This window comes from Dipteris shenzhenensis, chromosome 8, assembly GCF_047967505.1.
Source record: "Dipteris shenzhenensis isolate YYH24624 ecotype China chromosome 8, Dip_SZ_1.0, whole genome shotgun sequence".
Classification (NCBI taxonomy): domain Eukaryota; kingdom Viridiplantae; phylum Streptophyta; class Polypodiopsida; order Gleicheniales; family Dipteridaceae; genus Dipteris; species Dipteris shenzhenensis.
The window spans coordinates 51,484,076-51,555,862 of record NC_141603.1 but is presented as its reverse complement, the minus strand read 5'-3'; the positions used below and the strand labels follow the sequence as shown (position 1 = coordinate 51,555,862).

The 71,787-nt window shown below is 43.6% G+C and overlaps 3 protein-coding genes across 7 annotated transcripts; 1 reads left to right on the top strand and 2 right to left on the bottom strand.

The window, feature by feature from the left end:
• Nucleotides 1-4,753: 4,753 nt before the first annotated feature.
• LOC147899647 (uncharacterized) lies at nt 4,754-5,628 on the bottom strand. Its single transcript, XM_087377772.1, has 4 exons — nt 5,559-5,628; nt 5,318-5,439; nt 5,023-5,227; nt 4,754-4,881 (listed from the first exon to the last, which is right to left on the bottom strand). The coding sequence occupies exons 1-4, from the start codon at nt 5,626-5,628 to the stop codon at nt 4,754-4,756; spliced, it is 525 nt and encodes a 174-aa protein (XP_087233898.1).
• Nucleotides 5,629-25,551: 19,923 nt separating this feature from the next.
• On the top strand, nt 25,552-30,847 carry LOC147899646 (uncharacterized). 3 transcript variants are annotated; one of them, XM_087377841.1, is made up of 6 exons: nt 25,552-26,236; nt 26,410-26,489; nt 26,738-27,447; nt 27,704-27,807; nt 28,679-28,852; nt 29,159-30,847. In XM_087377841.1, exons 1-6 carry the CDS (start codon nt 25,685-25,687, stop codon nt 29,165-29,167), a joined length of 1,629 nt encoding a protein of 542 aa, XP_087233967.1. In that variant the 5' UTR covers nt 25,552-25,684; the 3' UTR covers nt 29,168-30,847. The 3 variants fall into 3 exon arrangements, with proteins under 3 accessions (XP_087233967.1, XP_087233965.1, XP_087233966.1); XM_087377839.1 differs by having other exon boundaries at nt 25,642-26,236; nt 27,737-27,807; XM_087377840.1 differs by lacking the exons at nt 27,704-27,807; nt 29,159-30,847 and having other exon boundaries at nt 25,642-26,236; nt 28,679-28,834.
• A 6,084-nt stretch (nt 30,848-36,931) lies between these two features.
• LOC147899645 (pentatricopeptide repeat-containing protein CRR2, chloroplastic-like) lies at nt 36,932-60,209 on the bottom strand. Of its 3 annotated transcripts, none has more exons than XM_087378331.1 (2): nt 59,584-60,209; nt 36,932-38,675 (listed from the first exon to the last, which is right to left on the bottom strand). In XM_087378331.1, the coding sequence occupies exon 2, from the start codon at nt 38,580-38,582 to the stop codon at nt 37,053-37,055; it is 1,530 nt and encodes a 509-aa protein (XP_087234457.1). In that variant the 5' UTR covers nt 38,583-38,675; nt 59,584-60,209; the 3' UTR covers nt 36,932-37,052. The 3 variants fall into 3 exon arrangements, with proteins under 3 accessions (XP_087234457.1, XP_087234456.1, XP_087234458.1); XM_087378330.1 differs by having other exon boundaries at nt 36,932-38,641; XM_087378332.1 differs by having other exon boundaries at nt 36,932-38,638.
• Between the last annotated feature and the right edge of the window lie 11,578 nt (nt 60,210-71,787).

Here is a 71,787-nt window from a genome sequence, read left to right as displayed (position 1 = left end):
AGTAGGTCTAACCAACAAGAAAATAGCCATACTGCTACCCATAGTATTCCATACCAGTAATAAATGCATCCATACAACATTAAATATTGATCCACAAATTTGTACAGCCTTGAAAATCATGTCAGCAATCCCATGCTACATTGTACAACATTAAATACTATCTGTCAGCATCCATTTAGCTTGTACGAATTGTATGGCTCATATGTCACGTGTGGAGCCACCTATAGAAAAAAGGTTCGTACCATAGCTATAGTAGATGTCAGATGCACCAAAGTGAAGGCTTCGAGATAAAGTTTTTGCTCTAATAGCTCATAAAAGCTCACATATGTGACAAAGCACTTTGGATCGGCTTCAAATAGGCTACCAAACAGCTCTAAATGTGAGGACTAGTGCTTGGGGAGGATGTAATGGTTGGAGGGTGAAACCTTGACTTGCTCTTATACTAGTGTAGCCTATGGCAAGCAATGGAAGCTCAAAAATGGAGGAGAGAAGACAAAAAATGAGATGCTGTAATGAATTGCTACAAAACTGAATGGAGGCTCAAGAGAGAGCCAACATAACAAAACCCTAGGGCTAAGTTCCCTAACTAGACTAAGTGTCCTCACTATCCTAAGTGGTACATGTACTAACTATACCAACTGACCTAACTGCTGTAACTAGGCCTACAAGGCACATACCAAGGAATGAGTGACACCTATAGATAGCCCATAGAATGTCCTACAAAACTCTCACACTAAAAATGCCTTTGTCCATGAAGATACGATTTGCATGACCTAGGGCAAAAAGTCACAAATGAATGAAAAAAAGGTGTTTAGGAGCACCTTAAAGTGAAAATCAAGATAGCAAGAGTATACTCCACAAGAGAGCTTGATTCAATTAGAATCTCAACTAAATAGTTACAAATGAAAGTACAAGTCGTGAATTATATATAGACTAGACTAAGTAAACTAGGAATAGCCTACAAAATCATACCATTGCATATGTTCCTATAGGTGCTAGAGCATAAAAATACAAGCTCATAGGGAAATTACCTCCCAAGTCCCAAATGAGTCACATTGGGGCACATGAAAATGGTCCTAGAGTATTATCCTATGTACAAGGCAGTAGTTGAGACCCTATGCATATAAGGACTAGAGGTGTGAGGCCCATTATCTACTGCATGATTTTGGGGGAATGAGGTCTTCAAAGTGGCTAGAGGGATTATGGTTTGGCAAGTTTGACATATGACTCCATATGGCACCCATGCAAGGGCCCATGATACTGACATGTGCGAAATCTCTATTTTTCCTCACATGCTCCTCTAATGTTGGATGTTTATGTAGGCTGCCTAGCCACCCAAATGAAGATTTGGTCACATCTTTAAAAGGTCTTGAAAGTATATTTATATGTTTATCTATCTATCCATTGTGACCATGAGAGCATGAGGCATTATAGGCCTTTACATTGTATTTCATCTTTGCATGTGGCTTATTAGCATGTTCATGTTATCCACCTACCATAATAGTGGTTTGCTGATTTTTCGAATGTTCTATACCCCCCCCCCTTGTCGCCCACGGCTCTCCTCAAGCCACCATATGGTCCTTGCGGAATCCAAAGTGGGTAGATGCCCACCACTAAGGGGATAGTATTCCCCTCTTGAATCTTGAATTGGTTCATATTCCCACTAGCTTGCCAATTTAATCTTATAATGCTATAATTATTGATGATAATATGATTGTTCTTAGCACACAAAATGATTGTGAGTCACAAGTGCTTTTTGTTCACAAAGATTGTAGTATATAGCTCTTGTACCTAGTATACTAGGGTAAGGTGGACACAATTGAGTCATGACTCCTCATGAGAGTCTATAGAAGGAGACAGTGAGTGTTGGCATTATGATTGTGGAAGTAGTGAATACTCCAATATCCTACATAGTGGGGTAAGTGTTTCCTCAATTGCAAGACAATGAGAGCAATTGTGATTGTGTATCAATGAGCGAGTTTGCCAAGGAATTTTTTTTCTCCCCTTTTTGACAAATTAGATTGATTCTTTTTGTGTGATTTGATGTAAGTTGCACAATTTTTTATGGAACCCAAGGGGGCCATTAAGGAAATTTTAAGATAGCACATGCATTTACTAGAAGGGATTTTTTCAATTAGGAAATTTATATGCTTTTAACAAAATATGGCCATATTTATTGATCCCTTGAAAGCACATACTATACATATTTTTACATAGGGAATCCCTTAGCTATTGGAATCATAACAAGAGAACTATTAGTAACGGATTGATACACAATCATCAAAGCAAGTTTTTAAATAGAATTCAAGTTATAGATGCACCTAGTAACATGGAAGCCTCAATTCTTCATACTATGCATGATATACTTGATGAGCCTATGACTTAAGGTGTTAATGCCCATGCAAATCAGAGTGAGCCTAAGTAGGAAGCATCCTTCCAGCATTGTGCTCATGAGGGTTCTCGTCCTTCTTGCAAATCAAGATGAACCTAAGTGGGTATAGCATCCTTCATGCATTGTGCCCATGAGAGTTCTAGTCAAGGTACTTCTAGAGTACTTTATTAAGGCTTTTCAAGCAACACAAAGGAGAGAGAAAATTATTGGGGTGAAAAATGTAAGTCTATTGGGGTAGAATGGGAATTGTAATCAATTTAAGTGACTATGTTAAGTGGAAACAAATCTAGAGGTGCCCCTTATATAAGAAGTCGATTGCTTGGTTCCACAAATAAATCTATTGCACTTTTCTATGCTCTAGGGATAGTTGCAACTACTTGAAGTTTGAAATATAAACTAGAGGCAAATGGGGAAAAGGGAAAAAGGACTATTTGGAAAGATGAGTGATAGTTCCAACGTTACCATGTCCCATCATTCCACCAAAATCTCCAAGCCTACAACCTTGCATAACTTGTGAGGCTATCCAAGCCGAACTTAATAGTTTGGTGCAAGAACCCCTCAATTTTTGGAATCAAGAGACACTCATATCTACATTCCATAGAAGCTTAGTGATAGCAATTGAGAGCATGAGGCAACCCTAAATATTTGGATCTAGAACCTGGAGAATTTCTATTGCATGGTATGGAGCAAGTTTCAAACCTCCCTATTTAGAATGCCTTGTAGACAATTATAGTGGACATGCCAAACAATAGGATCACATGAACTATAGTGTTTTTCAGCTCTTGGATGACACAAGATTCACAATTGTTTTTAATGGATGGAAAAATATAAATTATTTCCCACTGTTGAGTATGATGATTGTATCATCGAGAGGGGAGGCCTTTCATAAGTTCATTGATTTAAAAAATCAAAGAAGTTTAGGGATTGCATAGCAAGTTTATTTATAGAAGCTATAGGGGAGATATGCTAGAATAAAGTTATGCAAATTGTCATGGACAATGAGAAGAGCTACAAAAAGGATGGCATATATTAGAAAGAGCGTTTAGGTATTTGTATGCATCATTATGCAACATACGCCTATCGAACTTGGTGTTGTATAAGCGTGTGCCATTGTTTAAGGAGATTGTACATGATGCCTATGCAATTATTAAGTTTATATAATCTTGTTTATGTCTAGGGACAATCTACAATTTAAGGGATGGTCTTAATGTTAGAATTTCCTACAACCACATGGATGGTGTTTGGTAGTATGCATGAATATGCTACATGCACCTACCGGACTTGGTGTTGAAAGATTTGGTATATGCATGTGCTGCGGTTTAAGGAAATTGCATATGATGCCTGTGCAATTGTTAAGTTCATATGATCTTGTTTATGTCTAGAGACAATCTAGAAAACTGGAAGATCTACAATGTTAGAATTGCATACAACCACAAGATTGTGCATGCGCTTTGCAATGGTTGATTTAAAAAAAGACTTTTTCGTTTGAGATATTCCATTATGATATATTTCAAAGGTAGATGTCTAAGTCAGTGTTTGAAGCACCACAATCCTACAGAGACACATGTGCAATGAAACCCACATAGACACACCTAAATGAAATTCCCATACTAAACATACCTATAGCGAACCCCCACAAAGGCACATGTGCAATGAAACCCACATGCTAAACACACATGCACGTCCACATGCACAAACATGCATGTCCACACACACACACGCGTGCGCGCGCGCGTGAGAGAGAGAGAGAGAGAGAGAGAGAGAGAGAGAGAGAGGGAGAGAGAGAGAGAGAGACCTTGGAAGCCACTTCCCTCCTCTCCCCTCTTTCTTGTCAACAATTGAGGGGTCCCTCCCCTCCTCATCCTATGTTAATGGGCTTCCTTTTCATCCCTAAGGCTTCCCCACTCACATAGAATCATTTTGATTTTTGAATGAGTAGTGTAACATACTTTTCTTTTTTATTAATGCCACCTCCAAAACTCCACCTCTCCCCTTCCCCTTAATTAATTGGCACTTCCCACCCTAAAGTTCCATCCCCCCTTTAAATTCCACCTCCCCTTAGTGTCAACATGCACTTGCCCTCTTCCTTTTCATCTAACTAATAGCTAGTTGAATATTAATTTTGCTTAGTAGGGGACACTTGTTTTAAAACGATTCAGTGTTAAGGAACAACTTATCTTAAACTTCTCGCTAGAAGACTGATTCTTTTCATAAAATTTCAAAGGAGTGGCTACAAACCAATATTGCATGTAAGTGGTAGTTTTGGTAAATATATTTCCAATCAAGGTTCGCTAACTCGGCTGGTGCAATGGGCGTACAAGGACTATTGCATTTGAATGTTTTCGAACACCGAAGACTCCATCAATAATTCGGCAATGGCGGTAGGATAGGAGCGTTTGCAGGAGCAGGTCCAGCTGCCCAGGCTGCTTGTTCAACCAATTTCCTGGAGCGACTCCTTTGGGCTTCGCACAAACCTTGCAATCGGAGACCTGCGCGCAAGATTAGACGATCGAGGGTTAAAAGAGTCCAGAGCATGTAATAAATGAGCAGGGATTAGAAAGCGGAGATGCGTTTTCAAGTTGTCGGTAAGAATTTCATGCCTGTTCCGAGTTCACAACATTGAAACTTACCTTCTCCCGCAGCTAGATTGGTAAATAGATCAATGATATTATGACACTTCTTTTGACACTCAGGTGAGCAAATCGCTTGTTGGAGCTTACGGTCCCATATGAAATCAGTAGACAGGCCAATTGACGTTCTCTTCAATCCACAAGAGCCGATGCAATCAGCGGTCTCAACACGCGAAGCAAATATATCTGCGACGACTTTGGATGTCTGCAAAATTTCTCCCATCAGTGTCCGAAATGGAATTTTCGTTTTCACGGAAAGAAAGACAATCGTAGATGAAAGACGTAGGTGGCTCACCTGACACTCAAGTTCTATGTTACCATCTCTTACAATATTAGTCTCCAGCACGCAGCGGACGCCTGAAGATGAGACTGCAAAAGCGCATTCCTCTACAGGAAGCTCCTCGCATTCGAAATTAGCTGGTAAAGGGCAAAGTACATATGATTAGGCCGCGATTAGTATGATTAGGCCAAGCAAGCGAAACATGTGCACCCAGAAACGAGCGCTGGGCAAGGTGGTGAGCGATGGTGGGTCTCACCGGAAAAGGCAGAGACGGTGAGGCCGAGGAAGGCAGCGAAAGCGATGAGGAGAGTTGTGGAGAAAGCCATTTGATGATGAATGTGCGAAACTGGAGAGGAGGGGATGGAAGAAGGGAGAAAGGTCGATGGATGAATGTTCACGAGAACGAGAATAAGAAAGTCAGCTGAAGCCGGTGGCTGTTATTGACGGTTGAGGGTGCGCGCCGGCAGGTTCCCCCCCCCCTTACCAACTCCCTAACTTCTCCTTCTCTTGAATGCTAGCCCTTCAATGGCACCTTCGGCCCCGTTCACACCACCCGCACGCCTGACTTGCACAACACTTGCCTTCCGCAAAGGTGGAATGAACCTGTTGGCTGGTTAGTTGGGCATCGAAAGGAACGGGCTTCCGACACCACCCCCCGCCTGAGGACTGGTCCCCCTCAGTTGCGCCCGTCGAAAGCCTTGGTGGGCTTTGACAGCCAATAAACTAGGCTGCTTTAGGAGCTTAGGCCAGTTGGTGTGAACAACACACCCCAACAGACTCATTTGGCACATATCCCTAGCCGCCGGTTGGTGTGAACCCAGCCTCAGATTCTAGCTTTTGGAGTAACCTCAACATCTCACGTGTGCCTTGAAGGCCTGCACTAGAATGTCACTACCACCAATCGGCCTTATATGTTGATGTTCTAGGAAGAGCATACCTTTGAGGGGTTTCCAGGAGAGCATACCACCTTTAAAGTTCCCTTATGAGAGCAAGAAGAGCATACCCCTTCAGCATGGATTTTCATCTCATCATCATGTCCTCACATTATCATGTGATCACAAAAGATAACATTAGTCTTTTTAATTTCATTTAACTGGTTAATGACAATCAAGAAGTTGGCCCATAGAAAGTACATTAGACCGACGGTATAAATAAATATAGCTTTAGTATACATAATATTATCAATATAGCAAGGGTTAATCCAAATATCAAAGGATGTGGTATTTCAAGGGAATATACTATCAATCAATTGTATCATTAGCTTAGTACATTAAAGCCACATTTTTTAATTAAAAATTAGAATAAAAATTGATCAAACTCTGATTGTAAAGCTATACCATTTGTTGTCATTTGTGTGATATGGCTTTATAGTTCTACACTTGAGTGCATCAAATAGCAATTGTGGGAATGTTCAAGTAGGAGAGAAAAAAGATGGAGGGGAGAAGATGAGTTCCTTTTCTAGTTTTAGTTTGATTAATGAATGAATGCGTATAAAACGTGCAAATGCAAAATACAAATGTGTGTGGCCATTGTCAGAGAGAGAATTTATTCTTTAATTTTTATGAAATTTTATTTACATGATAATTATTTATGAGCCTCTAAGTGCACATTAACCATAGTGATAGAAGCTATGTACACTAAGTATTGCACATTATCTTTGGATAGATTAAGTGTACAAAGGTAATTGAGGTGGAAGACAAAGGCATACCTATGTGTTTAAGCAAAAATTGCTGCATAAGCATCAATCTAAGCAGATTGTGATAAGCATTGTCACATGCAAGATAGAAAAACTACAAACTACATGGATGAAACTAATTAAACTAGGAAGTCTACATGATTGCAAATTAGAAGCAAATTACAGTATAATGAAAGAGAAAAAGGGTGTTTGATTATCCATAGACATAAAATGCAAATAGTTGCAAGTCAACATGGTGTCTAATGTTTTAGACGCCTTTTCACATTTGTATCAATGCACAATCAACGAGCATAATTTTTGTTAATAAATACTGTGAATTTAGTGTGAATGTGAAAATCAATAGTAATAATCTAGGGAGCTAGAACAAGATATGCATTTTTATATTTATTGCCACTAATGTTAGTATTATCATCAATCGTTTCAACATTATTGGCAGAAATAATACTATTACTACCAATATTAATACTACTATTGACAATAGTAGTCCCACTTCCAAGAATATTACCACAAATAGTTTGATATTTACCAATGGTAATAATCATAGTACCATTAGTGCTATACATGTTACTAAAGGTAATATTCACATATTCTTTCAAGGTTGCTCATGCTGATGTCCTCTATATAATGGTAAGAGAACCAAGGAGGGCTCTTCATTCAACGAGATTATGATTCATATCTTTGTGAGTGACTACTTGATGCATTGGGACAATAATAGCCTCCACTATTTCAATCATGCAAGGTACGAGAAAATGCATGATTTCGTTATACTCATGGGGTCCACTATTTGGATTCCTTGTGTTTTTAGAAACTTGTACAAACCTAAATGCTAATGAATGTGAGTTTCATTACTCATGGGGATGGTCCCCTACACTCCTTTTGTAGAACCTTTAGACATAAATACGAGTACCAACAATGAATGTTTAGAATTTTCACTAGGAGGCCAAATACACTAAGGCATTGCACGTCACAATTAAGGGTGTTAATAATGCTCCTAATCAAGTTCTAAGTGAAGGAGTTGTTGCAAATGAAGGCATTGGCCATCCTAATTGTTGCAAAGAGTCATTCCATGTGGTGAGAGAAAATGACATAAGTCATATAGCCCAAAATGGGAGCTTGGAATCAATTTATGTGACTTTTATAAGTGAAAATGCAAGTACTAGGGAATAAAGAATCTTAGGGGGAGTATTTTGCATAAATTTTCATTTGCATGAAGGCTCCAAAGAGACCATTCTAGGAAGTTCAATGTTCAAGCCCCATCTCTAGCATCTGTCATAGCATGAGAGATAAGCAAGAGACAAGTGGCAAATTCTGAAAGATATCATTCTACGAATTTGAAGGTGCAAGCTCCATGTTCCCAAGAGAGTTTCCAAGCACACAAGCTTGAGGAATTACAGACTTTGTAGAACATACACTCATGTTGCACTACCCTATATGGATGTAGGTACTCCTCAATGTACTGTGCAAGAAGCATCTCCATTTATGACTCATAAAACCAAAGTGACAACTAGAAGTCACAGTTTCAGGAAACCTAGGGAGAGCATTGAAATTTAAGATTGGAGAACACACAACATATATTTAGTGGATCAATCTTGCATTCTGGATATCCAATGAGTAGAATGGTGGATAATGAGGATATGTGGGATGCATGGAATTGCATTACTACATATGGACTAGTCTACAAGGCACCCAAATACCACATGTTGCACCCATGTTGCACAACTATACTAGACAAGTTGTATAGAAAAAAGAAATATTATATCAACTATAGTATGTTCCATTAACTACACAAGACTACATGTAGAATTGTCTTTGATGGATGGATAAGCTAAGCATCACATCTTATCAAATTTAATGTGTCTATATCACCTCGAGAGAGTTGATTGATTCATCTCACATAAAAAACTTAGGGACCTACATAGCACTTGTACTGTTAAATGGTAGGCCCTAAGAAAGTTGTGTAGGTCATTAGGACGATGCTAATATCTACTAGAAGGCCAGTTCAAAATTTGATATGAATCTACATGTAGTAGGTACACTTTAAATCTTATGTTGAAATATTAGCACAGGATTAGCACAAACAAAGGACAAACATATGGCATGGTTGAAGTAAATTGTACATGAAGCATATCATGAGATTTATAACTTTGAAGCAACATCTAGCAACAATGTCCATGTCAAGAGATAGTTTAAACACACTGCAGTTCACAAGATTTATGAAGTGTTTCTACATGTTGTATTTATTGATAAGTAATGTGAGTTTCCTTATTGATATGTTCTTGCAATTCTTTCCAAATATGAGTTCCAGAGTTGGTTGACAGGGTGAAATCTATGGCATGAAAGATGTGATGGAATTGCCCACATTGTGGAAGTAGTTCGAGGACATTGTAAATATTATGAAATCTATCTTGTATACACCTACAAGAGTACATTATGGAATTTGAACTTGTCTCAAGAACAAGTCCCTTTCTTGGGCTACCGCTAATCATACTTAGTTATCACTATTTTCTCATTGTAGCTCTGTCCTTTTTCATCTATGTTTCTTGAAGTAGAGTGCTACCAATAACTTGATTCCTATCTAACACTCTCTTCTCAACACAATTCTATAATCATGTGACTCCTTCAACCATCATTTACTAGATAAGAAAGTCATCATGATCAAATAAGACCTTGAGTATAGTAGTCAGTAGTGTAGGTTTGTCCTTTAAAGCTTTGGTAATTTTTTATTTTGCTTAGTTGTTGAGAGAGGTAGTCCATGTTTTTTTTAGAGTAGCACATATTGATTTTCCAAAGATGATGGCATTTTTCTAGTCATTAGGAGGAGGTGAGAGCTAAGTATTTGGTTATGGTGATGGCATGTGTTATTCCACAAGAGGATACAAAGGCTACTTATCTTTTAGAGGGCTACGTGGTCCTTATTATTGTTGTCTAGATTTTTCAAGGGCTACTTTGGATTATTAAGAGGCTTACTCCTAGGATGAAGAGAGATTTCATCATTGTCCTTGTCATCGTCATCATTCCCATCTTGTTATCTTGTTTCCTTATCATCCCTAATGGACACAAATGCTTCAAGAGCTTCATAGAGCTCTTCAACATCCACCTCCATTGGGTACCAAATCTACTCAATGGTTAGCATTATTTGAGTGATTCAATCTCATATTATCCTTTTGAGCATGATCATTAACCCAAGCCAATTGTAAGATCCTTATGTTTTTCATCATACAAGAGGAGAGGCATAGGTTTGATGACTAGATATAGGTTGTGATCTTGTGTGTAGTGATGATAAGTTCCCCATTGTAATGATTAGTTCCCAATTGGGGAGAATGGATGGCATGATTTCCTCTTTATATCCTTATCTTATGACAAGCAGATATTTTGGTACCAAGTCGCACAAGATATATTTCTAGATGGTTTTTTATTTTAATAAATGTCAAGCTTTTGAAGTGTCCCTATAGTAGATTACTTGCATGTTACTAGTCATTTTATTTATTGCAATGTTGTTGAATTATGAGGGGCTAGTTCGAATCAATAAGCTCTTCCATGGTGACCCTTGCCTTAATAGCCTTGTACATCATGGTATAGAATTCCAATGGGGTGTGATCTATAATCCAAAAGTAAATAATCTCTTCCATGCATTTTGTGACTATCATGTACTTATGACCAAATTCCTCATATCATTGAGCAATTGCTTGTAGTTGTTTGCTTGGCTTTGTCACTCATAATGCTATCTTCAACCTATTGTGGCGCTATGATTCCTTCTCCTCTAATGCTATTTATTTTTGGATTTTTTAGTTTAGTGCCACTACTAGCTTTGACAACTTTAGCTTGTCTTCCTCTAGTTTGCTTTGACTACTCTAGGTTGTTCTCCACTTTATTTTAAGAAATCTAGGTTGTCTTGTCTTCTTTGATGAGATATTTTGTTTAATTTTCCAAGGTAGTATTTTGATTTTATATCTCCGTTTGGAATATTTATTTTTCTTATTTCAAATCCTTGATTTGACTCTAGGATGTTAATGCTAAAGTTTGGGGGAAAGAAAGGGAGATGGCTACATTGATGGTGTCTTTTGTTGTCAGCATTCATTGATGTAGTGAGATAAAGCTCCAAGATTGGGCTCTTCTTTTCTTATGCTTTCCACTCTTAAATTTATCTTTTCTCCAAGTTAGCCTTGTGCTAACCTTTGAATTTTCAAACTGAATCCCTCTCTACATCATATGTCTTATGGACTACCCTTTCTCTTGAGTAGAATTTGGCCTAGTTGTTGTAAGTACAATAAGCTCTTACTGTGTCTTTCTTTGCAACAAGGAGATCTAAGTACCAATACCTTTCTACCTCATTGGTCCTTTCTACTTCATATGAATTCTGAATTGCTTTTTGTTAGATATCAATGCTTCACTCTCATATAACTACGCGGGAACCAGCTAACTCTACTTGTAAGCCCCCTATATAAGGAGAAGGCATTTGAGTAGCTAGGTTATCCGGTAGGTCCTAGTTTGGACACCAGATGGGGGCCATGTGTGGCTTGATGGCTGGACGGCTTCAGATAGAGTTGGCACACTGCCAACTAGGCTACATGCAAGTGTGGGAAGGCATCCCATGACTGACCGCACTAAGGGTAGATGGAGCATTTCTCGAGGCAGCCCACTCTCAGATTGCGGGGCCCGTTTGGAGCCCCAGATGATCCTGGATGGCTCTGGGCTGAACGGATATCGTAGGCATAGGAGCTTTGGGATACTACTACTGGGGTGGATGTGAAACCGGTTGCGAGACCAAATCCAGCCAATGCAAGACAACAGATAGTACCAACTGCGGATCAGATTCTTGCATGGATAAGAAGAAATGCAGATGTGCAGTGTTCTATTATTTGCAGTGTAAGTGATTCTGTCATGGCGTTAATTCAACATGTCACCACAGTGGAGGAGGCATGGACGACGGTCTTGAAAAATCAGTACGAGACCACAAATCAGATGCAGATTCAGAATCTAAAGACTCAACTCGCAAAACGAGAAATTGTTTGAGTCTGAAACGGCAGAGAAGTTCATCACCAAGGTGAAGAATCTGCACGATCAGATGGCTGCGATTGGCACCACCATCACCAGCGAGAATCTAGCACGAAGGTGCATATGGATTCTCCCACCAAAGTACGACGGTCTTGTTACGGTGCTGAATACATAGAACAAAAATTTGCCCCTCAACTTTGAGGATTTTAGTGCAATGCTTCTAGAGGAGGAGATGCGTCAAAAGATGAGGACTGGAGAAGATTCGGCTTTCTCGGTTAGATCAAAGAAAGGTAAGGGTAAGGACTTTGTTAACCCATCTTCTTCTAATGATAAAAAGAGAAAGAAGAAGATCAAGTGCTTCTATTACAACAAGGCAGGGCACAAGCAGAATGAGTGTCGAAAGAAGATTGCAGATGAGAAGAACCGAGTAAAGAAAGAGTCCAGCTACAGCATGCAGTCAGTACCAATAGAGCTGTTTGTAGCAATTGAGGAGATTTCAGTTCATGTACCTACGGATGAACCTTGGATTATTGACAGTGGTGCATCGAGCCACATGACTAGTCATAAGGATTGGTATACCTCTCTACATCTGATAGGAAATGAGATCCTGGTAGCAGTCGGCAATGATGCAAAATGTCTAGCAAAAGGAAAAGGTACGATTACTCTCAAGTTAGATGGAGTTGTAAAACAGTTGTTCGATGTTCTTTATGTGCCAGATATCAAGAGGAACTTGTTGTCCATTTTTGCGGTCACGGATCGGGACCTCAAAGTGCACTTCGATAAGAATGGCACATAGATTTTGGATCTTCAAGGGAAGGTCATTGGTAAAGGTACACGATGCAACAATATCTATGAACTCTCAGCTTTCAGTGCTCAAGCCGATGTGAGCAACACTAAGCTGTGGCATGAGAGGTTTGGTCATCTAAAACTTAGTTCTTTAAAGGAGATGCATAAAAGTGGAATGATTGCAGACCTACCAGAAATTACAGATCTGCTTGATGTGTGTGAAGCTTGCATGATGGGGAAGTAGCATCGGTAGCCCTTTCCTAAAGAGGCCAGCAGGGCAAAGGCTCCTCTAGAGCTCATTCACATGGACCTCTACGGAAAGATGGAGATGGAAGCTTTGGGTGGTTCTTCCTACTTCATTATGTTGATCGACGACTACAGTAGAAGGATATGGATATACTTCCTGAAGACTAAAGATGAGGCTTTTAGTAAGTTCAAAGAATGGCATGTAATAGTCGAGAAAGAAACGGGGAGGAAGGTGAAGAAGTTGAGATCAAACAGAGGTGGAGAGTTCACATCAAGTGAATTCAAAAGTTACTGCAAAGTCACGGAATCAAGAGGCAGAAACCCCCGCCACATACATCATAGCAAAATGGAGTAGCAGAGCACAAGATGCACGTTATCTGTGAAATGGGCCGGAGTATGATGAAAGGGAAAGATTTGCCAAAGACTTTCTAGGCTGAAGCATGTAACACAACAATTTACATTCTGAATTGTAGCTACACGAAGGCAGTGAACGGGATGACTCTACTGCAGGCCTGTTCTAGTAAGAAACCTTCAGCTGCACATTTCAAAGTTTTTGGATGTGAATGTTTTGTGCAAGTTTTACTGGACATATTAGGAATGGTGTGCTTGTGATAGTTTCATTTTTTGGGTTGTGTAGTGCTATCATGTGAGACTACTAGTGTGTGATAATGCAATGCATGAGTTAAAATTTAGCCAATACTTCTATGATTTTTTGTGAGTGGGATAAAGTACCATTATTAGTCTCTATCCTATTCTTATTAGCTTGAGTGACATATATACAATTGATGTCATAATACAAGGTTATAATGACTACCTAATGCTATTCTACCACCTTTGAATTGAGCCATGTGCTTTCCTAGCTAGCTAACAAATGTTTTGGTCATGTTCTACCTAGTACTATAGGAATTGATGGTAGCTAAAACTTTTTATACTTAGGGCCAAGGATCCCAATGTTGAGTGCTATGGTAAGCTTTTCTTCCTATTATTATTTTGAAGGTTATTCTAGGCACATTTCCAACAATTCTACATTTCTTTATTTTGGTTCCCAATATTTCTACCATCCCTTATGAGCAGACTTGTTGGTTGTATGCCATTATAAGAAATTGTGGAGTGTGAAGTTTGATCCTTGGATTGATATCAAACAAATCATTTTCTACTCCTTGGGATTGTTGCTATGTAGTAAAAGTTACCATCATCATCTCTCTCTCTCTCTCTCTCTCTCTCTCTCTCTCTCTCTCTCTCTCTCTCTCTCTCTCTCTATCTATCTATCTCTCTCTCTCTCCTCTATCTATCTATCTATCTATCTATCTTTCTATTAAAAAAATATAAATTTACTAAGCATGCAGTTCTTAAATTGATTATTATTTTAAAAAAATTCAACTTTATCACTTAAATGATAGATGCCTAGTCATAATATTTCTTATTAACATGGACAAGAAAATAATAATTTTCTTTTAATGAATGGTTACTAAGCTACTAGCCCAATCATAGTTGAAATTAGTATTTTTGAATTATAAAATTGATGTTCAAATGGACCATATGGTTGATTTAAATGCAATTTGAAAATCATATATCTACTTGGATTCCAAATTGACCATGTGGATGGTATGCAAGAAGTTTCACCAAACTATTGACATCTAAGGGGCCTTATGGAAATTGCCATAGCTCTCATCCTCTAGAATCCAATTCAAAACTTACATGGACATCAAAAACCACATTCAAAATTGACCATTTCATTGTTTTATAAACAAATTTGTAAAACATTTTCTAGAAACACACTCCAACAAATGTTATGGATCCTTACATCTTACATGTTCTTTGTCTTCAAATCAATTTGGTAGATTTAGAAGAAATCCCATTAAACCATTTTTATCCAAGGAACGTTATAAGAATCACTACAATCTTCATCATTTAACAAACACTCATCTACATCTAGTAAGGATCCTATACTTGCTTAGATTCCAAATCAATCATGTAGTGAAGTCGAAAGCAATATTTGAAAGCCATCTATATATATCTCTATGAACATTGAAGCTAAGTGATGGACCCACATGTCAAATAAATCAAATGGTAGATCTAAAAGAAATTTTGTAAAATAAATGCTTTAACCGGCATCACAACAAAACTTAGGATTCTTATTCGGCCTCAAACGATGTACATGTTTGGACTTTCAAATGAATACATGGTTGCTATTTAAGCATGTTTCTAGTATGAGGATCCATCATGGGCATAGATAGGGCCTAATGCATAAATGATCTGACAAACCATAAAGTGTCTTCAAGAGCAATAAATGACTATGTGCTTGAGTTAGAAATAAGATTGCAAGATCTCCTCTGACAAGCCTACTCCCAAATTGATTACATGATCAATTAAATGGATATGAAGATGAACAAGGATATTTTGAATGCATCCCTCAACATTTTGGATTTTTAAAATCAAAATAAATATACTGTGAGCATTTGAGCTTGTTCCTTCAAGAGTCTATTTTTCAAAGTATTGTGTCTCTAATTTCTTTCTGAACTCAAGTTAGAGCATGGTTGAGTAAGAATCCTAATGGCTAGAGGGTGCAAAATCTCACAGTTAGTATCATTCATCATCAAACATCTACCATATCCAAGTGTTAAGATAGTCAGTAGCAGGATAGTAGGATTTTGAGAATTGTCCCAAATCATTCCAAGAGAAAGTTTTAGAGTAATCTTGAGCTAGTTGAGCCCCCAAATGACCCCTAACACTTTCCCAAACCACCCATTAACAAATTAGGCTAGTACTTTGAAAGTCCAATGCAGTGTTTCCCATTATACGACGGTAAGAGTGTGAGTACAATCTTGGATGGTGGAGCTGGTATAGGCATAGTCACTAAGCAGTGTTGGGTCAAGTGGGGATGACTTAAGATAAATAACACAAACCTCATAACTCGAATTGTCTAATGGAACAATAGCCCCAACTGGTAGGAGTTCTAAGGCACATCAAGATTAAGACCTTCAGTCTGCCCTACCAAGTGGTGTTTGTTTTAATGGACTTCCCCAATCAACTGAATGGCCATGACATCTTCTAGGGTAGACCTTTCATGCAAATGGATTGGAAAGGGCCATGATAAGGTGATCATCCAGGATGGGTTGGATGAAGACACTACCACTCTAGCTACATCATCATCTTCTAGTGGCACTTCCTCAAATGGAGGCTTGATCAATCCTCCTCCCAAAGAAGTCAAGGAAGCACTAAGAACCAATATCCAAGATAGAGACACAATACCCAAGGGTCATGATGAATATCTAAAACCCTTGGTAGAGAAAAAATTCCTTATCAAGGTGTAAAACTTGGTGCATGAGTGCCAGGAAAGGTTTGAGAAAAGAATCAAGGAAAGCAAGGGAGATAATACAATCTATCTAAGGCACAAAGCAATCAACCGATCCTTTAAATCCTTGTAAGTGCCCAAAAGAGTAGATGAGGAAATTACCTCATGCTCTTCGATGTAAGGGTCCATATTAATCAAGCAGATGTTTGAAGAAGACCCCGCCTTGCAACAACTGAAGGAGGATGACAACATATCCTTCTATGGCTTAGAAGAGCTTGATTTGATAGGTAGGGAACCTATCTTTGGGCCTTGACACATCGTAGGATTAGCCTCATTTTATCCATGTAAGTAAAGATGCCCATTGCGACACTATTACAAGAAGGTAATCCTACTCTATGGACATGAATGGGAAAATAGTAGCTCTTGATCTCACTAATCCTGAGATGGTCAAACACCTGAATGACCCCCAACACTTTCCTAAAGTACCCATTAACAAATTGGGCTAGTACTTTGAGAGTGATGATACAAATGCAATACTACCCATATTATACCATGATAAACAAGTAACAACAACCTTGGATGGAGGAGCGGGTGTAACCATAGTCACTAAGCGCTGGGCCAAGTGGGGATGATTGAAGATGGATAACACAAACCTCATAGTAAAATTGGCTGATGTAGCAACATCCCAACCAGTAGGAGTTCTAAGACACACCAAGATTAAGACCTTCAGCCTAAGCTATCGAGTGTGGTTTGTTGTAATGGACTTCCCAAACCAATCGAATGGCCATGACATCATATTGGGTAGACCTCTCATGCAAAGTATAGGACTATTCCATGGCTAGAGCTCAATAATATATTAACATAAGGATGACAAGTCATGAGGGTGGATCTCCAAACTTGAAAGGCTCACCCTATGTCAAGGAATCTATTTGCACATTAGCTAAATCCGACATACAAATGATGTCAGATTCTTTTTAAACTTTGTGAGTATATGTTTCTTACTCAATCAATGTTTCTTGCAAACTTTCATGACCATTGGACACATCCGTGTGTGATATAAGCATATCGATGCACAATTTCTTAACATGTGCACCATGATGGTCAAAAATGAGAATGTGCATGCCCCATCTTACAAACAAGATACCTAGCCTCACACATCACCTAGTCTAGCACTCAACATTGAGCGAATCACTAGAGTCTAGTCAAAGTAGAATAGGTTGACACCGAGTGATGTATTCAATGCTTATAAGGAAGAGGGAAAAAAAGAGAGTCCTAAAGACTCTTAGTGAGATCCTTTACCAGAGTTAGAAGACTCACTAAATTGGATGCATATACTAGCCACAATAGATCTACCAAGTACTAAAGGAACTCAATTTGTGCACCATGACAATGATAACCTACTACCACTATACCTTTTTACACCATAAGAGCAGTACTACCTAATCGAAATGAGTGTGCAATTGATAATGTCATTGATACTATGGAGACAGATATTACTCCATCTCAACTTTGGTAGAGCTAACATCAGCACTTGCAACTTGCCAAATACAAGCAGTGGCAGATGCTCAAGTAAGCAACAACCTCATCTCTTGGGAAACATTAAAGCATCTTTTCCAAGTACTACTTCATGTCTGTGATTCCAAAATTCAATCCATAGGAGGTACCTCAATTGAGGTTGTTGGTTCTTGATGAATGTTGAATGTTTCCATGGACAATCACGTTGTGCCTTGTAAGTTTTTTGTAACTCCTTCCTGTAGGTACCTTAACGAAAGCCGCCATTCTTGGTAAAGTCTGGATCCAAGACACTAACAAAAGATTGTTTGGTGAGATGAATCAACCCATCAAGATGTACCAATCACTACCAACCAGCCCAACATTCGAGCATCGGCATCACCATCCACTCCCACCTTTGCAAGTACCTCAACAACAAAGAAAACAAAGTAAGAAGAGAAACAAAGCAAGTGTGGGTTCGAAATGATCTACTAGAGGCCCAAGGGTACTTTGAAGGTGAATCATATGACATCAAAAGCTGCTATACCATGTAAACAACAAACCTCGACATCAAAGAACAAACAATATCATCCAACAAGGAAGGTACCATACCATTGGGTTCCCACGAGACTACTAGAGGCCATCCTCCACCTCCTATCGGGTAATAACACAAAAAAACTATCTCACAAAGAGAGATAGTAACACAAGAACCTACTCGACCACCATTCTACCAAAATGCCTTTGAATTCACTGCATCATCTTCAAGGCAAACGACGGTTACACAAGAACTTGTCTCCAAAAAAGAGATGGTAACACAAGAACCTACCATGAAAAGAATGGAATCTACTTTGGAAGCTATACAAGAACCTTCCTTAGTGATAAATTTGGTATCAAGCTTCATGGCAGCTACACAAGAGCCTGTCACACCAACCACACTAGACACAATGGAAGTCACACAAGAACCTTCCAATGTGACTAAGGAATTAGCCTCACTGATACCCTTTTTAGAAGCATCTTGGGCTTAATAAAAATAGAAGATCTCTGAGACATTACGATCCTACTAACTTTTGCTACAAAGAAGATATATCATTTATTACGGTGATTCAATGAAGTTTGAACATGTGAGAGGCTGTAATCAATGAAGGCACAAGAAGGTTGGGATTAAAAAGACATTACAATGGCAACACTCACATGTGAATCCCTAACTGTCAACAACATAGCATCCCAACTTCTCTTGCTTGCCTCATGGACAACTTCATCTCTCCGTAACCACAAAAGTCAAGGGAGAGACCCTAAAGGTTTGAGTCTACAAAACCAACAATGAAGGATACACTGGCAGTAGATACAACACCGGCAATAGATACACAAGAACTTGCTCCTAAAAAAGTAGTAGTGACACAAGAACTACTATAAGGTCCAAAAAGGTCACCGCAATGATTGTTCAAGGCCTTCATCAACTTTCCCACAAGGAAAATCAAAACCACTCCTTCGGCACAGCATTCAGTCCAACTCTGTAGCAGTAGACCCACAAGAACCTACTCCTAAAAATGGAGTACATCCAAAAGAACCTGTTGCGATAAAAGATATTGGAGAACTTAACAAAATGTTGCTACCATGGAAAGAAAATCTTCATCAACAAAGGGTACGCAACCCTAATAACTTCACCAAGGTCTAGAACCAATCAAAGACACATCAACCACCATCGTCCCAAGGCACTCCTCCACATATGGAATAACAAGTGGTCCTAGTGAGTTTGATTGTAGGATGAATATGATGTCATCAAAATGGGACTAGACGAGTTTCTTGTGATCCTCAAATATTTTTTTTTCACTTTTGTTATACTAACCCTCCATTAGCTAACTCCAACTCTCCTTCCTATTTTCACGTTTTCTTATTCTTCTTCTTTTTTCCTTTCACTATTTAACCTTACTACCCACTTAGACATTTGAGCCTCCCAATTTAATATTAGTTTTAATTTAGAAGACTTTCCTAGGACCCAAGATTCTCTAAACCTCTTCAAGCATAGTCCTCATTTCAATCTAAATTAGAAGGCCTCATTTATTTTCAATTATGAGGTATGTCCATGATGAGGATGGACGTTTTAGATACATTCTAGGAGTCAGAATTGCATTTATGGAATATGTTCATTTCTTCCAAGATGAAAACTCTCTCTCTCTCTCTCTCGCTCAGCTATATTTCCAGAATTGTTTTACAAATGGCCACATGGTTGCCATGTGATGGCTAATATTTTCCTCACTAATTACTTTGAACTGCTATTGTAGCTCAGGAGTCCAAGTATCCTCATCCAATATATAGCTGTATAATTCTCCACCAAATGCACTAGCCTGAAGAGAGAGACTTGCCATAATAATAGCCCTTTGATATGACCTATGCGAGGTTTAATACCAAATTTTTCATCAAGTGCAAAGGCAGTCCTTGTTAACTAGTTGTGCCAAAACCTTTTCCATCTAAAAAAATAAAGAAGACCCAACCCATGTGGAGTCCTATCAAAAGCATAATCTTTAACCGTTATGGACCTATTGGTTAATACAGTCCCTTTGCAAGAATTGAAATCCCATATCTTCATCGCAACCAGACATAAAATGAAAAGATACAAAGAAGTTTCCAAGCATGTATATAAAACACACGAATAGGAACATATTCCTAGTCTCTGCCCTAGCTTATTGCCTACTTTTTTCCATAGCATAAGTCTTATGTGCTATGTATTTGATGCAAATATCTGGCAGTCCATGCTAGTAAAGGTACAAAAAAAGAGATCATGCTCCTCATAATGGATTGTGAAACTTCGATCCAAACATTCATAAGCCAACTCTAAGTTTTCCAATACACAAACATGCCATTAATCCTTGCAAAAACACATGCCAACAAAACTTGTGAATCAATGCCAACTCCGATCGGATAGCCCAACTGACATGTGATACAACCCCTTTGTATGACCTGCCCATTCCATCCCAAACCTATCATCTCTCTCTCTCTCTCTCTCTCTCTCTCTCTCTCTCACACACACACACACACACACACACACACACACACACACACGCACGCACATGCACACACACACACACACACGTGTGCACGTGCGCGCAAGTGGAAAAAGGAGATGCAAGCAGAATGGAAAATTTAGCTCACTCATCAAGGAATTAGAGGGACAAGTTGCCACCCTCCAAGCAGAGAATGAAATATTGAAAGCATGCACGTAGCAAGAAGAAGGGGAATTCCAACAGCCTTTAAATGAGGACCTAAATACTATTAAAGAGCAAGTTAAATCCCTCAAAGCACAAGAGAAAGAGAAAACAAGCAAAGCTTTAGAACAACTCAAATCACTTAATGAAAGCCAGAGAAGAAGGAAAGTGGGCTATCTACAAAGATGGGAACGTCATAATCCAGCAAAGGAAGGAAAGAGGAGAGGAAATAGGTGAGAATAGCACATGAAGGTCCCCAAGCCATGGGGTAAGGGGACAACATGTATTGAAGATAGCGGAATGGAATTGCAATAGCACCCTATGGTCCCCAGACCCAGGGGGCTTCTCAGAGACTGACACCAATAGAGGGGTGATATTCTACACCGAGACACATGAGAGTCTTGAGCGGGGACTACCCACTGTCACGAGATACATTTGGGAGTCAGCCTTCAGAAAGGAGGATAGCAGAATTTGAGGTTCTAGAGGGGTATCAAACGTATTTAGATCACACATGAGGCCGCTTGTCTCTATGATGCGAAAGGAGGAGCATGCACAACATATGTGGATACAATTCCAGCCACCTCACACGTGACCGCTCTTTATTGCAGTATGTTATTCTCCCCCGAACACATCATCATATGCACATGAGGTCACTACGAAGGGTCGCATCCCACATGAGATGATATATGAGGACATTGTGGACTTTTTTAGACAAGGAGAGGTGCTCCTCCTTGGTGACTTCAATGCACACACAGGGAATAGACAGGTGGAGCTACTCGACTTTGAGTCAGATCACCTCTAGGTTCCTGAGGTAGACCCAATAGAGCTCAGGTTAGTGAGACACACAGAGGATGCACCACATGTGAAAGGATATGGGAGGAATCTATTGGGGATGGGAGTGATACATGACCTGACCCACCAGATCATTCCCTACGACCGGATCTACACCTTGTCTCATAGTTTGGAAGATGCCATAGAACCCATGGTTTTACAATGAGTGCTCGGAAATGAGATCCTATTGCATAGGGGAAGCAAGCTTTGGGACACTTGACAAGATTTTAGGTACAGCGTATTTCACGACGTCTGACACGGCATAAGACGCAAGCGTTCCTATCACATAGGATGGATGAGATGATCCGATCTTTTCATGGAAGGGATTCCATCTTTGCATGGGGGCTCTTAACCAAAGGGAAGTCACATATATCTATCACCTACCTACATGTTTGGCACACCTATGTGACATCCCTCTATGATGTCCCAGCTGAGGAGCCACTTGATATGCCCGCTCTCCCCAGGCACCCCACTTGCATTCTATTCACTCCATAGAATGTGAGAGCTACATTATGTGAACTCCACAACTGGAGAGCCTAGGGTCATGAGGGGTTACGGACCAAGCACTTCACACAAGGCAGGAGGTCTTGGCTAGCATAGATGCTCAATCACATCATATGTCATGGCTTCCCTCCTGGTTGGAGTACCACCACCATTGTGCTGATACACAAAGAACTTCATCGACACAGCTTCACCTACCAAGGATACCCGGTCGATATTGTATATTTCTACACTATGGGAATCCTTTGTGGGGCTAGTCTTCATGAGGGCCCATGCAGACAGGGCATGTCTTACATTAGGGCAAGGAAATCTAGTTTGATTGAAGGGTAGTGCTTTCAAGCACATTTTCTAGATCCCTCGACAAAGGGGTGGCTATTGGACACAACCGTGAGGCCGACAACCGTGGGACTTGATTGTGGCTAACTGGCGATGCTTTGAGAGGTTGCAAGTATCTAGGGGATCGAGGATGATTTGAAGCAAGCCTTCTATCCTCCCCCAGATCCTACAGGCACATTTTCCATGACACCTCTCAAGATTGATGCCATTTTCTAGGTGGCCACTTATCTTCACAGGGTTTGGCCTTTGCCTAGAGGGTGGCTATAGAGAGTGGCACTGAAGTGATCCATACGTCTAGCCGAGAGTGGGGTTCACATGGCCTGGTATTCACACATTTCCAAATGGTTTGATAGATGGGTTATCCAAATGGATCGTCTCCCCCCTTTTAGTATAGCTTGCTCCTAATCCCCTGGTCCCAGGAGTTGAGATCAACCATATTATATGGTTGGACCTACTCTATCTTTATACGTCACGAACTTGGGGAGAGTACCAGAAGCTCCCCCCCAAGACCTGGTTCTACCGCGACCATTTCTTGAGAGTGTCAAAGGATGGAGTGATCATCAGACCCTAGTATTTAGACAATAGATGAGTCTCACATGCCTTCAGGATTGTTGGATAGATTCAGGTTTCATCCCATTAGCTAAGGATTGAGACCAAGGACAGCCACAAGTACACCCAGGGAGCAGCGAATTTGCAGATTATGCACTTTGTGGGAGCTAGAGACGAAGGGCATTTCCTATGTACCGGTTCGGTCTACTGTGAGATCCAAGGACGCTATCACTACCTCTCCCAAGAGGGACATGGCTTTGGACCTCTCTCTTGAGTGATTCACTTCCAGGACCAAGTCTGCATTAGGCTCTATCTGAAGGAGATGAGACGACACAGAGAGATTGTCCTGCATCACATCATAGAGCAGGAGAGGGTAGTGCCACATGAGACAGGGTAGGCTGAGCCCAGCAACACGTCACAGATTTCTACACATTTGAGTTCACACTCCTGGGCATGTTAGGTAGAGGAGGAGTAGATTGACGACATGAGTGTAGCATGGTTCAGTGAGACAAGACAACAATGAGGAGGGATGCAGTCACAAACACAAGAGTCACACATGGCACAAGAGCATGCACGATGGAGGTTTAGCCCATCACAGTTCTACTTAGTGGAGACCATTCGACCAAAGGCATCACTATATGGTCCACAAGATACAAGGACCTCGGAGACCATGCCCCTCACCATAGTTTGAGACGATCAGACAAACTCAAAGATGAGACATTTTTGTAGCTCACATGAGAACTACCATGGCACTTGGCTATGTCTTCAGACTCCGAGTCTAAGTCTTGCTATTTGTCCCTAGTCTTGGACGTGGAGTTTTCTTTCTATATAATTTTAGTTTAGTCTAATACTTAGCAAAGTGTCTTAGTGAGCCCTTTGCTTCGGCCCATAGAGGCTTGTATGAACATGTGTCACTCTAATGTTGTACTTTGTCTCATAGGCTTGTGAGGCCTCCTGAAGACGTTAATACATCTGTCTCTCTCTCTCTCTCTCTCTCTCTCTCTCTCTCTCTCTCCCCTCTCCCTCATTTATTTTTTTAGTGTTTTTCTCTACACTCGTTGCTGCTTGCTTTTTGTCTGGTTTGTTTAGGGTCTCCTTTTTGGCACTTCATGAAACCTCCACTCCTCTTTGCATGACTAAGGTGTGAAAGGCCCTTGCAAGGTAGTTGCCTACATCCCTTTCACCTTGACAAGAGAATAAGGAACAAGATATTGACCCCTTACAAGTAATAGATTATAAAGGCTAGAATGGTAAGGCTAAGAAACTTGTGAGTCTCCCTATTGCTATATGAGGTTCACCATTGGCCTTGAGGTTCCACGTGAGGCTAAAACAGGAAGAGTTGTGCTAAGAGGAAAACATTAGATGTGACTCAAGTTGTGCACTCTATTGAGAGAAACACAATTGGAAATCTTGATAGAGTGCTACGACGAGAAAAGATGGTACTGGTGCTAGTGCTGAGAGTCTAGGAAAGGCATTCATTGATACAAGTTGACCTTTGTTGCATCGGCATACAGTGCATTAACTCCTGTAAACACACAACTAGAAGGCTTGGATTGGGTTAATAGATTTTTGGCAAGATTGCCAAGGGAAAATGCAAGTTCTTGAATGAATGTTGAGTTGGCAATCTAAGCTTTTATGTTATTTCTATCCTACAAGAATTGAGGGGAAATCCTCCTCTACTTCTTACGTGGATATGAGGACTTGCACAAAAAAACCAACATTGGACTAGTTTTCCAATCAATCTAAACATTGCATCAATCAACTTGAAGACTCCTCGTTCTCTCCTTTTTTTTATTTTCTTCCTTGATCTTCTTTTCCTGTTTTTTCTAAGTTTAATTTTCCATCATCTATAGTGACTCATAAAAAGTTGCCCATAGCTTTTTTTGAAGTGTTTCTTGCAAGTTCGATAAACTTGCAAGTTTTCTTGTGTGACTCACCCCAACTCATGGGTAACTCCTCCTCCTTTTTTTCATTAGCTAAAGTGGGGGAAAGAATATCCAAGGAGACATGTTCCTCTTTATTACCAACTTTTTCTAGTCTCAACATGTCTTTGTCACTGATGATATGCCTCCATAAACTTTTAGCCACATTCTTGAAGTAATGCATTGGATCCAAAAGACATGTGACTTTCAAATGTTTCTAGTAAGCCTATCAAATATAGAGAGTCTCCTCATGTTAGGTGGAGGCGTAGAGATGCTAGGATGAATCCAAAGTCACGTGGACAACATTGTAGGAGAAGTTACGTTGACATGAGAATATATGATTGGAAGAGTGGATTAGTGAAAGGATTAGGCGAATTAATAGAGGCGCAATCCTAGTTTTTGTCGGTTCGGGATGTGCGCACCGGTTGTCGTCCCCCCTGCCATTGCTGCTGTTGCTGCTGCTCTGTCACCTTCTCCATCGCCATCGCCATCGCCCATCATCGATTTCATCTCCCTCCTCACTCCCATGACATGGCCCATGAGATCCTCGGCCTTGGCTTCCTCGCCCACAAGCGCCATTGCCTTTATGAATCCAAAAAGGACTCCCTCCGTAAGGAAATCGATCAGCTCCGTGACTTTTTCATGGCCATGGACAAGGATCGCGAGCTCCTGGAGGGCCAGATTAAGGCTACTCATATCCTCTGTAAGAAGAAGCTTGTGAAAGCCGAGAAGGAACTGCAGCAAACGCAAGCTCGCCTCAGAGAGACCCAGAATGAGGCAGCCACTCTTCTCGAGGGGAAGCAGCTTGAGATGGAGAGGCTGCAGAAGGAGCGAGATGATGCGGAGGCACAATTGGGAAACGTCAAGGTGGGATCTAAATTTTATAAAGGGTATACAAGGTATCTCGAGGAGAAGGTCTGCGTGTTGGTTGCAAAACTGCACGAGTATCATCGTGACCTGCAAAAGAAGACGGAAGAGATAGTTGAGACCAGGGGTAGAGCTGTGGAAGAGTTGGAATGGGTAAAACAAAACATGCTCCAATTTGAGAAGAACTTGTTAGAATTTCACAGCACCAATACTCAGGTGCGAGTTACAGCTGTCCTTGTGGCTAATCAGAGATTTGTCCGCGGTCTAAAATAGAGCCAAAAATACCATTCCCAAATGCTTGCAAGAGAACTCTTCAAATTATCGAAAAAGTAAGGTTTCTGCCGTGAGCAGCCGTCAGTAAAGATTCGTGTATCTTATTCAACTTGCAGTTATCGTCGGAAAAGGAGCACCTTATGAACGAAATCCAGGGAATGAAGCAGCTGGAACCTCCTACGGCCAGTACTGGCAAGTAAATTCCGTCGACCCTATCAGTTGCAATTTGCAGGTTAATTATTGTGATTCCTCGCAATTTGAACTCTCCGTGGCCTACTCTATAACTTACGAGAAGAGAACTTCACGTGAACATCAACTCCTCTTAGGTGGTGAACGTAATTGCCATCCTGTCCAGAATAAGAAAATAGCAGATCATTTTTTGTTCAGACACAGTTCTTACATGTCCAGCTTGCCAACAGATCTGTAAGTTGAAATTTCTTGTAGGTCCACTGAAGGATTAGCAGATGCTGAAAAAAAACTCCATTGTGCCAACCAGATTATTCAGGGACTCCAAGAGAGATTGCAGAGGCTTCAAAGTGAACTTAAATCTGCAAACAGGAGGGCACAATCGGCTGCTTCACAATTGCTTGACGCTGATTTCACCATTAATGAATTGCAAGGAAAAGTCTTGAAGGCAGAGAATGAGCTTCGGGAAATGAAGGAAAAGAATTTAGAATATGTGACAGAAAAAATAGAAGCTGATGCCGCAGCACAGCTAAGGGAGGCAGCTATATCTGTCCTCAGGTTGAGGATATATGCACTTGAAGGTGATCTTCAAAAGGAAAGGGAGACAAAAACTCAGAAGCTTTCAGAGTCCAATTCAAAGACTTTAACTCAACTCTCTCCAGACATAGATTTTGAAATTAAAGCAAGGCCAGCTATAATTGAGAGGGTTCTCAATAGAGACAAGGGTGTTGCTTCAGATTATGCAGCAGCAAAATTAGAAGCTGCTAAATATCAGCTACAAGAGGATGCTGAAACCATCAAGAAACTCAGGGAATTGAACATAGACCTTGAGAGAGACTTGGAAAAAGAGCGTGCACGAAATTTGTCATGCCATGGGTTTAGATCTGATGCATGGAGTGTAAAGAAGATGAAGAAATTGGAGCAAGCACTTGCAGAAGCACATGAAAGATACACACTTCTGCGGAAAGGTTAGTTTTCATTATGCTTATAATGTACAACTATCTACGCAGGAAAGGCTTGATGACATGTTTAGTCTTTGCCTAAGAATATACCAGTCTTTCAGTGGTCCTATTCAAGCCACTGAGTTTCTGCGGCTATATTCTTTTTTGAACGTATGCAACTGAATATGTTCGTGGAACCTAATTTAGAGCACTATTAGTCTAAAATCCTTCAATATAACAATGAGAGTATCATCAATCTAACATCCTTTTATTTAATAATTAGAGATGAATGATTTGCGAACCAAAAATACTGCAGTTCATTCTCGTGAAAACACCAGCACCGACCAATGTGACAAGTCACAACAATCCCACCAGGCCCATCTGCAGGTACTTTCTGGTACATGATATCGTTGCATTGCACTTCGTAGAATGGAAAGGCTGGGGGAGGGTGTACAGGGCCCTGGTCGATACTAACAGTAGGCTGAATGTCTCATAAATATGTCAGGGGAACAAAATAGCAAGGAATACTGATGTGACTGCCTAGTTTAGGTCTTGAAATCCGTAGTTTATTCTAAAATGTTGTGAGCTTTAGAACCCCATGGTGGGTTTCTGAACTGACTAAGATCTAAAACATTATAGAAGTAAAAATTAAGAGGCTAATTAGCACTGTGGATGGTACCTGCTAATATGAAATCACAATCTCGAATGAGTGTGCAGTCTTGACATTGTCTATGCCTCATCAGTGGTTAAGGGGGCAATCAGAACTAGCATCATTGCAAAAAGAGGCCTTTCCTACGTATTAGGATCTCAACAATCCAACAAAGGACAACTTGAATCATGAAAAAGGCAGGCACCATGACGTTTGACGGATTCAATATAGACAAAGTGGCTGCTAACACTAGGCTCATCCTTTCTTCCACACCTCTAATGGCAAGGGAATGATCAAATATGTGTTAAATCCTCTCCTCTTTGGATATGTTAAAAGCTTTAGTTCATGCTGAGACACCCTACCCAAATTTGATGGCGTTCCTGAATTTACACTCAATTATGATCATACATAGGGAGTGGGCTTGATTGATTGTTCGACAATAGCAGTGTGGATGGGCAGGGCTTGAGTAGGAGTGGGCAGAATTGCAGTATACTCTTGGCATATTGTTTTGAAATCATGACACCTCATCTTCCTTCTGGTTTCGTTCAATCCATCCTTGTATTCTGTTAGTTCGCCTATTATTATTAAAAAACTATGTATATCATGCAGCTATGCCCCTCTGAGAACGTTGAGGATGAACTTGCTTCTGAGGACACTTCTGAAATAATGCGCCTATTTCTGGAGAGGGAGCCCCAATATACATCTACTGACTTTTTAGAAGTTGGCGATTGGACAACAGATGAGGATGACGAGAATCTGCAGCAGGATGGGAACGAAATTGATGTGAGTCAAAACTAATCAAAATTCATAGTTTGGTTTCTTGGTATGGTATCTCAACTTACATTTTCATAGGCATTGAAACGACAAGCACATAGGGCATAACAAAGGTCTGTAGACTAGGGGTTGAGCAGCAGATTAGCTGGCAAGGAACATCTTAATTTGTATTCTTTCCAATTTTAATGATAAATGAACCCCTAGTTTGATGGCTCTTATACAAATTGAAGCCTAAAACTTTTGCTCTCGGGAGATTCCTTATAAGTAGAAAAAGAGTGGCAATATTCTAATCACACTTCAACTCTGTGCAATCAGGGATCATAGGAGCATGAAATTTTTTGCAACATGGATGGATGGCATAGTGTCATGGTCTGGTTAAATAAGGCAGTGCTATGCTTGCCTCTCTTGCAAAGTTCCCATGGAAAGATGAAAGCAGACCATAGAAACATGAAAGCAGAAGCCCAAGCATATTTGACGTCTGAGACTCAGGACAATTTTTGTATCAAAAGGCCTGGCAAGCACAAGTCATCTCATCACTGGGATAGGCTTCTTGTTTGCTGCTCTTCTTTCCACAAATTAAGGAAGGAGAAACCAGAAGTCTCTTCAGGATGTGGCTTCTTTGATCAAAGCTTTGTACAAGTTTGCTATGGAGTTCTTGAATCTTTACTCTCTCTAGGCAATTCACTGGAAGCAGCGAATCAAGAGTGATTTCAGGATTTGGGCTATGATCATTCAAGAATGATGCTGAATATTTGACATGAATCATATGTTCATTCCATTTTTTTGGACCTACAGCAGCGGTCCAAGATTCTTCCACATGCTCTCATTTATGATGTTGGTGACATGACTCCGTACACTGAAATTGTAGCTCATCAGTTGATGGGGAAGGAGCAGCCTGTAAGTTTTCCAGATGGCAAGGCCGTGGTCACTTGCATCTGAAGGGTTTCACTTCTTCAGTTTGAGGCAGTTCAATGAGCGACTCCCATTCTCAAGGTTTTTGGGCATTGACATGGTCGCACAATTCTGTGCCATTTGAGTGTAATATATAAAATGTTTCATGTGGTGTTTATTTTTTGGCTGGATATAATCATCCTTTCAAGCGTTATCTATCTCCAACGTCCTACCCAGAGCCCAAACTTTCTGGTCTGCAAATGTAAAGGTGACGGCTGAACAGCAGGCCACTTTGATTCATCAGGTGCTGCTTGCCAAGAAAAAATCTTTGATACAGCATCTCTTATATCGAACAACTATTACAAGTTTGTCCTAGCCAGCAGTACCAATAGGTGGTTTCATTGCAGTCGATTCTTTGCTTCTTCTTTACTCTCTTTTCAACCTTTCAAGATTGATTTGCTTGCCAAAGTGCATGCTATTCACTAGGCAAGTATCACTCATAATTCAGTTGGTTCATTTGATGAAATATGGGGCATTCTGATTAATCAGGGGATGTTTTTGCCTGCAATCCTCTTCAAGGCAGTTGCATGGATAGGAGGGTTGATGCTAGACAGGCCTCATTGAGTCCCTTGATAAAGGGCATTTGTGCGCAATGCCCTTGTTTGCAGGGTGGTTGGGCCTGTGATTTTACCTCTGATAGAGCAGGTCCATAAAGGATTGAACAGGAACGTTGGAATGTATATTTTGAGACTGTGGCCATGAAATGGAATTTAAGAAAGAAGTTTCTGATGATGGCAGGATGAATCACTTCTTTTCTACAGGAAAACGTGTGTTCTTGGTGGAGGATGAATTCTTTCACTAGCCTATAAACATGGGCTTTTTACAACCCATAAACAATATGCAGATGTCTTCAGGACATACTGAAACAAAAGTCAGGTGAAAAACCGGTGGTGGAGACCAGGGAAGAGACTGTAATCACTACTGGCAGTATTGATTCCCTTCTTATAAATGAAACGTGAAACAATTATTGAGCTATTATTTAAAGGGATTTGGTCAAAAGAATTTGGAAGTCAGATTGCCATCGTTTCTGGGATGACATTAACTATGGCATGAGACAGGAAGGCACAAATTGCTCCCTTGGTCTGCACCACTTTTTTTTACATTGCCTGTTCTTTGATATCTTGTGAGCAACCTTTTCTAGCCACGAGCATGTTTTGTACAATACTGGCATTTTGGTAACCAAGCCATGTAATAAAGGGGAATTTAGTTTTAGCTAGTTCAGTTCTAAACTTGGGATGCAGTGTGAAACAAGGTAGGCTATATAAGATGAACACCTTGATTCTATGGATGCCGTACTCCCTCCCCATCCCTCTCTCTCCTTGACTTGGCTTCCTCAATTCTTTCCCTCTCTCCTGTTGATCCCTTTTCACTCCCTACTCCAATCTCCAATCTCCAAACTGCTACCTTCTGCTCCACCTGCCTTATTTCAGGCAGCCAAGGAGGAAATCTTGCTTGTTTTCTCTCATTTCGTAGAAGACATAACAAGCATAGAGACTAGGCTACATCCCCTATACACGTGCATGCCCTACTTATTCTACTTACAGCAGAAAACGTGACTTTCATACATGCTACCCTAAATTCATCAAGGTTATGCATAAGACAACACTGTCTTGGGTTTCAATCCCCCACCCCTTTCCCTCTCTCACAAAAAAGAAAGGAAAGAAAAGAACAAAGGTAATATTTATCTTTATTTCTTTGGATCCAGTGCTGGTGCTCTGTGGATTGCTCCAACGCAGGCCCATGACTGGCCTTGTATGGGCCTGAGCCCCCTTCTTTAGATGGCCACCTTGGTAGGTATCCAGCTGCCCCTGTCTGGCAGACTTACTCTGCTGCGTGCCCTGGCCAACCTGGCAGGTTTGTAGTGCATGAAAAATCCTATGCAGAGATCATCAGCACCGTGAAAGGCATCAAACTATTGTGGATTTATGGAGTCCTTTTAATTGTGTACATTTGCATACATGTCTATGTGTAGGAGGGGCATCTACAACGACGACCCCAAGAACATCATCAATTAAAGCCACCCCACCAAAAAGATTGGAGAACTCCTTCTGCCCACCTTATGTATGGGGTGCCATCTCAAGTGTGCACTGTGGACCACCTTCGCTAGAAAAGTGGGGATCAGAGAAGATACCAAGACCCTGAAGGACGCAAGCACAAGAGATTCGCATCAAGCCCCTAGACCCTCAGCTGACCACGCTCCATTATAATGGATCCATTCTTATCGTATGTATTTAGCTTCTCAAGTTGCCAAGCAATTCGAATGCCTAAATGTAGGTATCATCTTACTCTTGATATTTGGATGTCGATGTTGAGTTTCAATGTACCCACATATGAACACCAAAAGCACCCTTGTTGCCATAGTGGTAAAGCCAAGACTTGACATTTTTTTGCAAAGGTTTGAGACATCACAAAGACTAAGAAAGTTCTTTTTGCATGTCAGGATTGCAATTCTCTTGAAGATGCGTGTCAAGCGACTAGAAATGTTAGTCCCAAACCTTTTGGGGGGTCTGAAAAGGTTCGAGACATCACAAAGACTAAGAAAGTTCTTTTTGCATGTCAGGATTGCAATTCTCTTGAAGATGCGTGTGAAGCGACTAGAAATGTTAGTCCCAATGAGCCATATAGCAAGCAAGTGCATGGAAAAAGAAACAATTCAAAATTGTAGATGGTGTTAGAATTATTAAAAGATCTTTGCACATGCAAAAATTGCACATTTTCAACGTCTTTCATTTTAGGGTGAATCTCGATAACAATACCAAAAACTATCATGGGGGGTCTGAAAACCAAGTCTTTCATGTGTCGAGGGATCTATTGGCCTTTTGTAGTGCATCACATGTCTTTTGTACAACATGTTGCATCTCCACATATGCAATTGATGTGACATTGATGAAATGAACCATCATTGTAAAGCATATGCATCTACGGGCATGGTTACCTCTACTAGATGTGGGTCAAATTCCTTCATTTGACTTTGGACATATACATTTGTAAGACTAGAATAAGTCCAAGCATACAATTTAGAGTTTTTGTTGTTCTAAAGATAAAAAATCTACATGGAAAATAAAAGAGAAAATAAAAGAGAAGAAAAAAAGAAGTAAACAAAAACTTTTAAGAAAAACGAAAGGAAGACATACTTAGCAAGCAAAGCAACACTTACGTCGTCATCAGTGTCCAAGCATAAGCAGCTATATTGGGTTTCTAAAGACCCGCGGAGTCTCTTGGGCAAACCCGGTGCTTACTAAAATAAATCAAATAAACAAAAGAGAAAGAAAACAAGAAAGGAAGAAGAGAGGAAGAAGGTGACTAAGCAAAAATAAACAAGCAAGTCAAGAAACAAATCTTCCACAAAACTGGAATTAACACACACACTCTCTCTCTCTCTCTCTTATTTAAAACATAAAAAGCTAAATGGACCCTTTACACTTATGCATCGCTTCCTAGAAAGAGGCAAAATTACGATCCTAACTTTAGAAAGCACAAGCATACTCAATCAAACTCTCTTTTGAAACTAAAAGAAAAACGGGCTATTCAACTCCCTGCTTTTTGTTTTCAGCTTATGTTCAATCATTCTAAACATACCTAAGGCCGATACACCATAGATGAAAGACTTCATATCTAAGATTATGCGTACTTTTTTCATTATTTTCCTTGGATTATACCTCTTGTGTAATAGTAAAGTGATCCAATTACTACATTGAGTGGTAAAAGACTCCTTCGCTATACAAAGGCAGGGAAATCTATGGAATTGGGAAGAAATGACTCCATATTTTGCCAAATCAGAAATGTTTGAGTCAATGTGAGGCATTTTTATAATGTGTAAACCACTATATTCAGGCTATTCACATTTATCGTATATATCAACCTCTAATCCTATGGTAGATTGAGAAAGTCTAAGATCTAAGAAAACATAAGTGCAGTTCAGTTCACAAGAGTCAGGAGGATAGATTCCTTCTCCAAAAGCACAAGCGTCTTTGTACATAAAGAAATAAGATGTTGCATAAACTCAAAATCATAAGTGAAAAGATAAAAGTTTGCTAAAAAAATGGCACAATTAGTGCCCATGGGAATTCTTATAATTTGTTGAAACAAAGAATCACCTATTGTGATGTAAAGATTATCTAAAAGAAAATCTATCCAAGAGCAAACATCTTCAACACTTACTACCTTTGTGTATCTTTTCTTTTTAGAACCAATGTCATGATCTTTATTATTTAGCCACAAAAAGTCAAAGCATAAAGCTGTTTTCTCAACTTTTGCACTTTGCATCTATCTTTGTCAAATCTCAGCTTCAAAACTTCATCCACTAGCTTTTTGATTCTAAACTTCAGGTCTTCCGGGCTGATCTTTGTGTAAAGAATATGAGACTCTTTTTCCTTAATGCTTCGAGAGGAATTAAAAATTTTTACAACAGGTGCTTACTAAAATAAATCAAATAAACAAAAGAGAAAGAAAACAAGAAAGGAAGAAGAAAGGAAGAAGGTGACTAAGCAAAAATAAACAAGCAAGTCAAGAAACAAATCTTTTACAAAACTGGAATTAACACACACTCTCTCTCTCTCTTATTTAAAACATAAAAAGCTAAATGAACCCTTTACACTTATGCATCGCTTCCTAGAAAGAGGCAAAATTATGATCCTAACTTAGAAAGCACAAGCATACTCAATCAAACTCTCTTTTGAAACTAAAAGAAAAACGGGCTATTCAACTCCCCGCTCTTTGTTTTCAGCTTATGTTCAATCATTCTAAACATACCTAAGGCCAATACACCATAGATGAAAGACTTCATATCTAAGATTATGCGTACTTTTTTCATTATTTTCCTTGGATTATACCTCTTGTGTAATAGTAAAGTGATCTAATTACTACATTGAGTGGTAAAAGACTCCTTCGCTATACAAAGGCGGAGAAATCTATGGAATTGGGAAGAAATGACTCCATATTTTGCCAAATCAGAAATGTTTGAGTCAATGTGAGGCATTTTTATAATGTGTAAACCACTATATTCAGGTTGTTCACGTTTATCGTAATATCAACCTCTAATCCTATGGTAGATTGAGAAAGTCTAAGATCTAAGAAAACACAAGAATCCTCTCTTGAAGTGCAGTTCAGTTCACAAGAGTCAGGAGGATAGATTCCTTCTCCAAAAGCACAAGCGTCTTTGTACATAAAGTCTTGAAAGTCAGGAACATCTGGTACAAATAAATCATCTATAAAACGCCTAACTTGGCTAAGCTTATGTAAGATGATAGGGCAAGTATTGATAGAAATAAGATGTTGCATAAACTCAAAATCATAAGTGAAAAGATAAAAGTTTGCTAAAAAGACGGCACAATTAGTGCCCATGGGGATTCTTATAATTTGTTGAAACAAAGAATCACCTATTGTGATGTAAAGATTATCTAAAAGGAAATCTATCCAAGAGCAAACATCTTCAACACTTACTACCTTTGTGTATCTTTTCTTTTTAGAACCAATGTCATGATCTTTATTATTTAGCCACAAAAAGTCAAAGCATAAAGCTGTTTTCTCAACTTTTACACTTTGCATCTATCTTTGTCAAATCTCAGCTTGAAAACTTCATGCACTAGCTTTTTGATTCTAAACTTCAGGTCTTCCAAGCCGATCTTTGTGTAAAGCGTGGTAAAATCAAAGGTCTGAAGGAGAATAGAAGACTCTTTTTCCTTAATGCTTCGAGAGGAATTAAAAATTTTTACAGCAGGAATCACTCCTACAGAGTCATTTAAAATCCAACTTGACTGCAAGGGGACATCCGCCTCCTTTAATAAGTCCCTCCAAAGTTCATGGGAACTAGGCAACATGGCTTGGAAGCAGTAGCTTAGCCATTTAGAGTCATCCATCAAAGTAGGCTCACAAGCCGCTGCAATTAATATTGGCATTTTTGGAGTTTCGCGGAACTTCCGAGCAGCACAAAGAAAAGCGATACTTGGATTGCAAACAAACTCAAGAGACTTGCAAAAACTCTGGTGTTTTGAGATCAAATTCTTTTGAGAGACTAAGGTAGGGGCGTAAGTTTTGATAGACGAGTTCGCTTCTCTCAAAAGACTTTCTAAGTAAAACTTTTTTCAAATAAAAACAAAGTTTATTGGAACATTTGTCCATATAAGAAATGACAAATTCCTATGGAATTTTCAAAGAAGAGTTTCATCTTCTTTAGAAAGATGGTGACTTTGCTTTGAGCAATTAACCGAAGGCACTTCTTCTACTTTCAAAGCTACTTTCTTCAAAATCTTCCCTTTCCATTCTAATAAGATATTTTTAACTCCTAAACATTCTTCTAATTTCAAAGCAAACTTTGAGATTCCCTTATTGATAGCATTTAAAAGGCAAGACTCTTTAAAAGAGTACAATTGAAATTTCGTGCCTTGCATGAAAAGGTCTCTTAAGTTACTAGAAAGCAAATTTGAGGTATGAGTTGTGACTACATGTCCTAAATCAACATCAATAAAGCTTTGGAATCTCTTACTTTTACAACAACAAGGTTCTCTAAGGATGGAAGATTTTGAATGCTCTGAAAGCCTTTTACCTATCTCCATGTCAAGAAGCTTGCATGCTATTTTCTTCAATATATATCTAAATGAATCCAAGAGCATGCCCAAACTCATCCTCTTAAAACCCTAGTGCAGTTTCAATCTCACTGTAAGATTGTAGGTCATGTCAAACAGACCTTGGTCAACCTATTACGGTTGAGACATCTTATCGGCCAAGTCGAGCTATTGGCACTTCTCCCCTATATTAAGGGCCTCATGGAGGCACTACTGATTATCCCATTGAAGCCCGGGCGTGCAAGAGCAGTCAAAGCTTCACTAAAGCCTGTAGATCTCAATTTTCAGTAGATCTCAATTTTCAGTCTCCCTTAGCTATGTTTTGCTCAACACTTTGCTTGAGGCTTGCAGCTCACACTAGAGCAGCTTTCTATTTCTTAGTTTGTTTCAAATTATGGGTTCACGTCTTGTGTACCTTTGTGAGTGTGAGAGAGTGTTATAGGTTTGTCCCCGAAAATTGAGGTTGAAGTCCCAAAGCCTTTGTTTCTAACAAAAAAATGAAAGTCTTCTCTATACCTTTTGAGGCTCATTAAAGCAAAAACCAGTGATCGAATGATCTCACTGATGTGTCAAAAACAGCTACACACATACTTAAAGTGAGAGTACACAGCAAGTAGAGGCAAGGCTCCGGATTAAGAATGGATATGAGAGATTTCCCACATTTAATGACATGCTTTTGTCATTATGCCATGAATCTACACACTAGAAGAGCACACCATATGCAGCACTGAGCTTGAATAGGGAACATGACCTTCTACCTTCTCTTGTACAATAATTCTCTTCAGTTTGGCATGGAGATTATCCATTTGTGGATGGTTTGTTTCTCCTACTATAAAATCATATACTTTGTTGTCAATCTCAATGAAGGCCATCCCTGGCTTCTTCCATGCTTCTGCACAGTTTTTCAGCTCCTGTATTCTGGTAGCATTACCCCACAAGTTACCTTCAGCGTACAGATTTGTCAGCAGCACATAGCAAGCAGCATCTCTAGAAGTTTTTCTGATGGCATGGTTGAAACAGCATTTTCCAACCTCCATATTACCATACGTCATACTATTACTGAGCAAAGACATCCATCCAACAGCTCCAGTTGGGTAAGGCATTGTCTGCAGTAAAGCATCTGCCTCAATCAAGCATCCTGCACGGCCAAGCAGGTCAACCATGCAATTATAGTGCTCTACAGTTGGTGTGACATCATGCTGTTCTTTCATCCAGCAAAAGTAGAGACACCCTTCATCCACTAAACCCATATGACTGCATGCTGAGAGAAGAGATACATATGTCACACCATCCGGAACCAAGCCGTGTTTCTGCAAATCAGTGAAACATCTCCGAACCATATCAATCTCGCCCTGTAAAGCATACCCAGATATGATGGCATTCCAAGATACCACACTTGGCAATGACAAACCACTGAAAACACTTTTTGCATCATCAAGGTTCCCACATTTAGCATACATGTCAATGAGGGTGTTACCAACACATATATCCAGCTCAAAACCACTTTCAACTATGCGATTATGAATTAGCTTGCCTTGATGTAAGGCTCCAGTGCCGGAACATGCTCTCAAGATGCAAACAAATGTCACATGGTTTGGATTCCTGCCCTCCTGTTCCATTTGTTTATATAAGTGGAGAGCCTCCTGACTATGTCCATGTAGGGCATAACCTGCAATCATGGCACTCCACGTGACTACGTCTCGATGTGGCAATTTGTCAAATACTTTATGAGCATCACCAAGGCTCTCACATTTAGCATACATAGCAATGAGAGTGTTGCCCACATACTCAGAAAGCTCAAAACCACTTTCAATGATGTGGCCATGAATCCACTTGCCATGTCCCAGATCCGCTGCACTGGTACATGCTTTAAGCACAGCTACAAAAACATATTCATCTGGTCTCATACCCAAACGTCGCATTCGATGATACAATGTGAGAGCTTGCTCACCATACCCAAGCTTGGCATGCGCCAAAATTATTTCACTCCACGTAAAAACATTTGGATTGGTAAGTTTATTAAATACTTGGTTTGCTTCCAACAAACTTCCACACAATGAAAACATGCGGATCATGTGGCTCCCCAAATAGGCATCTTGTTCACATCCATTTCTCATGATTAGGCCATGTACTTGTCTGCCTGCTCTTAGATCTCGCTTTTGGATGCATCCCTGAAGAAGACAATAAAAAATATTGTTCGAAACCTGAATCCCCTGCAGGTGCATATCACTTACAGCATCAAGAGCCTCAAGTACTCGACCCTCCTGACATTTTCTTAGGACTCCTGCAGAAAGTCGTTATTCCGCACCTGCCATGAGCTTAAGTCCAAAAACCAATACTAAACATTTTCAGCAGCAACTCTAAGAACACAGAAAAGGGTAAATCTCAAGTGAGAAAACATGCGACGACCAATGAACAGAGGTTGGATTCTGGAACAATGCTATAGCCAGATCATTGAGGACTTTTGCACAGCAGGGATCACAGATTCCAAAGAAACACAGACACCATCATGAAGTAAGACCTAAGCCAAAAAACAGCATACAATCCATTCAAACATCTAAACCTAGTCTATGATCCCATGAAGTTCTGACACTCAGATCATTGATGACTAATCCCATGCAGTCCTAGGACCACCTGCGCTTCTGGGTTGAAATATCCCAGGTCCATGTTTAACAAAAATGCATTCTAAAGTAGAAGCATTTCTCTTCTTCTTGCTCCCACTGGAAGAAGAGTCATCATCATCAAAAGTCTTGGCATTCCTCTTTTTGTTATTGGGACTTGCCGTTGCCAGGCTTGCCCTTATTCCAATACAGCACATCTGTTGGAAAGGTCACCTCCACATCTGAAAGCCCCCATATGAGGAGAGCGTGGGGGAGGGAGAACTAGGGCAGAAGATGCCCAGAGAAGAGAGAGGGCGCTGCCACATGGGAAGCACCTCACAAGAGAAGATACCTGGAGCTCCAGAAGCTGTCTCAGATGGTGACCATGTGCAGGAAAGGTGGTGAGGGCAAAAGTCCTTGGATCTGGCCTGGCAGGAGGCGCAGCAGCGCAGGGAGTCTCTGGGCAGTAGGCGTCAAGCCAGATGGCAAGGGTTGTGGGCAGCAGAGCAACCTGCAGCAAGCCCTAGAACTGCGCACACTTGACAGAAGATGCCAGCACCTGGTCGGCTGTTTGGAAGCATGATAGGGCTGGTCACAGCCGGCCTATCAGGCCTGCATAGTTGCACGAAACGGCCGTTTCGTGGCCGGAAACGGCGTTTCGTAAAACCTGATTTGCCCTAAACCCTAAAAACGTGATTTCGCCGCCTCCCGCCCATTCCACTCCTCTTGTGCATCCTTGCTGCTCTCTCCACCTTCTCTAAGCTTTCTCCATCCCTCCATCCTTTGCTCTTGGACTCTCCATCCCGTTTTCCTTGGACCTCCATCCTTCTCTCTCCATCCTCTTCATCCTTTGCTCCATCTTCTCCATCCTGCAAGCTGCAGCTTGGCAGCCTGCTCTCCAGACTCCATCCCTCCATCCTTCTTCTCTCCATCCTCTCTTTAATCTTACCTGTAACCTCTCCATCCTCCTTCACTTCTACCTCTGATCCTCCAGGCTCCTTCCACCTCTCTATCCTCTTTTACCTCTGAGCTCTCCATCCTCCTTCTACCTCTCCATCCTTTCTCACTTGTGACCTCTCCATCCTCCTTCTCACCTCTCCATCTCAATGCCGAGAGATGCTTATTGGGTCCATGTCTCCCTCCTGGATAGTTATAATGGAGGCGGTGGCTCCAAGAAGTGGAGATGCAACTATTGCGGCATAAGCAAAACGGGGTCTGTCACACGGGTGAAAGACCATCTAGCAGGTGTTCCCAGCAAGGATGTAGGACCTTGTGAGTTCGTGCCTACTCCAGTGAAAGGTGGCCTAACAGAATGGAAGTGTGTGCGTATGGCAGCCTTGGCTGCAAAAAGTTGAGGACAAGGGCTGCAAGATGAAGAAGAGGCTGCTGACACTGAGCCATTGGATGATGCCAGCACATTGGGTTCTGCAAAGAGAAGTAGAGGGGCATCAACTACATCGAGCGCGGGTCCTAGTGCTACAAGAACACCCTTGCCACATGGATCAATTAGTGTGGATGCTAGTGCGGGGAAAAGAGGATCACTGCAAAGGTCTAGCATTCAAGCACGCTTGCAAAAGCAAGCAGTGAAGGAGGCCACTAGTGAGCTCACAAAGCTCTTCATATAGTGTGAAATACCCTTTCATGTGGCGAAGACTACACGATGGAGGAAGGCCATGAGAGCCGTAAGCCGCATTGGGTATGAATGGGAAGGGCCTACATATGAGGCCTTGCGGACAAGAGAGCTAAGAAGAGAGAGGAAATGTGTGGAAGACCAAATGAAGCCCTTGAAAGAGACTTGGAAAAAATATGGATGCACACTCTTATGCGATGGATGGTCAGATGCACGCAAGAGGAATGTGTACAATATTTTAGTGTCTTCTTGCAAGGGAACCATGTTCTTGAGAGCCATAGACGCTTCCACTGCAGGTACAGTGATTACAGGGTTGTATATTTGGAAGCATTTACGGGCAGCCATTATGGAGATAGGTGTTAAGCATGTGATGCAGGTGGTGACAGATAATGGCAGCAATTGTGTGTCAATGGGTGTCATGTTAGAAGATGAGTTCCCTAAGATTGTGTGGACACCCTGTGCCTCACATTGCCTTGATCTTTTGATCGAGGACCTAGGAAAGATACCTTGGATTGATGCCATCTTCTCCACAGCCCGCAGTATCGTGAAGTTTGTCACGAAGACACCCAAAGTCCTCAGCATCTATCGGGCTTACAGTGACCTTGAGCTATTGAAACCTCCAGCCACAAGGTTTGCTTACATGTTCACAGTGGTGGAGAGGCTTGTGCGAGTGCGCCAGGGCTTGTTGCGCACGGTTGTGTCTCCGGAGTGGGGAGATTGGGATGATAGAGGCCAAGCAAAGTCTATCAAATTTTTTCGCACGATCATGGATGAGTCTTAGTGGAATCAGGCGGAGGCATTAATCAAATCAATTAATCCTATCTACACGGTGCTTCGCATCACGGACATGGAGGGAAGCACATTAGGGCTCTTGTATGAGTTTATGGACAAGATTGGAGAGGCCCTCAACAGAAACACTTTCCTATCGCCTGATAAGTAAGACTTTTTACTTTTCTAATATGTATAATTATTGCAGTTACTAAATTGCAATTTGTTATCATGAAGCCTAGAATTTTCAGATATATATTATGTATGTACTATTATCTAAAGTCTATGAATTTTGCATGCATAATGCATTCTAATTTCTTGTGGCATGATTTAGGGTTGAGTCCCATCCGTGCTATATGGAATAAGCGGTGGAATTGGTTCCACCGCCTAATCCATGCGGTGGCACATGTATTGCATCCGCTCTGGCGCAGTCAAGAGCAATATGAGAATGACGAGTTGGAGGAGGGGATGCAACAGTATCTACAAAATTGGACGACTGGTGACTTGGAGATGCAACGAAGAATGGAGATGAACTTCTATTGTTCCGCAATCACAGCCTCTCCTTTGGTTGATGTTAGGTACTATTTATCTAATTCCTACTCCAGATCACGGGAGCAGCACCATGTATATCCTCCCAGCCAACCTTGCTGAAGCTCAACCAGCAGACAGGGAATTCCAAAAAAAACATACGTGAAAACTCCTTCTCTTCTCACTCTAGCCTCAACAAGCCCCATCTCCCTAGATAGATCTAGATGCCACATGTCATCCATATAGGGCCTTCCTAATGCAACATTTCACTCCTCTCTTGGGATGCATTAAATCCTTTGCCCCTAGGCACAATCTTTGCATTAGGCCCTTAGCCTTAGATCTACCTAGTCTGGTGCTGTCAACCCTCACCTAGGACCTTGACATTAATTCCCTCCCGATCTTTTACATGAAGCGCAAACAAATAATTTACAAAGATAGATCCTTTAAGGGAAATGTCGACTGATTCTTCCGAGGTCATGCTACCTCGGCTAGAGCGTAACATTCCTTCCCTCTTCAGACATCAGCGTCCTCAATGATAAAATCTGAGAACACTCTCCGCAACTGGTATACGGATTCCCAGGTAGCTTCGAATAGAGGCTGACCATGCCATGCAACCAACACCGTGGGTATCTTTCGATTTCGTATTTGCATTGTTCCTCGGTCCAGGATTCTTGTTGGTTTGCGCCTCGCATTATCCTCTATCTCCTGAAACAAAACCACACCTTCGATTAGTGATTCACCTGTATGTAAAAATTTCTTTAAGCGCGAAACATGAAAAACCGGGTGCACCTTACATCCCTGTGGCAATTCCAATTTATAGGCTACCTTGCCTATTCTCTTTAGAATTAACCACAGCCCACAGTATCGAGGTGATAACTTAGCACACTCTCCTGAAGTCAACGACTTTAAGTACGAAGGAACTCTGAGAAAAACTTTTTCTCCTTCCTTAAATACTCTTATAGACCGGTTTTCATCCGCATACACCTTGGCTCTATCCATAGCCTGGCGGATATTAGCTCTCGCAAATGCTAGCATCTCCCGCCTCTGAACTACAAAGTTCGCGGCACTAGGCACTTTCTGAGGTACTCCAACTATAGTTGGATTTGCTGGTCTATAACCATAGTTCAGCTCAAACGGACTGAACCCTGTAGAGGAATGTTTCCTATCATTGTAGGCAAACTCCAACAATGGCAACCACTTGTCCCATGTATGTTGCCTCAATGACACATATGCTCTCAGCATATCCTCTAAAGTCTGGTTGACTCTCTCCGTTTGACCATCCGTCTCAGGATGATCCCCACTACTCATTCCCAACTTAGTCCTCAGTGTCTCAAATACCGTTGTCCAAAAATGACCGGTAAATCTGACATCTCTGTCTGACACTATGGATTTAGGCAATCCATGCAGACGAAATATATGTCTAATGAACAAATCCGCTACTTGCAGGGCACTAACAGACTCTCTAGTCGGAATGAAGTAAGCCATCTTGGTTAGACGATCAACCACCACAAGGATAGAATCATATCCTCCTTGCGTCGTAGGCAGTCCTACAATAAAGTCCATGGAAATGCTCTCCTACTTACTTAGTGGTATTTCCAAGGGCTGTAAAAGTCCGGGTGGCTTCACCCGCTCGGCCTTGCTTACCTGACACGAGAAACACCGTGTCACATATTCATGAATATGCTTTTTCATCTTTGGCCAAAAGAAATATCGCTTCACGAGATCATATGTCTTCTCGACCCCTGGATGTCCCGCACACGGGCTATCATGGCACTGTCGAATGACTCTCTGCCAGAGATCATTCTGACTAGGTACTACAACCTTGCCATTTCTTTCTAGCATACCATCCCTTATGGTATATCTTGCATATGTTTGGCCTTTTCTGGATGTCAGGTCATCCTTTTCATTTTCCCCGGGTTTTAACACATGAGCCTTAGGCCATAAACTCTGGACAAACTCGTCCACCTTTTGAGTTTCTTTAATCTCGGTCATTAGAGCACTCTCTAATACCGTGAAACTCAGGTTGTGCATAATGTGAGACAACGCATCAGCAACCTTATTATCTTTTCCTCTTCGGTATCGAATCGTTAAATTAAACTCCTGCATGAGCTCTGCCCACCTAGCTTGGCGGCCCCTCAAGTCAAGTTGTTTACTAAAATGTCTCAATGTATCATGATCCACATCCACATAAAACTCTGAACCATACAAATAATGCCTCCATGTTTTCAAAGCATGGATAACAGCATACAACTCCAATTCATGAGTTGGCCAATTTCTTTGAGAGGGAGAAAGCTTCTTGCTTTCAAAGGCTACTGGCCTTCCCTCTTGAAGGAGGACTGCTCCTACCGCAATGCCACTTGCATCGGTTTCCAGGAACAACGGTTTCTCGGGATCAACTATTTGTAACACCCGTCCTGAGACCACAGCTTGTTTTATGGTGTTAAAACTTTCTTGTTGATTCTGTCCCCATATAAAAGGTACTTTATCTGAGGTCAGATCAGTCAATGGCGATACTATTTCGGAATATCCTTTGATATGCCTTCTATAAAACTGGACAAATCCCAAGAATGATCACAATGCGGTTAGACTCTGAGGGATTGGCCAAGTTAGTATCGCAGCCACTTTCTTTGGATCCATTTCTACCCCCTCTGGAGTAATTATGAATCCTAAATATTCAAGCCTCATAAAGACTGGCTTTCCTCAAAGTACTGAACACTACTCTTAAGTGTTCACAATGCTCAGTAATACATTTACTGAATATCAGGATATCGTCAATAAAATGTACTACGAACTTTCCGATATACGGACGTAGTAAATCATTCATAAGCATGACGAATGTAGCCGGAGCATTGGTAAGTCCGAAGGGCATTACCAAAAACTCATAATGACCAAACCTGCTTCTGAAAGCGGTTTTATGCACATCCTCGGCTCTAATCCGGATCTGATGGTAGCCACACTTAAGATCTATCTTGCTGAAAATCACGGCTCCATGTAATGCATCTAGCAAATCATCAATCCGAGCCATCGGATACCTGTGCTTAACAGTGATATTATTCAATGCTCTGTAATCTATACAGAGGCGAAACGTATCATCCTTTTTCTTCTTTAATATCACTGGCGAAGCAAAAGGTGAGAAACTTGGTTGAATCTGCCCCAACTTGAGGTATTCTTCTAGTTGTCTACGCACCTCCGCCTTTTCAATAAAACTCATTCTATAGGGAGGTCTATTTACAGGTTCTGGAAACTTAGAGAATCTTGTGATATAGTTGGATCTCGCGCTCCTGCGAGCTTCCCCTCCCCCCCTCGCCGTTAGCCCCTACCTCCCCCCTCGCTCCCCCCCCCCCCCCCCTCGCTGCGACCACCTCCACCCCTCCCGCTACCCCTCGCCTCACCTCCGCTCCAGCCGCCCCCTTGCTCCATCCCGCCCCCTCGCTCCATCCCGCCCCCTTGCCTCCGCTCCTTCCCGCCCCCTCGCTCCAACCCGCCCCTCGCCCCCTCGCTCCAATCCGCCCCCTCGCTCCAACCCGCCCCTCGCCCCTCCCCCCCTCGCTCCAACCCGCCCCCTCGCTCCATCCCGCCCCCTTACCTCCGCTCCATCCCGCCCCCTCGCTCCACCCCGCCCCTCGCCCCCGCTCTAACCCCCCCCCTCGCTGCCGCTATAACCGCCTCCGCTCTAACCCCCCCTCGCCGCCACTCTAACCGCGCGCTCCATCCCGCGTCGCCTCGCTTTTTTTTTTTTTTTTTTTTTTTTTTTCCCCAGCCTGCCTCGCCCTCGCCCCGCCTCCGCCATTCCGCCCCTCGCTGCTCCCTCGCCATCCACCCCGCTCCAACCCGCCCCCTCGCTGCTCCTTCACCCCTCGCTTCACCCGCCTCCGCCTCATTCCGCTCCCCTCGCCCCCCCGCTTCACCTCTCCACCCCCGCCATTCCAACTTCACCCCCCCCCCCCCGCCCTCTCGCCCCTTCCGTACTCCCCGCACCCCGCAGTCTTCGCCCCGCCCTCAGCTTCGACCCCTCCGACCCTTCATTTCGCCTCGCCCGCCTCACCCCCAGGCTCCACCGCCGCTTCATCCCCTTCTTGGGTGGCAGCCTGTTTTTCTTCATCGGAAGCTTGCAGTTAGTCTTGGCGGTATGGCGGCCCCCAGCCCGGATCCGGAGGCCCAGTCGGACCCTCCCTCTCCAGATGCCTACCGCGTTATCCTGACAGAGCAACAATCATCCCGTGTTCAGGCGGTAGCCAGTGACTTTGCTCGTACCTCTGTTTACGGTAGAGTCATTGGACACTCCCCCTCCAGGTCTACCATCAGGGACTGGCTCCAGTCCACTCTCTTGCTAGAGGATGGCCACATTGAGGAGGTGGCCCTTATGGGAAGGGGCATCTTCTGGCTCAAACTCTCCAGTGAGAAAGCTGCGAGCAATCTGGTTGCTGGTTCCCCCACATCGGTGGATGGGAAGATCATCATGATAGCCCCGTGGTACCGTGGTTTCAGCGCAGCGGATTTCGATACTCGGTTCCGTATACCTCGCCACCCAGTGACACTCGTTTTTCCAGGGCTTGCTACTGAGCTGCGGCCGATTGTCAGGGACTTGGGCTCCCATTTTGGCTGGGTTATGCACGACACCTTTGCCGATGCGGTGACCACGGCAGGAGCTCCCCGAGTCCGTGTGGCTGTGGCGGATCCTGCGACTCTCCCTGCAGTGATCGAGATCGTTACAGGTGCCGACAGTATCACCCAGAGCATGATAGTCACCGGACAGCCAGGTCAGTGCCTGCGGTGCCATGGCTTTGGGCACTTGGCGGCTGCTTGTCCACGCTTTGCCAGCTCGTCTCGACCCTCCCCGCCCCCGCCCCCTCCGCCCCCACCTCCCCCCCCCGGACAGCCACGTCAGGAGGAGCCGAGGCAGTCGGAGCCTGGGCCAGAGGTAGTGGGCGGTTGGACCGAGGTTCGAAGGAAAAGAGGAAAGAATAAGAAGATTTCGGATAAAGGCAAGGAGGCAGCGGTCACCATTCCTGCAGCAGCACTCCACAGGCCTGACAGGCAGATGCCCCAGGGACCTGGGAGAGCCTCTTCTTCGACGGCAGCCCGCCCTCCACAGCCTCAGATCCTCCTCTCTCCCACCCCCCCGCCTTCTCCCCGGTTTCCCCAGTTTCCCCCCCCTTCGCCCGCCCCGCAGTTTCAGCCCCCGCCTCCTTTTCCTCAGTCCCCTCCCCCTCCCCCTCCCTCTCAGCCCCAGTTCCAGATGCATCCCCATCCCCCTCCCCCCCCTGCTCCCCTCGCCCCTCCTACAGAGTTAGCTGCACCGTCGCCTTCCCAGCCGAGTGCAGCCTCCGCTCCACCTCCTCCACCTTCTCCGCCAGTCGCCTCCGTGGAGCCCGAGTCGCCTATCCCGCAGCCTCCTCCCCCTCCTCCCCCGCTTGCAGGACACCTGGTGTCTGTACCACCAGTGGAGCAGGTTTCCCTTCCCGCTAGCCCCTCAGTGGCAGACTCAGCTGGGTCTCAGCTCCAGGAGAGAGAGCTCCCTCGAGACTTTTACAGATCTGGCCCCTGGGACTACCTGGATGTGGCCGACCTTGGGACCTTCCCGGCTTGTCTCGACATTAGTATCTTCATGCTCCGCAAAGGGGCGGATGGGAGGATTGGTGCCTTGGCTCCCAGGGATGGCCCTAGCTTCGCCTTCACGTTCCTCAGCGATGGCACCGAGACCTGGACAGACGACTCGGTGTGGGAGGCTCTCAGAGAGCAGACACACGCCCAGATTTGCTCCTGGATAGGCCCGTCCGGTGGGCAGCTCCTCGAGACTCAGTGGTCCGAGGGCGATGTGCGCTTGCGGTGGCGTTGCGCTGCCAAACGTTTCCGATTGATCGTGATCCTCAGACCCCCCCTGGCATGGCCTCTTCCCCAGGATGTCAGAGCTTGGTCCCAACAGAAACTCCGAACCTTCTACGGGATGACTGCTTCAGAGATCTCGAGCTGGCTCGAGAAAGCATTTGTTCATGGCACTAGAGGCCTCTCGCCTTTGCTGAAGGTTTTGAAGAACGGGCAGGACGACCCCGTCTCCCCCTCCAAACCTTCTCACAAGCGGCAGCGCCTCCACTCCGATCTGTCTGATTCTTCTTCGACTTCTTCTGCGAGCAGACAGCTGTTCGCAGCCCCCCATCCCTCTCCATGAGCCTACACCTCGTTTCCTGGAATGTGAACGGGTTTCACTCTTCGAGTACCCGTGGTCCCAGGAAGCTCATTTTGCGTCAGGAACTTCAGCCTGCAGTGATTGGTCGATTGGATGTACTGCTGCTCCAGGAGCACAAGCTTTCTGCGGCTCATGCCCGTAGCTGCGGGAAGGTTCTCCCTGGACGCTCCTACACTTATTGGGAGCCTTCGATCGGCGCACAGGGGAGGAGCGGGGGGGTCTGTACCTCCGTGTGCGAGCAGTTAGCTCAGTCAGTTTTCGGTCACGGCACGTTGATCCCAGGCCGAGCCCTTTGGGTAGGCCTGAATTTGGAGGGATCCAAGATAGGAATCCTCAACATTTATGCTCCCACAGACCTCAGATGCAGAGCCACCTTTTGGAGGACACTTACAGGGATTCTTCCAGACATGGATTCCTGGATTGTTGGAGGAGACTTCAACAACCTGGAGACCTTGGAGGACCAGCAGGGTAGAGATCCGGAGTTCACAGGTATGGCTCAGGCAGAGCAGTCAGCTTGGGACTCTTTCATCTTCGCGACAGGAGGGAGGGACAGTTGGAGAGACCCGTCCTTCCGGCGTTGGCACGGGAGCCTGGACTTCTCTTGGGGCTTCCGCAGGGAAGGAGGCAGACTCCTGGAGCGGCTTGATAGGTTTTATGTCAGTGATTGGGCCATCAGCAGAGGTGGCCAGGCGGGCATTGTTCCAGGGACGACACTATCCGACCATGCGCCTGTGCTCCTCTCATTAGATTCGGCAGCCCAGACTCTCCCCCCCCGATCATGCAGGATTCCCGATTCCATCTTCTCGAGGGTGGATGTCCGTAGCAGCATTTGCAGTCTTTGGGACAGAGACTGGGGGGAGGGCATGGATCTGGTAGACTCGGTCGCGCAGGCTCTGCAGGAGTCCAGCCAGATCTGCCAGCTCGCAGCCCTACAGGTTCGACAGGATTGGTGGGGCAGAGAGAGAGCTCTTCGGAGGGACCTTGCCTCCATTCAGCGACTTCAGCAGTCTTCCCCGGGCTCGGAGGAGCTTCGGATCCAGGCCCTTCGAGCCAGAGCCCTCTTGGAGGAGACCCTCCAGCGCCGCTCCGAGTTCTCCTATCACGCCTCTCTCTCCTTCTGGGCCCGGAAGGGTGACCGGATGTGCAGGGAGTTCTTCAGGACACACGGCCAGAGAGCTGCAGGTGATCAGGTACGGAGTCTCAGGACAGCGGATGGTCACATTGTTACGGACCCGGGGGAGGTCATGGGGTTGGCCACTGACTTCTACAGGACCCTCTTCCAGCAGGAGCCACTTGCCCCTCGTGCTAGTCGTGACCGTGAGGAGGTGTGGAGGCACATTCCATCCCTGGTCCAGCCCAGCATGCAGGCGTCTTTGTTGGCGCCGTTCACCGCGGATGAGATGTTGGAGGCCTTGATGGCTATTGATGGGCAGAAATGCCCAGGTGAGGATGGGCTATCCCGAGCTTTCTTCACCTCCTTCTGGGACCAGATCCATCAGCCCCTCCTTGCAGCTCTGCAGGGGATTTTCAGCAGCGGTCAGATGCCAGAGAGCCTCTCCTCGGGACTGATTTGCCTCATCCCGAAGGGAGGAGATAGACAGGAGATCCGCCAGTGGCGTCCGATCACTCTCCTTACCACTGCCTACAAAATCCTCGCCAAGATGATCAGTGCCAGAGTTCGACCTCTACTCCCAGACCTCGTCCATGACACTCAGACAGGCTTTGTCCAGGACCGCAGTATCCTGGATAATGTCTTCACCTTTTCAGAGGCGGCGGAGTGGGCTCAGTACAGCGGTTCACACCTTGCCATTTTACTTCTCGACTTCGAGAAGGCCTACGATCGCGTGGATTGGTCCTTTTTGGAGGGGACTCTGGAGCGGCTAGGTTTCCCGGCAGGCTGGATTCAGGGTATCTCAGCTTTGTACAGGACAGCGTCTAGCAGAGTCATCATTGGAGGCAGGATGGGTGAGCGTTTCAGCTTGGAGAGATCAGTACGTCAGGGTTGTCCCCTGGCTCCTTATCTGTTTCTCTTCTTCGCCGAGGCCATGACTTACTACCTTCGGGCGAGGTCCACAGGGCTCAGGGGTGTTCGCCTTCCACTCCGGGAGGACACGGAGCTTCTGGACTCAGAGTACGCAGATGATACAGCCCTTTATGTCCAGGACGATGAGAGGATGCTAGAGAGGGTGCGGATGGCCCTGGAGGTTTTCTGCTCGGCCGCTGGTGCGAAAATCAACTGGAACAAATCAGTTGGTTTTCTCACAGACCCGGGGGCGTGTTCTCAGTGGGGGCGATTCCTGGGCTTCAGATGGATTCCACGTGGTCAGACAGCTAGATACCTTGGCTTCCAGGTTGGCCTAGACATTACGCCAGCTCAGCAGTTTCTCCCGGTGCTAGATTCCATCCGACGGAAGCTGGCTTTCTGGAGCACTGCTAAGCTGTCCCTTGCAGGTCGTGCCTTAGTAGTTAACCAGGTCCTTCTAGCCACGGCTTGGTATGTGGCTTCCTGTTGGTGTTTCTCGAGATCCAGCGTGGCACAGCTCAGGAGGTTGGTTCGGAACTTTCTTTGGTCTGGGGAGGATGGGCAGAGAGATACCAGAGCCAGGGTTGCTTGGCAGACAGTCATTCTTCCGCAGGCGGAGGGAGGTCTGGGGGTCATTGATCCAGAGCTTCAGAGTCAGGCCTTGTTAGGCAAGCTTATCATCCGCGGTTTGACCCCAGGGGGGCAGACGTGGAAGATGTTACTCCAGCAGGGAGTCGGCTCTTGTGTCCCGCGCCGAGGTGGAGAGTGGCTACCGTCCTTCAGGTGGATCTTCACTTCCGCCCCGCTCACTCAGCCCCGCTCCCCACTCGTTCGTAGCCTCCTCATGGTTTGGAGGCGGCTCCGTCTCAGTCTCATTCAGTCCCAGCCCAGCTGTCAGGAGGAGATCGATCGCCAGCCGCTCGTCTGGAATGGGCAGGTCAGAGACGCCGAGGGCCTTCAGTTGGGGGAGAGATCACATATCAGGTGGGACGGCTGGATGAGGGGGCCAGCCCGGTCCCTTCGAGTTTGGAGGGATACGTACAGACATCTGGAGATGGCCGATCTGGCAGACGCAGCGGGAGGTGCACGCGGAGTCCAGGCGAGACGCACGGAGATCGACGGAGCGATCCCAACCGCTTGGTTGGCTCCACCTGAGCCTCAGGTCCTCATGCCTGGAGACACCCACTGGCTGGGACAGTTCACCCCCCGTGGCATCCCACTGGTGGTCGCAGGACGTTTGGATGACTCCTCTATCGCCTTCTTCGCGGTTTCAGGGGACGGACGACTCAGGAGAGAGGATGCGCTCATTGACCCCCTACTACCGTGGCAGAGGGTTAGGGTCGTAGGCCTTCTGGGGAAGGTCTGGCATACCGACCCTAGTATCGAGCAGGACCAGTTGCAGCTTTGGCGTCTTTGGCTCTGGGAGGGGCGGGCCTTGTCAGAGCTTGAGTGGGACCCAGGAGAGTGGTGGTGGCCAGAGATGGTGACAGGACAGGGGCAGACTTCCTTCTTCGCTTACAGCACGACTCTGGGCAGGCGAATTCTCGGGAGGATGCAGAGCCGCCCCCCCACCCAGCGTCCTAGCTGGTACGAACAGGGTATTTCCAGGTTCTTTTTGCAGGCTTTCTGGAAGGCCTTGTGGGAGAGCTGGCGGCCGCGGAAGATCTCGTACTTCCTGTGGCTTCTTACCCACAAAGGTCTTCCAGTGGGGAGCTGGTTGAGGCAGATAGGCCAGGACGGTTGCTGTCAGATTTGCCACGCGGATGAGGAGTCACCAAAACACTGCCTGTGGAGCTGCATGCGCGCCCAGGAAGTGTGGAGGTGGACTTTCGGGCTTCTTACTCGTGCAGCACCAGAGCTAGGAGTGATCACTTGGGGCGCGTTCTGTTGGTGCAGCACCGCACCTGGTCTTCATCACTTGTTCGAGGCATGCCAGCAGGACCCCACTTTCCTTATCACACAGGGGACGTGGGGGCCGCTCGAGGGTATCCCACAGCACCTAGCAGAGGCTGATACAGGAGTTCGGGAGAGGCAGCCAGTCTGGGAGATTATCAGCAGCATTACAGGATGGCACATCTGGACCTCGCGCTGCGCGCAGATCCTCGGTGGCACCTCCTTATCGACTGCCCAGATCATGGCGGAGATTTGGAGTGAGATTATTCATACCCTCAGAGGCCAGTGGGACCAGATTCAGGGAGACTCCCGGGCTGGTCAGGAGAAGCGGAGACGCTTCCTCCAGGCTTGGGATTCACAGAGCCTCTTCTTCGAGCAGACTACGCAGGGCCTTCGGTGGCACTACTCACCACCCCGATGGCTGTTCATTCACACTCAGCATATTCCTCCGTGAGAGTATGATTTATTATGCTACCTTTTGGGCTGCGTCCGGTTTGTGAACGCAGCCCGTCAGCTATAAGCTGACCTCTTGTATCTTGTTCTCGAAGTAATATAATTAGAACTGTTTTTTCGGCAAAAAAAATTTACAGGTTCTGCCTCCGGGATCAGTTCAATCTTATGCCGAACTTTCTGCTCTGGAGGTAACCCATAAGGTAGTTGATCCCTAAAACATTTAGAGAACTCCTCTGTTATAAGGTTAGCCAGCTTGGCCATCTCACCACTTTGCGTAACATCAGTGCTAGCCGAAGAAGAATCAACCAGCTCTACCGATGCTATGCAAAGGAATAAAAACTCTACTTGAGCTTTTCGGATTTCCATCACAGAAACTAACGGTCCCTGAGGTATATCTTTTTCACCTCACAAGACATAAAGCACATCATTCATCTTGAACTGATATACGTGCTTCTTCCAATCAATGGCTGGATTCTTCCTAGAATGCCACGCCATACCCAGGGCTATATCCGCATGAGCAAGCTTGGTCATTTCAAAATCAAGCTTCTCAGCATAGTCCTGAATACGAAGCTCCAACTGGGTAACCCTTTGGTCCCATACTTCAGTTGAACTTCCATCTACCATCCTGACTGTATACGCATAGTCAGATGGACTTGTCTTTAATTTCAGCCTCTTCACGAGCTTGGAGTTAATCACATTGTGAGTTGACGCCGAGTCAAACAACACAATGACATCATGATTGGTCACTTGTCCTTTCATTTTAATTAACTCCGTATCATTAAAGGCTGTATACCCCGTTGCTGCGGGCTTAGATAGGATGTTATCAGGTGCACTCGTCACTAGCTTAGCAACAGACACACATAACAAACAAGGTACTAACCTCCTCTGAGAAGATCCCGCTAGCTGAATCTGCATCTCTTCCGCTCTGGGACTTCCCTCCATCTCCACGTCGCATTCTGAGATCACCATCTCAGCCATCCAACGATCTTTGTTACATGGACAATCCTTCCACTGATGAGGCTGAAGGCAACCGAAACATAAGCCTTCTCTCCTCGCTTTTTCCCTTTGTTCTGGGTTTAAGGGAGACTTAGACCAAGCCCGGGCTGCCATTGGGGTTACTTTCCTCTTCACTCCAATGGTGGTACTTGGTTTAGGAGTTTCAGCCGGTCTCGCTTGCTTGGCTTGACCACTCGGCTGAGAACCACTCCCTCTACTAGTCCATTTCTTCTTAAACCCAGATTTCTTCGGATACCCATACTGGATTCCGACCTATGCAAACCCACTTGGCCTGCTGCCCTTGGCATCTTCATAGTTCAGGGCTATAGCTATTGCATCATCTAACGTGTTCGCGTACTTAGCCCGAACTTCCATTTTTATTCGATCCTTCAATCCAAATATGAAATCCTTCACTTGGATTGATTGAGGCAGGGGTTCATCAACCTTCATTACACTCTCTCGAAACTTATCAGTGTATTCTGCCACCGATAAATTTCTCTGACGAAGGTTCCTATATTGATCCCAAGCTCGGGATGTTTCGTCAGGAGGTAAGAAGTGTTTCCTGAACTCTCTTTTAAACCCCTCCCAGGTAGTGGATGCTATACCATCTTTTTGTTGTTTAATCCACCACCGATCCGCTGCCACACTAAACATGTGGGTGGCCTCACGGATCTTCTTGATGCCATTTCTGATTTCACAAATGGCGAACGCCTCGTCCCATTTGTGTAACCAGGTCTCAATGACATCGGAGCTACGGTCGTTCATCCGACCAGAATACTTTTCTGGCCTGTAATTGGCAATATTTGGCACTTTAGCCTTCCTAGGCTTGACCGTATGGACACTAGACTCCAGTTCCATTGGAGCCTTTCCCTTCTCCTCTCAAGAAGGTCTGACAGACATACTATGTATCGCTCTCCTAAGTTCGGACTGCCCTGCATTGGCCTGTAATTGCTGCGCTAACAACTGTTGCAAGGCATCCTCCAGCAATGCAATCCTGCCAGACAAAGTATGAGCTACTGGATGCGACACCTGCTGGGTCGGCCGGATTCCTGATTCACCAGGGTCCCTCCTGGAAGCTCCTTCTTCTACTTCCATTCAGTTCAATGGGTGTTTTGTTCTATTTTGTTTTGTTTTTTTTTTTTTTTTAATAAATAAATAAAAACACCGCTAGAAAACTGTATCTACAAACTGACGCAATTCAGCGTACTGATACTCTGACACAATTCCCTATACTAGGGAATTCCTGCAATCCCACATGCACACTGACTAGGCATTTGACACAGGCATATATCCCAAATGGCGCTTTTCCCTATCCTAGGGAAGCTCCTGCAAACAAACTCAAACTGTAGCACATAGGCATAACCTCAAGCATAATCTGTCTCTGCTACAACATCAAAGCCTCATGCAGGCTGATCACTCACGAGATCCTGTCTATGAAAGTAGAGAATCACCCGACTAAATCGAGAAGAAAAAAAACAACACGAAACTAATGAAGGTCAAAGAGAGCTCCCTGGTCATCAACGATTTCATCACAGCCTTCTTGGTTCCATGCAGATCCTGCCAACAGTCTGCAGTCACAGCTTACGCGCTTGCTGGCCAATTCCGGAATACGTGGGCAGCTGTCCGTCGGCTAGCGCTCCACGCCTATCTGCGTCACCTCTGCGCTCCCAGGTCACAGCTTACGTGCACAAATCCCGAATACAACTCTGCTGTTCTGCGTCACCTTCGTCGAATCATCGAAGGCCTCTTCCTTTGTCTGTCGGGCTATACGGGTCAAATGGTCTCCCTGCTCACGAGCTCCTGCTGTCCGTCGTCATGGGCAACCCCCTCTTTGATTTCATCGAACATGTCGCAGGTTCCAAGGAGTCGACTCGCCACCTACGCTCCACGCCTCGTCCATCGTCAATCAGCGTCGATCCCGTCAGGGAACCAACTGCACGTCGTCAGCCACCAGGGCGGTCTAGTCCTGCCACTCGAGCTCACGTTACCCTACTCATCCCGTTTGTCCAGCTTCCTCGTGGCAGTGCAGGATGACCACCGCTCGAAATCCGTCTGTCGCAGTTCGTCCGTCCCCTCTCTAACTCCTAGCTTTAGGCTCTAATACCAAATGTTAGGTACTATTTATCTAATTCCTACTCCAGATCACGAGAGCAGCACCATGTATATCCTCCCAGCCAACCTTGCTGAAGCTCAACCAGCAGACAGGGAATTCCAAAAAAAACATACGTGAAAAATCCTTCTCTTCTCACTCTAGCCTCAACAAGCCCCATCTCCCTAGATAGATCTAGATGCCACATGTCATCCATATAGGGCCTTCCTAATGCAACATTTCACCCCTCTCTTGGGATGCATTAAATCCTTTGCCCCTAGGCACAATCTTTACATTAGGCCCTTAGCCTTAGATCTACTTAGTCTGATGCTATCAACCCTCACCTAGGACCTTGACATTAATTCCCTCCCGATCTTTTACATGAAGCGCAAACAAATAATTTACAAAGATATATCCTTTAAGGGAAATGTCGACTGATTCTTCCGAGGTCATGCTACCTCGGCTAGAGCGTAACAGTCGACCTACGGCTAGGCTCCGAGAGACACAGTTGCAACCTGCCTCCTGGTGGGAGAAATATGGCAACTGTACTCCTACTTTGGTAAGAGTCTAAGAGACAAGTTCCAACACCACTAGTTAGAGCTTAGTCGTTAAGTAATTTGAAGTTTTATCTACTACAAATATGTTTAAAGTTATCAAGTTCCTGATACTTATCTCTGCTTAATTGGCTTATGGCAGAAACGCCTTGCTATACGTGTTCTCTCACAGGACTGCAGTTCCGGTCCTTGTGTGAGGAACTGGAGCACTTGGGCCCTCTTTCACACAAAGAAGAGGAACAGATTGAGCACGGCTCAATTGGAGCGGTTGGTGTTTTGTCATTGCAACCTCCGTCTCCTTGAGTTCGCCGCCGGCTGCCCCGAACCTCGCCAAGTGAATGTAGACAAGGTGGACGTGGAGAAGATGAAGGCCATACCAGATATCCCACAGGAGGAGCTGGACATATACACCATGTTGTATGAGGAGCTGTCAACACCAGCACACCACACACGATCATACACTCACGATCATACACTCAACCATCTGGAGATGGTGCTAGTACTTCAGTTGCGCCCGATGGTCCTGATCCTAATGTTGATGATTCTTCTTTAGACAGTGACACAGATGCCTCAAGCTTATCTGAGGACGCAGAGGATGACGATGACGAGGAGTCCATGGATGATGCAAATGATCAATAGCCCTGGTGCTTTTTTTTATATTATCCATGGGTGCTTTTATTTTGAGTCTTGCATGACTCATGAGTCATGAGTCATGATCATCTATGGAGTCTGGACATTGGATACTTTCAAGTTTCAAGTTTCAACTTGTGTGCTAAGTTTAAACTTTAAAGTACTTCAAACTTCTAAATTTCAGATTCTTGTAATGCCAAACTTGTTAGTCATGACTCATGATACATGTTGATTTCAGATTATTGAAGCATCATCAAGAATTTAGAATCACAGAGGCATGAATGATGCATTGATGCTTGAAGGCTGAAGCTTCAAGTATAGATAATTGTAATTTGTATTATGTATGATTTGCACTCTATTGACAATTATATTATGTATAAAAAATAAATCTTTATACATAAATTGTATCATATTGCCGTTTCTTCTGTTTCCGTTTCGGCGGGGCCCAGAAACTTCGCGGAACCAAACCTAGTGGAGCAGGAGCCACTGGATGAAAAGCCAGGAAAAGATTTGTCATCGAAGTGTTCTAGAGGACTACGACCTAGGAGTCACTGTCGACGTGTTGGCATTGGACCGAGATGTGTCGGTGAGAGGGGGTGTTGGAAAGGTCACCTCCCCATCTGTAAGCCCTCATATGAGGAGAGCGTGGGGGAGGGAGACATAGGGCAGAAGATGCCCAAAGAAGAGAGAGAGGGTGCTGCTACATGGGCAGCACCTCACAAGCGAAGATACCTAGTGCTCTAGAAGCTGTCTCAGATGGCAACCATGTGCAAGAAAGGTGGCGAGGGCAAAAGTCCTTGGATCTAGCCTGGCAGGAGGCGCAGCAGGGCAGGGAGTCTCTGGGCAGTAGGCGTCAAGCCAGATGGCAAGGGTTGTGGGCAGGAGAGCGACCTGCAGCAAGCCCTAGAAGTGGCGCACACTTGACAGAAGGAGCCAGCACCTGGTCGGCTGTTTGGAAGGATGATAGGGCTGGTCACAGCCAGCCTATCAGGCCTGGAACATGGCTGCACACAGGGGGGCTGGACCCTGAATATATAGGGGAGCATGTGCCCTAGTTTTGTGGGCCAACAGGCCCTTGTTTTGAGCCCCAGAAGCAGTGCATTTAATGGGCCAGAGGGAGGGCCTTGTGCCCTCATAATTAAACATGTGAAGCAGCCTTCCCACCAGCAGCAGGAGCAGCAGCAGGGCTACCTTTGGGCCTATAGTCAAGAGGAGAAAGAAGTACCTTGTGTTGCAGACCTAGCTCATAGGAGACTGCCCACCTAGGCTGGTTTCCAGACAGCAAGTTGGAGAGGATCATTCTGGACAGAAGTCTACAGACGCTCGAGTTGGAGCACGCGGACTCGAGTCTAGAGATAGCAGGCAGATAGGAGGAGGACCTTGTGGTAAAATTAGAGGACCACACCATTGGTGGGACTCTGGATCTCTCTCTTTTGTATTGTGTCCATAGCTTTGGACGGAAATATATTATTTTGGTGGTTTCTTTATCTGGCTGGTTCATTGTCTATTGATGAGTCTGCACATCTATCCTATGCACATAAGTTTAAGAAGTTTGTGACTCCACTCCCCACGAACACTGTGTGACCTCCTAGGCTACTCTATCAGTCTTCCAATGTGCGTACCCTCTGTTGGTCGATTTCTAACAACATCCTCTTCTTTGCCAGGGCCTCAAGCTTCAGACACTAAGATGCCATGATCAACTGTGGGATGCAAATTTTTTTTCCTAGGCTTTAGTTCTTTCAAAGGTTATGCATTTTGAATGTTCTTTCAAAGAAAAGAAAAGGTGAGCTTTTTTTTAAAACCACTCATCTCCACCACTGAAATGGCACTGACTAGGAAACGAGTTTGTAGTTCAAGCAAGGAGCTTGCAACTATGAAGCCAGAGGCATGACTGAGCGATGGCTCAACTTAAATGCTGGGATGTAACGTGTAACTGGTAAGTTAGATTGGTCTTAGGTGTATGTTTCTATGGTGAGATAAAACGCTGTGAAGTAATATGCTTGCCATGCAAAAGAAAACACAATTCTCCGTCTGTGCAACAGGGTCGCTTCCCTAAATAAGGAGGTGATCCAGAGAGACAGGAGTCAGAAGAATCCCTGAGGGCCTGTCTTGAAACAGCCATTGTTGAGCGCAACCAGCCCAAGTCGAAGGCAACCAAACTCTCAGAAGAGAGAGAAGGTCGATGCAAAGAATGATGATCTCCATAAGGAGTTAGAGAAGGCCACTTCAGCAGCAACCGAGGCCGAGGGCTGATTCAAGGAGGAGCTCAAGTTGTTACAGTTCTCAGCGACTGCTATGCAGGTCCAAATGAGGAACCAAGCCAAGCAGTTCAAGACCTTGATTCTTCTGCCCAAAAGCTGGACTGAAGTTGTTACAGGAGTAGTTTTCCAAAGAGACTGCTATGTGGGTCCAGATGAGAAACCTCGCCACTCAGTCCAAGACAACGCTGATTCTCTCAGAGAGCTAAGCCGCCAGAGCTTCTACGCCTTCATCAAGTCTCACATTCTGTAAAAGATTCTATGCCAGCTGGATCCATTTCAAGGAGACTTTCTACGTCATACTTAAGTCTTGGATTATTCTCATACTGAGGATCTCTGTGCCAGCTGGGCCTTTCACCCTCACTGCTACTCAGTTCGTCTAGTTGCAAAGATTTTTAAAAGAGCAACCCGAGAAGCATAAGAAATGGCACAGCATACACACATGCAGTTATAGTAGAAATCCGAGGCCTCACGGCCAAGAAATACTTTCCTCTAGTTCAACGCATCTGCCTTGACTACCGAGTAAGTAAACACCCCACATTCACAAGAGCCTCAGTATAAAGAGGAAAATTCCAAAGATACAGAGGAAAAACGAAATTGGGCTATCGATCATCCACCTGGGGTAGGAGCGTTCAGCTCGCCTTGCTGAAGAGACGGAACACCCACAAGCGACCTCCAGGTGACCCAGATGCCTTGGACTTGAGCGGCGAGCACCTGCAGATATGAGCGTGGAGACGGTCCGAAGATGCCTTGGCCTTGAGCGGTAGCCAGCTGCAAATATGAACAACCGACAGCTTTTGACAACAAGGTTCTGAAGCACTGCTGACATACGGTGTAGTGCCCTTGCCGAAGAACTAGCGAAAATCATTGACGCAAATTCATAAGAAGCTCAAAACTATGGAGGCGTCGAAATCTATTGTGATTCTGTATCCCGAAATCCTCTTGTGACCACATTACAAGGCTAAACATCTACGAATTATTGGACACGCAAAAATCACGGGCGTTCAAAATTGCTAGTGCAGTGTCGGAGATAAAAATAAACAAGTTGATGGCCCATCGGGCGTCGAGGCTTCGAGCTGCTACTCAACGCCATCATTGATTGCTATTTGATTTATATCTCACTCAATTCTCAGAGGACGTATCCGAGCCTTCTATTTACTACAACTGCAATCCACAATATGTGAATCTACTGTCGTTAGTTCACATATCGCAGCAGCTGGACACACCTCGAACCTTTTGAAAGTCGTACAGTGTGTAGTACTTTTAAGGACGGTGGCTCTACGGTCGGGATCCAACTTTTCTCCCATGAATGACTTTTCTCATTCATAAGGCCTACCCAAAAGGTTGGTGGAGGAATCTCCAAGAACCAGACGCAAACTCAGCAGCAAATGAGTTCACGACAATGGAGGAGCAAGGGTGGAACTTGGGGCGCAAAAGGGGAGAGTGGGAGGAAGCTTGAGAGAGAGAGGAGGGAGGGAAGCACGGAGAGAGAGAGAGAGAGAGAGAGAGAGAGAGAGAAGAGAGAATGGAGTGAAATAGTAATACTCCTTGGACAACAAGATGAATTTTATTCATATGGCCTACCAAGAGTGAAAAAGAAGAGAGAGAGCGAAAGGAGAAGAGAGAGAGAGAGAGGTGAATCTTGCCCAATGTGAGAGATGGAGAGAAATGGAAGACGAGAGAGAGGGAATGTTCAATGAATGCACGTCCAAATTTTAACAAAAACGTGGAAGAGGAGAGAGAGGGAATGAATGCACTTCCAAAAAAGCAAACCCAAATTTGAAAGAGATGCTCTAAAGTCAACACACCAACAAGGTGGATTTTTTCCAATTGGCCTGCCCGTGGATGTTGAGTTTTTCATGTTGGTTGGGTAAAGTTGATTTTTTCAATGTGTTTCCATGCCTGTGAATAGCAAGGAGTGGTCTAACTAGTATGTAAATTTTGTCCTTGTGTTTTCGGTGTTTGTTGTTGCGTTTCTCTAGATGTGGTCGAGAGTTGATCCGTAAATGGTTGTTGGGTCTTTTACAACTTGTTGAAGGTTATAAGAAGTCTTGTAGTTGTTTTTTTGCATTGCTTTGTGTGTTGTAGTCCACGTTAAAATCTCCTACCATGTATTTTGTTGTGGTTTTTGGAATTGTTTGTAATACATTCTACAAATGTTGTTGTAGTCCGGCAGTGCTTTTTGCGAGGGACTTGTAAATGTTAAAGATTGCAATGTCTTTGTTTTTTTTCGTTTTGAAGATTGTTGTCAAGCATTGGAAGTTGTCTCCATTTGTTTTTTTGTTGCAGGTGGAGGGAGCCTTTATACTATGTTGCTATTCCCACACCCGTCGCGATGCAAGACTCTTTGAAACCTGGTAGTTTGATGACTTCGTCTGTTGTTGTTCTTGTCTCTTGCACGCAGAAGACTGTTGCATCGAGAATTTCTCCGCAGTGGAGGATGTCTTGTACGTGTTCTTTCATTGATCTTGTGTTAAGGCATTGTAAACTCGATCGTTGTTTTCTTGTCGCTTCTGTATGTTCGTGCTCAAACACCCATCCGCATTGCTTTGATAGTCGTTGTGACTCTTGCTAAACTTGTATGTCCACCCTGATTTGTTTCTTTTCTAGCTTTGACAGCAGGTAAAGGTTGCTTGGGTCACGCACTCGCGATAGCAATGTGTAAACTAGACCATGACTTTTTATGCCGGAGGGGTCAAAAGCTACTGTGTCTAAGGTCAGTCCTTGTGACAGATGAATGGTGCACCTAGCTGCTGGCTGAATCGGGAATTGCTTCCTTGTAATGCTATTGAGGTGATTTTCTTTGGCCACCCGTGTGATTGGGGTCCATTGTGGTTGTGTGTTTGCTGTGTATAGGTGCTTGTTCCTTGCTCTCGCATTTGTCCCTGCACGATGATTGTAAAATTCGATCGAAACCACCTGTGTTTTTGTATTAGTTGTGCTTCCCCTAAATATCCCATCCACACCGTTGACCATGCCGTCGCTTGTGTCTAGATTGCTTGCGCATATTTCCACAATCATCTCGTCCTTGAGGTGCAATTGTTTGTGAAGTGCTGACGTTAGCCCTATGTCCATCGGGATGTTTACGCGCTTCCTACATGTTCTGTGCCTAATGTCGATTGCTTTTAGAATGTGAGGTGGGTTGCTGTTGGTCTCAAAAACGTAGTCATTGTGCTTCTTTTTTGCCACGTGTGTGTAGAAGAGGTGGGGGACAAGGTGTTTCCTTGGCGGTTCAGCGAGGTGCGCATTATTCAATTTTATTAAGTCTTGGTCTGTTTGAGTACCAATCCTTATCCTATTTAGCAGTGAGAGAATTATGTGTTGGTTTGGCGCATGGGTAGGTCGAGCTGGTAGTAGCGCATGTGTGTTCTCCAGAACGATCCGAGCAATGTTGATGTTGTCATTTTTTCTGCAAATATCCAAGAGTCCTTTGTCGGACTCACTTGGTAAAAGTCACCGCAGAGGAGGACGTCGACCCCCCCGAAGAGCTTGTCATGATTGTGCTTTATCTCGCACATGTGCATGTCGATGACAACAAATGTGTTGACTCCCACCAAAAAATTTTCATCAATCACAATAAGTTGCACGCCTTTATATTGCACGGACAATATTTGGAGCTTCTCCAATGATAGTGCAGTGTATGTGGATGTCAATAGCAGGAGATGTAGAGCTGCATGCAATGGCATTCCTTGAACCGTGTGTGCCACTCGTCCGGTGTATGCAAGGACCAGTGCCCTTGGCAGGTCAATGTCTGAAGTTTGCTTATGCAAGTAGAGCCATAGCAGTGCCTGCAATATCATCAGCAACATAAATGTTTTCCCTATACCTGCCTCTCCTGACAAGAATAGGTGGAATGGTTCATTTGGGTACATCCTTTTCTTGAGCATGATGTCATTGAGGATGAGTTGTTGTTTATTTAGTTTATGTATGGACGCGTAGTGTTCCCTATTTGGTACGATCCTGATGTTGTGTTGTTGTTGGTGGTGGTTTGGTTCCTTTTTTGGGTGGACTCCGATCTCTCTCCCAAGATCAAACTTGTCCTGCACTGTGGTCTCGAGGCTTGTCGTTGCTGAGGTAGCAGATGAGTTTGTCAGGCTGGCCACTACACTACATGTGTTGGTCTTATTAAATTGCTCCCAATTTGCTGCGATCGTGGTGGTGTTGGCATTGTACATGTCATGCCAGGTCGGATTTTCGATTGAGAGGGTGTGTTCAATATTTTGGAAAGGCAAGTATAGTAGGCATTGCTCCCTGTAGTGGTTCTTAGGGTCTTTCGTTTTGTTGTAGTTGTTGAATCTTATGATACAGCCCCTTTTGCAAGTAGTCTTCTGAATCTTTGGCATGGTGTGCTCGCTTGCGAATTTTGCGAGGCAAATGTGGTCCAATGTTTTGTTACGCTTTCTATATTTTGTTATGATGTCATCAAAAAATGTGTATGTGCTCTGTGGTTCCAGTTGTTCCAATCGTGCCCGTCTCTTTAGAAGCAGTGTACGCTCACCAAGTTCACTTGTGTTGATGTAATAGTACTGCCTAGTTGCGCTCATCAGTAGGAGGTAAAGGTAGAGGTATACCGCCTGCTGGGCACTAATGTGCTGCGTGTTTAGTATTGCGTTGCCAATCTTCCTCACGTGCTCGTTCGCGCTGGGTCATTCCCCTACATGCTTGATTCAAGGGCTTCTCAAACAGCTGTTGTTGTTTCTTTATGTTGTTTCATAATGTAAGAAGTGCAATACGATGCAGCACCATGGGGATTCAATATAAATTGGATGTCCGTGTTCACTTGCCAAAGAGTTGACATCTGTCGGTTGAAGTTGTTCGTGTAAATATCCTTCGGCGCTCATTTCAAGAATGTGGCAGCCTCTGTGATTGTGCTACGCAGAGTCATTAGGTATTCGTCATGTGGCAGCCCCAACTCTTCCATGAAGCCGTCAAAATATAGTGTCATTGTTGTTTGTTGGGCGAGCATAGTTGCGAGCTGATGCCTTTTTGCTTTATATGAGCGTGTAGCGGCTCTAGAATTTGTCTCCCGCATTGGTGCTCGAGGGAAGCCAAATCTGCATCCTTTATTTATTTTCTTGCATGTCTTCGGATGGCCGTGTGTTTGGATGTCTTTCATTTCATCTGGCAAGAGTGTTGCATCCGTTGTGATACGTGGGTGCGTTTTCAATCTAGAGTAGACCGTGATCATGTTGGCTACCCCTGTTTTGGAACTCAATGATGAAGAAGTAGTCCACTACTCCTCCCAGAATCGATTCATCCGCCTTTAGCAATGACTTCATAGCATGGAATTTGTGAACGTAGTAACGTGCTGTCGTCACAGGTTCTGACCGAATCATGTTGCGGACATCTTGATGTGACTTGGCATCCCTTGCCTCATTGGTTTGTGTGCACAAACTCTCCAAGCACCGTAGTAATGGTGCCCATAGCTTCTCTGCTGTAGAGAATGTAACGAAGAAAGTTGGCAGACCTAGTTGGCGCACGATAGCGAAGAGCTCTCTCTTCAATCGTTGTTTGTAGTCTGTCGAAGTGTGGAGGCAGGTAAAGTCACGGTAGACAATGTTTGACTGCAGTAGTCTCTCTATGTTGGTGTCAATCAATGCATCTCTTGCTTGCAGTTTTCCACCTTTGAGTTTCCCTTTGTGCATTTGAACCCATGTTGATAAAAGCATTTGTCGCACAAGGATCTTCATTGTTTTGAAGAATAGATTATCGATACAAGTATCGAAGCGCCTATCCTTGTTTTGTAGCTCCCATTTTGCAATCGCGTGGTATGTTGCTTTGCCTGGAACATTGTATGCACATGGGTGGTCGTAGAATAGTGTTGGGAAGGCCATCTCCTCGCAATATTTGTCTTTGAATATGCTCAGTGGTGAGAACCCCTCGGATGGAGCAATAACCAGAGGTGCATCTTGGAAATCCACCACTTGTTGGCTTGTGTATAGCCCATGTACAAGTGCATCTGTGTTGATGGTTTCATCCATGCCATCTTCAACTGTGTGGGTATTGCCTTGCTGGTCCTCCTGCAGCTTCTCTTGTAGCGTACTTATGTGCGAGAGCCAAAGTGGATTCACCTGAACATTGCTTTGTTTGTAAAGTGGAGCTTGCAGTAGTTCAAGGAGCATGCGAATTGTGGATGTTGGCCGCATGAGACCACTTCATGTAATTATGCAAGTATTGCAGCTTTCCTTTGATTACAATGAGGATGGTTGCATATCCATGTCCCACACAAGGTTGAAGGAGTTGATGTTAAAATGTGTTTCCATTATTGATGCGTCAACTGCTGTGGTTAGCGAAAAGTCTCGCAAATCGAATAATAGAAGGAAAGGATGCATTTGAAAGTGGCAAAAGAAGAGAACAATGAAATGGAAAGTACTTCAAATATGTACAAAAACTTTATTCTAGAATGTATATGCTCCAGCCATGGCTTTCATCTATTTACAGAGCTTCATCACAATTTATTTTGGGCTATGTACAGTACGAAATGCTTGTGATGAAAAAGCTAGCTAGGGAGCCGTATTGTTTAAAGCCGACGGACCTACGTCGAAAGCAATGACAAAACCTGCACTGCTTATAGTGAAATCATCGGAAGGCTTACAGTCAAGCAAAAGGCTTCGAGTTGCTACAATACTACGTGTGTAGTATTGAATAAAAGGGTGCTGTGGTCGAAGTACATCATCCACAAATGTGCCATGGAATTTCATGTCGACGTGGGAGCCATCGCGCAATACAACACAACCTTTCAACAAAGGAATGCGAACAATGTCTTGGATGCTATCACAGATGTAGCAAAATGGATGGGAGGGATCACGGCTGACATGAGAGCCTGCACATTCACCGCACTGAAACTCCACCAACGGACCGTTCAAGTCATTGAAATGCACCACACCATTAACCTTCAAGGTGAAGGGAGTCGGTTGATGAAAGAGGTAGGTAGCTGATTTTCAAAAAGAAGAAGCCAACAAAGGGTTGCCCCACCAAAAAAAATTCTTCGCAAATGTTACCTTTTGGTCATACCCGAGGTTGGATACCTGCCGTGCAAAGGCAGCGAGCAACGTCTCTTGTAGCCTACCTTCCGAGACTGCAGCAAGCACTGTGAAATCAAAGATGGCAAGAGTATGTCTTGCATGCATGTATGAGATGTTTCGTGCCACATACATTACAATACCACCGGCATGGAACTCTTGAATCGGATGTGTTAAAAGCGGGCGCCGATCCACTACACAAGACAACTACGCAAGCAGATAGTGTTAAGATCTTAGTTTTTTTGTACTAATTGTTATAGACAAAGACACAAGTTGCAGGGCCTTACTATAGCACGATCTTTTGGATTAGGCCCATCCGCAATTATTATTTTCTTGGTTGAAGGGATGTCCAGATCTACCTTCACTATCACAAAAGCGATGGTGCCCATAACTGAAGTGAATGGGACTTTTCCGTTTTGTATTTGCTAAATTACCCATGGAACATACACACTAATGTTTTTCTCAAGCACAAAGTATAGTGTTCCATCAAAAGGCTCTGCTTTTACCACACTGGTTGTGGCATCCACACGCAGTGTCACATCACATGTCCCACCCTCGCCAAGGGATTTTTTGGTGATTGAGGGTCCCTCCACGCAGTAAAATTCATCGACTTCTATGATCTCTCTTAGTTGAAAAACATAGTTGTGGGGAACATGTAAAGTAACTATCTCGTAACAAGAAGAGTCAGTGAAATCAACACACATGCATATGGGGTAGGTAGCATCTCATGCCTTAAATGTCCTGTACTTAGCCATAGCACGCCCCTCGAAGGCAAAATGGTGGTTGACGTACTCTAACAACTCCGTGATTTTTAGGACAGGTAGCGCATTCGAATTGCCGACCTTGGGAATTGCGGGTACTAATGCCTTTGGGTTCAGATTGGATGGTCCATCCTCTGCTGCTGCTTTGCTAGGTGCCTCATTTTGAGAGTTGGGCTTGTTCACTTTTAGCTTAACTGATCTTTCGAAGAGCCAGATAATGTTCTTCAGTAATTATTGAAGACATTTCTAGCATATTTTAATGCGGCATGTGCTTGCACGCAATTTATTAAAATTGTGCAAATCATATAATCACTTTACTTTTTTCTTTTGAGGGGGGGGGGGGTGAGGGTTTAAATGCTTGTCTACCAAATGGAATGTTGGAGTGAAGTGCAATACGCAACCCCTTGCTGTCAACATGCTAGACGCCACCATTATTGCACCAATCAAAGATCCAACCAAGCACACAATCCCCCACATGTAATGTCTTCACAAACTCTATGTAAAAGACCTCATCTATATGTAGTATGATACAACCTATGCCTTTCTATCCAACAAATCAACCTTCAATGTCTTGAACACATAGAGGATTAGGATTCAAAGGACTAATAGTGGGTGGCTTCTCATCATAGCTCCAATTTTTGGAGTCAATGGAAAAGGTTCTAAATGGGGGACCAAATTAGATGTTAGAAACACCTTTAAGAGATTGGTTGCGAGGGCTACAAAGACCAAGTGCTTGGTTTAATCTTTGATGAAAGTATGCTCTTAATAATGTTGCTTGTTTTTACATTTATTTTTCCTTCTTTAGATGCAAAAGTGTAGGTTGCATTCACTTTCCTACAAGTCATTGGGTTTTAAGTATGGTTGGTGTCAATTCTACTTTGTATGAGTCAATTTGTGTTGCTTGCAAAGAAAGCAAGACATTTAGGCAATCAAATAAAGTCTTTTGTATGAGCTCCGACAAGCACACAACACTTCAAAAAATAGCAAAAATCAAGGGTGCCATCTCTACTCTCGAGAGCACGAAAATTGAAGTAACATTGCAAGATGCAATTCTAGTTAAAGTGTTGTAGCTCACACCTTTATTCATACAACTGTTGGAGGAGAACACTTAGTATCTTATGTCCTAGCTTTTCACAAAGAAGATTTAAGGACACTTCCTAACTAATATATTTGGGCTGGTCACAGGTTTCATTGCAGCCAAGGTTGAGCTTGATTAGAAACTTTCCCTTGTTATTTTGCTCTATGAGCAATCTTTTGGTTTCCAGATCTTAGTAATGTATGCTTCTTGAAAGGTTGGATTCCCAAGAAATTAATTTTTGCTTGCTCGATGCAATCATGTATGTCTTTCAATTTTCAATCTTCAATTCATAATGCTGAAATATTGTTTATAGTTCAAATTGCAATGTCCACTCTTAGTACATGTAATGGAATTTGAAGCTTAGTATCAAAGCTATTCTAAATCTTATAGATTCTCTCACCCTACACTACCTTTTCCAAATAATATTCTAAACTTTTAAGTTTGATTACTACTACTTAAATTTTAGTTTGTGATACTTTGTTTTTCGAATAAGTGCTTTCTTTAAGGAAATTAATAATGAAAGCAAGTGCTTGTAGCATTTTTGTCTTGAAAGACAACTAGTAGTTGTAATCTTTTTTTTTAACAAGCATTGATTTATTCCTTGCTATTTGCTTGTGTCTCTGAATACTGGATCAATCAAACTTGAAAGAAACAAATTTTGTTAACGTGGAAGCATATTGTGGTATATGTGAGATGATGTGGCATCCTAAAAGTATTAGTGTGAAGAAGCTTAAGGACACAACTGGATGAACGTAAGCTTTGGAAGACAGTCTGTAATCTTCTCTCCTTCCCCATAATGAAGAAGCATCCTTCATGAGCCTCTTGTGGGTAGTTTTCTCTTTTTGAATCTTTAATTTGGTATCAGAGCTAGTGAGGGCTAGACCAAGAAGCCTAGTGATGTTGGAGAAAGCAAATGTGCATAGTGAGTTCCTATAAAGAAAGCTTGAAGAAAGGGGACAAAGTGTGAAGAACTGTGAGGAAGAAAGAAGGCAAAGGAAACTGGCACACTCTATTTTGCTATATCTTGAGTCATGCTTCAGAATCCCATCTAACAACTTGGATTCCACCTCTTTGAATTGAAAAATTATGCAGTCACTTTGGCATTTGAGCAGCAACATAAAGGATGGAGAAACCAGCTATTTTTGCATCCATTTTGGACCAATCAGTTAATTAGATGTTGCAGAACTGGTTTCTACAGATGTGAAAGCATAGTGTAATAGCTTTGCATAGTGTTCATCCTTGGTACAATACAATTTGGTGGAGATGACTACATTGAAAGAACAAAGTAGGCTTGAGTTTGATAAAAAGGACAAGCTACAACCATTTCATGAGGATTGGCAAAAAGGCATGGAGTCACAAGTCGACGAAAACTCTAGCGATAGTAATGGAAAATCTCCCATCTCATCATAAGAGAAGAAGATGGCAGGAGCTTTCAAAAAAATGATGTTGAGACCTGAGCGTTTGAGCGCAAATCCCATCCTTTGAAGTCCCCAGTGAATCGTGCACACCCAAGTTCTATTATTGTGACTACTCTAGGATCTTCCTACCTCACACAAAGAAGACATCTAGTGCTACTAAAGTAGGCTCATTCTAAGACTCAGAATAATCAATAATCCGATGAATATTTGGCATTCCAGGAACAACTGATTTCGTGAAGACATAGTGGGAGGAGAGTGGGAGCCTTCGTACCTTTAGAAAGGCTTACTTTAAGTTGTAGTCGCCTAGTCCTTGAGAAGTTGGGAGAACAATAGTCGCGATGTGAAGATTTATTGATTCATCATATCGAGAAGAGGTCTGAATCCTCCTCATTTTTATGTCATTTTGGATGCACATTTAATGCCATGGGATACAAGTAGAAGAAGCAACACCAAAAACAAACATGAAAGAGGGCTTGCAAGGGTATTTTCATAGCATGGATCTTCACTTCGATGTGTTTGCGATTCAGGTTAGTAGCTTGGTGGCAAACTTTGGGTCTAGAGCACAAGTGAATGTAAGAAACGTTAGAGAAGACTAGCTAGGAACGCACAGTTTAGTAAACACAATATGAAACAAGCACCCCTCCAAGGGTGATTTAGATGGAGGACTCAACATCTCTCATAGTGAGAAGAAATTTACAGGCTACAACAAAGATGAGAAGTCTTTGAATGCAGAAACACGCATGCAGTATATGTTTGGAGGTCAATTAAAAACAATGAGGAGTTGAACTCCCGTCTGTGTATCCAAAGTTGTTTTGCAGAATGTCCATTTGCTTACTTTAAAGCTTTTGGATAAGGAGAAAGGTTGTTGAGTGGTCCAAAGTGGATACAAGGTCAAATGCTTCATCTTCAATAGATGATAAACAAGGGTGTTTGATGCTTGGAAGTGGATTTGAGGTTATTTGACAAGGATGATGCTCATTCTATTTGAGGTCAAGTAAGCACTTATTATTCTATTTCAGTCACTTATTACTATTTCACTTTGCAAAGATTGGCATAGTACCTGTGCATGGCACAGTGGATGCAATTGCCATTTGGGATAGCATTTGTTGCAAGAATTGCATGCCAAAATTACATTAGGTCAAGAAAGTGTTGGTACCGAAGGTCATATTCCCGGTTGGTCATTTTCTCATGGGAAAAGGTGTTTGGGGATTGATTGCTAGCGATGAAGACGAACTCCTGGAGTTGCCATGGGATGAACCATCAGAGGAGCTGCAATTGGAGTACAAAACATAGGTGGAAAGATCAAGAAAAGTATTGCATATTCTACATAATCGGGGTTAAGGCACAGTGGCCTTTAACCCCCACAACCTCCCACTTAAAGCCCAATGTGCCTTTAAGGAGAACAGCCAGTGAGCATACTATCCAATGCCCATCAATATACGACAATACTCAAACTATTGACTAGGTAGACTCTTTGTCAGCATATCTACAGGGTTATCATCTATATGAAGCTAGACAAGCTCTATGTGCTTGTCCTCAAGTACCTCCTTGATGAAATGGTACTTGAACTCAATGTGTTTGGTCTTTTAGCCATATATCGACTAACAACTCTGGCTACAAATGCAATGTTCAATCTAGTAGCTATCATAGCATACATAAGACTCCCAACCACTAATGCATAAGGAACCTTGGCCATCATGGCCCTCTCCTCATCTGATTTGGGACTATCAGCTTGACTCAGTTTCACATATGGAGGAAATGGAGTACTTGCTACCTTCCCCCCCTCAATATTGAAATGCTGCAACACTTTTGTAACATACTCCTTCTTTGAAAGCTAAAGGAGTTTCCTACTCCGGTCATGCGTGAGGCGCATACCAAGAATAGGACCTGCAAGTCCCAAATCCTTCATGTTAAAGGCATTATGCAACTTGACCTTCAATGCATCCAGCTTATAAGTGTTCTTGCTAGCCAATAGCATATCATTCATATAAAATGCTAGGAGTATCATGCTATTATCCTTAGCCCTTTTAGTGTAGAGGCAATGATCAATCTCACTTCTTCTGAATCCCTGGGACCGAATGAAAGTATCGAATTTCTGATACCATTCTCTGAGTGCTTTCTTAAGGCCATCAAGACTCTTTTCTAGCTTGCAAACCAAATGTTCTTTGCCCTAATCCAGTTGTACCATGTAAATTTCCTCATGTAGATCCCCGTGCAAGAAAGTTGTCTTGACATCCATCTGCACAAGCTCCATATCCTCTGCTACCATAAGTCCAAGTACGCATCTAAGTGTGGTCTTCTTCACAACTGGATAGAAGATCTCATTAAATTCCACACCCTTCTCTTGCTTGAACCCTTTAGCAACCAAACGGGCCTTATACTTAGGCACATCATCACCTGTGCCCTTCATCTTGTAGACTAATTTACATGGCAATGCTTTCTTTCCATGTGGCAAAGAAATCAAGTCCCAAGTCTTATTCTTCATGAGCATAGCATACTCCCACTTGCGCTCATCCACACGCATCATAGCCTCTTTGTAGCA

Excerpts from the sequence above, each read along its gene's own strand:
- LOC147899647 (XM_087377772.1), bottom strand. The coding sequence starts at position 5,628 with ATGGCTTTCTCCACAACTCTCCTCATCGCTTTCGCTGCCTTCCTCGGC. Across the intron at positions 5,440-5,558 it reads CACCGTCTCTGCCTTTTCCG|CTAATTTCGAATGCGAGGAG; the intron begins GTGAGACCCACC and ends GCCCTTTACCAG. Across the intron at positions 5,228-5,317 it reads ACATAGAACTTGAGTGTCAG|ACATCCAAAGTCGTCGCAGA; the intron begins GTGAGCCACCTA and ends GAAATTTTGCAG.
- LOC147899646 (XM_087377841.1), top strand. The coding sequence starts at position 25,685 with ATGGCCCATGAGATCCTCGGCCTTGGCTTCCTCGCCCACAAGCGCCAT. Across the intron at positions 26,237-26,409 it reads TTCACAGCACCAATACTCAG|TTATCGTCGGAAAAGGAGCA; the intron begins GTGCGAGTTACA and ends TTCAACTTGCAG. Across the intron at positions 27,448-27,703 it reads ATACACACTTCTGCGGAAAG|AGATGAATGATTTGCGAACC; the intron begins GTTAGTTTTCAT and ends TTTAATAATTAG.
- LOC147899645 (XM_087378331.1), bottom strand. The coding sequence starts at position 38,582 with ATGCACCTGCAGGGGATTCAGGTTTCGAACAATATTTTTTATTGTCTT.